Below are 72,089 nucleotides of genomic sequence, written 5' to 3' on the forward strand. Positions count from 1 at the left end.
AGGTTATGTTCCATTAGGTAATGTGTTTTTTTTTCTCCATTGGACGGCTACATAATCTTGTTACTGGAAAGCTTATTCATTCGTGCTTTAAGATCTAGCATAATTAATTTGTGAATTATTGTGACCAGTAGTTCATCTGAGCTGGAGTTTATTTCTTGAAAATATTCAATTAATTAATTTGTCTGGAAATAGAGAGCATTATCAAAAATAATATTCTTGGACAGAGACATCCACTGGGATTTATAATGAATTCAAACCTGGAATTATATTACTGTGTTTGAACAAAATACTCGGTACAGCGATACTATACAGGCCATCACAGTCACATCAGCACCTTCAGTTTTGGACCTAATTTGGATTTCCACTAAAGTTTATGCAGAATTTTTATTATTATGATTTGTGTCTGTAACTGTAGAACTATTTTGGGACTTAATTCATAATACCGTAAGTTTGTTTAATAATTTCGCTTTGCATTCTAGAGGAATAAATTATATATTGAATTTTACAATACTCTTTAAATAATAGAGTTTAATATGTTGACATTCTAGATTAAATTCAGTAAAATATATTTCTACTAAATGATTGCGGTATTAGTCTGAAATATTGAATTTTAGACTCTTTAGCTATCGTGAATTTATTCGATATTTAATTATCAATATTATATTCTAAAAAGGCAGATATAATACAAATGTATGATGCAGGTAAGTGAAAGAATATTATAGTTTTTATATGTATGTCTTATATCTGTAATTTAAGTTTATGTAGGCTGATATTGAAATGTAATTTTATATGTTGAGTATTTCCATACACAGTTTACTCGTCAGAAACTCAAAGAGACTTCTGTCTTTACAGTCTGTCCCGAAGTACCTCCGCTTGCCAAATTCCATCAGATGTAGCCATATCTTCATTGTCAAAGTGACACCTCCTTCAAGACAATTTGAATTTCTTGTTCCTCCAGCCCCCCCCCCCCGGTCATGGAAACAGCTTGACTAAGAGTTTCTGAGACAATCAGTCTCGTAAAAGCTGATGGATAAATCTTTTCTCGTAAAACAAATATTTCACAGTTTGTATGGGAAAAATGAAATTTCAATATAGCCAAGTTTCATATTGTTAAAAAGTTATTTTTTTATTAACCACGTTTGACACATATGAATTAAAGTTTCCATTAAATTGAATCTAATGGAGTAGAGAACGTTGCTAAAGTGTTATACTTGAATGTATTATGAATATCAAGTCACTGATTTCAGAACTATGGCCCATTATTTTAGAACTATGGCCCATTATTTTAGAACTATGGCCCATTAATTTAGAACTACGGCCCATTATTTTAGAACTATGGCCATTATTTTAAAACTATGGCCCATTATTTTAAAACTATGACCCATTATCTTAGAACTAGAGCATTTTCCTTCGGTCACAAAAAGTTTGTCCAGGATCTACAAAGCAGGATAGTTTCCAAAAGTAAATTAAGTAATTGTAAAATCGGCTTGTCTTGTGAAGATATATTGAACATCTATTTACTCTTAGTGTTTGTCTTTTTATCTTTCATAAATAACTCTTTGCTGATTTCCCTATCTAATCTTCATTTTCGTCCACTAAAATAACATTTTAGTCTCTTTGATTTTAAGAAACCTGTACATCTCGTTGATTTTAAGAAATCTGTACATCTCGGGTTCATTGCGTATTGCTTGTTCCATTTCCTCTATCATTTTGTTCACTTTTCAATGTTAACAGTTTACAGCTGATTGTACCAATTATTAGTTGGTTTTTTTTTTAAAAGTATAATTCCATTTACTACTAAATGTCAATTTAAAGTTATGAGAAAATCGTGCCACGGGCAGCTTGTTTTGCTTCGTACGATCTCAGCTGTTACACACATTTCCTAAGAACTAATACATCTACACGCAGTAATGGATTATCTTACATCAATGTGGTGTGAAGCTCATCACAGTTTGTTGAATTTATGTGAAAATTCATCGCATTTTGTTACATTGATCTGAAAACTCGTCGCATGTTAAAATTCTTCACGGTAGATATTTTGTCTAGGAAAATGGCACAGTTGACTGTGTATTTATTATGCCTTCTTGGAACAAATTTGTAATTGATAGATATTTTGTCAAGGAAAAGTGCAAAGTTGATTGTTTAGTTGTGATACATCCTTTGAACAAAATTCAAGAAAATTGGAAATGTGTCTATGATTGTATCAACATATAAGTAATTTTAATAATCCTTTATTCTTGCTCAGCTTATTTTCTTTAACACCGTATCTATGTGTAAAGTTTTCTAGGATGTTGTTGGAAGCAACTTCTTATTTTTGAATGTTATCTCTTTACATTTCTTCATTGATACCACTGTTATCCTGCTGTGACATTGTCTACATTGTAGTTTCCTTGCATTTGGTTCATGTGTACCATTTTGTTATTATTCAGTGTTTTTTGTATTTACTTTCTCTGTTCTGTCTTGTTTCGTGATCATTATAATTTCGCACACCGTTTATGTTTAAACGCTTTCATTTCCCAATGTATTGCTTTTTACATCTATCACATTCTGCAAGCTTATAAGCCATCAAAAGTTTTCAGGTCTTTCTACATCTAATGCATTCTAAAATCTTATTTTTCATCAAAAGTTTTCATGCTCTTAAAAACTTCTATTTATGTTCTCTTCTTCGGTCATCTCAGAAGGAGAGGTAGCATTGATATAATGGTATACTATTTTCAGTTGATTTCCAACTGTTAAATGATTTATCATATCTTTTCCATTTTACAGGCGCATACATTTATCGTTCATTTTGTTTAGGTCGTCAGCATTTTTAATTTTTTTGTCTGTCTGCATGTATTGCAATATGGGGATACTCCTTTTTCGTAAAATAGGTCCTCTACATCCTCTCCCTTCACGTCTTCCGCACGTCTACAGACTGTTTGACTTGAATGGAGGCAAAGCAAGACGACATATACAATGTTGAAAAGACTTTGAAGACCAAAGAAGTGGACGGTATAAGGCACGCATTTTTTTCTAGGATTAATATGATGAATCATTTGACAGATGGGAATTAAACGAAAATATTATGTCAGTTAAATGAATGACACATCCATCGCAGACTGAAGAAACGCAATACATCACTAGTAATACCAAGGAAAATAAAAATTTAAATTTCAAGATAGCTGTAATGTGACGTATGTGAAAACCCCATCAAAGAGTTAAACAAATCGCAGCGTGTGAATATTGATTTATTACAAAACCAGAGAGAAAAAAGAAATTACAAGCAAAAACATAACGTATAATGACAGCATGCTACACTTGAAACACGTGCCATGCAACTATCATGTAGACACTGTCATAGCAGGGTAACATTATATTAATGAAGAAATCTAGCAACAAACAAGAACAATGGATGAGATGATATTACCGAAGAAATCAAGCGACAAAGAAGGTTGCTATTTCTGCAAGGTTTTATATATCAAAGCCAACAACTTTAATAGCATTGGGTTTTAAGTACCAGGTTCTACACTGTTGTGAAATGTTCTTGTACAATTCAAGTTGTAATTTCCAGTAGAAATATTTTTAAGCTGGGTTCTAAGTATGAAGCGTTGTGGTCACACAGTTCCACACCATGCTTTTTACTTCTTGACCGGGGGTACTAAAAACTATTCAAGCAGAAGTTAAACTACATATCGAAAAATTATTGGGATGTTGTATTTATGCTTGCTGCCAACACACCATATTTGCTTGCGGCTTGGTGTATAATTCGTACATAGACCGACTTCAAATCTACATTTTCTTAACTGGATGAAATAATAATTTGACACTCAAAACATAAGCGTTTCTATATTTGTCCTGGGTTAGAGATAGCATGCAATGTTCTTAAAATCACCTCTATTTGGAAACTTATCGTGTAAAGGTCATTGCTGAACGTGACTAGATAGAGACGACACGCACCAAGAAGGAAAGGAACAATATGAATTTGTTACTCTGGGTTTGCTTCTTGACCAATTTAAAGGTATTTGTCCACCTATTTTACAGTATAATATAAAATGCATATACAAATTTGACGCTCACCCTCCCAGTCATGAATAATGCAAATCTGACAAATTTGCACGTACAGACGTAACAATTGATACACCACATATGGGAAAGCTTTCAGAAAAATCAGTCACTAGACATATGTTACACCATGAGTGATCAGTTTGAAATAACCCTCGTACAATTATTTTCGATAATCGTTTTTTCTTCCAAAAGATTGTATCTATATATATTTATCTATATATATTTCAACTTTATCATGTTTGCTACCTGATTTTTACTCGGTACTACATACAGAGGATTGTGCTGTTGTACCGTTAAACCCTTTACACAAATTACATACACAAGTCTCTGAACTGCCTTATCCATAATATTTCTGTTTATTCCTCACCCCCTTCATATTAGCAACAAATACGAATAGCGATAAAATTCATTCCCAGAACCAGCAAATATATTTTTTAAACAACTTCATATTTCTGCATTCGCACTGAGAAACGGGCAGTATATAAGATGCACATAGTTATCCATCCATTTATCCGTTTGTATGTCCGTATATACGATGCATATAGTTATCCATTCATGTATACGTTTGTGTGTCCGTATATAAGATGCACATAGTTATCTATCCATGTATACGTTTGTATGTCCGTATATACGATGCATATAGTTATCCATCCATGTATACGTTTGTATGTCCGTATATACGATGCATATAGTTATCCATCCATGTATACGTTTGTGTGTCCGTATATAAGATGCACATAGTTATCCATCCATTTATACGTTTGTGTGTCCGTATATAAGATGCACACAGTTATCCATCCATTTATACGTTTGTGTGTCCGTATATAAGATGCACACAGTTATCCATCCATTTATACGTTTTGTGTGTCCGTATATAAGATGCACACAGTTATCCATCAATGTATACGTTTGTGTGTCCGTATATAAGATGCACATATTTATCCATCCATGTATACGTTTTTGTGTCCGTGCTCCCTTTCCTTGATGAAACTCTTATCTCAATTCACATATTGGCATCCAACTTGCAGTGTAAATACATCTCTAGATGAAAACACGTCACTCATGTGCGCTGGGTTGCTGTGACCTATTTCTATGATTTATTGATGCTCTAATTCCAATATTGTGGTCTAAGGTTGACATTGCCCGGGGTGGGAGTGGGAGACAAGCGCCCCAATCCTCCAAAATGCCCCATACGGCCTGCGTCTCTTACTGCCTCTGTCAACTAAAATCCAGCTCCTGGCCTTCGCGAGTGGCTTAGATTTGAAGCCCGGCAGACCATGTTTTCTACTAACAGGAGAAGGGGTGAAGGCGGCCCACTGGCGCCTTAAAACCAGTTGCTTCGGGTAGATGGGACTCGTAAACCTTGGATGGTAGCTCATCTAGGAGAAGGAAAACTCCGATTCCAAACCTCTGCTGCCTTGTGGCTATACCCACTCATGGGAAAGGCTAAGGGAGTAAACCCCGACAGAAAATCCGGAGATGGAGTCCCTAAGGCGGTATGACATTGACTTCAACGTCATTCCGGCAACTCCTGCGACGCCGTTGGTGCCAAGCTGTATCGGCATTCGTCGTTCCCTTGGGCACACCAGCTGCGTGGAGAGGGGGGATCTGCTGCATGGGCAACAGCTGATTCTCCATATCACCCTGCCCAGGCTTCATAGCTCCACTGGAGAGGACACTCCAGCGTCGTCGTACGGCGTCGGCACAACACGAGAAGTAGCAGTTTACCGGTTCTAAGTCAAAGCTCGATTGGCGTAGAGCTTGGCGCCAGGGGTTACTTCTGACGGTGGGAGAGATCATCAGGTCTCACTGGACAGCTACCGCCCGCCTCAAGCTGGGCAGCCCCCAGTCAGTAAGGTGCTGCCCGCCATGGCCTGCCTGCTTCACTGGGTGCGTGGAGCTTAGAGAACCATCTCGACAAGTGGGCCACAAAACTCTGCACCAGGAAAGACTAAAAGAAGAAATAAAAAGACTCCAACTCTTCGTTTTGCAACCTGGAACATCAGGACCATGTGTCCTGGATTGACCACTGACCTACAGCAGATCGACGATGCACGGAAGACTGCCGTCATTGACAGAGAACTCTCCCGACTGAACATCGACATTGCCTGCCTCCAGGAGACCCGACTGGCTGACAGCGGCACCATCAGGGAAGCCAATTACACATTCTTTTGGCAGGGGAAGCCCTTGGATGAACCTAGGCATCATGGTGTAGGCTTTGCCGTCAAGAACACGCTAATCGCCTTCATTGAACCTCCATCATCAGGTACTGAGAGAATCCTTGCCCTCCGGCTGTCAACATCCTTAGGCCCGGTCAACATCTTCAGTGTGTACGCTCCAACCCTCTACTCCACCTACGAGGAGAAAGACAAGTTTTATGAGGCTCTGGATCAGGCAATATCTAGTATCCCCAACAATGAAAGCCTTTACTTACTAGGAGACTTCAATGCTAGAGTGGGAGCTGACCATGAGGCCTGGTCCACCTGTCTCGGCTTTTACGGAAGGGGAAAGATCAACGAGAATGGTCAGCGACTGCTGGAGATGTGCTGCTCCCACAGCCTATGTGTGACAAACACTTTCTTCAAATGCAAGGAGATCCACCAGGTGTCGTGGAGACACCCACGTTCACGCCACTGGCACCAGCTAGACCTCGTCATCACCAGGCGTGCAGAACTGGCCAGTGTCCTCCTTACCCGCAGCTACCACAGTGCCGATTGTGACACGGACCATTCCCTCGTGGCCAGCAAGGTGCGAATATTACCCAAGAAGCTGCACCACGCCAAGAAGAAGGGTCACCCACGTATCAACACCTGCTGTGCAAGCAACCCAGAGAAAACACAGCAGTTCATCAGCAAACTGAAGGAAGCCCTCACCAAAGTGACACCTGATGACACCATTGATTCCAAGTGGTCCCATATCCGTGACTCTGTGTACAATTCAGCCATCACAGCTTACGGGAAGAGGGAGCGAAAGAATGTCGACTGGTATGAGGCAAACTGGGAGGAGATGGAGCCCGTGACTGAGGCAAAGAGGAAAGCCCTCCTGGCATACAAGGCTGCACCTAGTCCCAGAACACTACAAGCCCTCAGGATTGCAAGGAATAATGCCCAGAAGACCGCCCGCCGCTGTGCCAACACCTACTGGCTGTACCTTTGCAACAGTATACAGACAGCTGCTGACACCGGGGATGCAAGAGGAATGTATGAGGGTATCAAACAAGCGACAGGCCCCCCCCAGCTACAAGACCGCCCCCCTCAAGTCCAAGACGGGCGAAGTCATCACAGACCAGGGGAAACAACTGCAGCGATGGGTTGAGCACTATCTCGAGCTATATGCAACCCAAAACAATGTCACTGGAACTGCCCTGGACGCCATTCCAGACCTGCCTGTCATGGAGGAGCTAGACACACAGCCCACCCTGGAAGAGCTCGGAAAAGCCATCGATTGCCTTGCCTGTGGGAAGGCTCCCGGAAGCGACGGCATTCCGCCTGAAGTCCTCAAGAGCGGAAAACCAGCACTGCTCCAGCCCCTACACACACTCCTCTGCCTTTGCTGGGAACAGGGATACATCCCACAGGACATGCGTGATGCCAACATCGTCACTTTGTACAAAAACAAAGGAGACCGTAGTGACTGCAACAACTATCGGGGCATCTCCCTCCTCAGCATCGTCGGAAAGGCCTTCGCCCGTGTTGCCTTGGCACGCTTGCAGATCCTAGCCTCCCGCGTCTACCCAGAATCCCAGTGTGGATTTCGAGCCGGCAGGTCAACTGTAGACATGATCTTCTCACTACGTCAGCTGCAGGAGAAGTGTCGCGAGCAGCGGATGCCCCTCTACGTTGCCTTCATAGACCTGACGAAGGCGTTTGACATGGTTAGTCGGAGTGGACTCTTCAGACTTCTGCAGAAGATCGGCTGCCCCCCACGTCTGCTTGCTGTCATTATGTCGTTCCACGAGAACATGCACAGCACAGTGTGCTTCAGTGGCGCAACATCTGAAGCATTCCCAGTCGTTAGCGGAGTCAAACAAGGCTGTGTCCTTGCACCGACGCTCTTTGCCATCTTCTTCTCCATGCTTCTCCAGTACGCATTCAAGGACTGCTACGAGGGAGTGTACATCCATACCAGGGCTGACGGCAAGCTGTTCAACATCGCCCGTCTCCGTGCTAAGACTAAAGTCACAGAGGTACTCATCCGTGAATTGCTCTTTGCCGACGATGCAGCCTTGACATCACACACGGAAGATGGACTTCAGCAGCTGGTATGCTGCCTCTCCCATGCATGTAAGGAATTTGGACTGACCATCAGTTTGAAGAAAACAAATGTCATGGCACAGGACACAGACTCCCCTCCCTCTGTCTCCATCGATGGGTACAATTTGGAAGTTGTCGAGAACTTCACATACCTCGGGTCCAACATCTCCAGCTCACTCTCCATTGATTTTGAGGTGGGCGGCAGGATTGCCAAGGCAGCAGCAGTGATGGCCAGACTTAACCAGAGGGTCTGGAACAACCCCAACCTCACAGAGAAGACCAAACTGCGTGTCTACCAAGCGTGCGTGCTCAGCTCACTTCTCTACAGCAGCGAAACATGGACCACCTATGCAAGACACGAGAGGAAACTCAACAGCTTCCACCTGAGATGTCTGCGGCGCATTCTGCACATCCAGTGGCAGGACAAAGTACCCAACACAGAAGTTCTAGAACGCGCCAACATGAACAGCATGTTCTCCATACTCAGCGAGAGGCGCCTTCGCTGGCTCGGCCATGTCAAGAGAATGGACCCAGGTCGCATTCCCAAGGACCTGTTATATGGGGAGTTAGCAGAAGGTGCACGACCAACTGGACGACCACATCTGCGCTACAAAGATGTTTGCAAGAAGGATATGAAGACAGCAAACATCAATGTCAACGACTGGGAGAGCTGTGCAAACAACCGTTCCAGCTGGCGTCTAGCTGTCAGGCAGGGAGTTCAAAACGCAGAGGAAAAGAGAAGAATAAAGCAAGCTGAAAAGAGAGCTAAAAAGAAGGATAAGCAAAAGCGTACTTTGGAGCTATGCCATCGTCTCTCGTAGACGGACGGATGCCAAGACAATTCCAATACATTTTCTCCTGTTGCAGTTAGAAAATTAATTCTGGTGAATCTTTAAGATAAACGAGTGAGACGCACTAAAGTTTTGCAGAGATGGATTCAGAGCATGTACAAATAGGGCTGTACACCAAAAATAATATAAACAAATGCATATGTACTATATTTATCAAGAGAAAGTGGTTTTAAGACCCCTTATAGAAAAAGACAAATACACTAACCATTTGTACAATATGTATAGGTTACTTCATTTGTATGGGAACATATATGAACGAGTTTTTTGGATGGAAATGCTGCACGACCTTGGGAGTGAAGTATAGCCATCCGACAAAACGAGTCCATATTTTCCCATGCAAATGCAGTAACCTTTTTATTATATGCTCAATTTTTATTCTACCTAATGCTTAATTATATTAACAAAATACACTACAAGAAAAAAAGTAACTGAATGTATGCCATATTCCAAACAAAATACACAAGCGCAGATTCATCATTACACAACAACAACATTATTACTGTGCACATAACTCCGCCCAGATAAATTTGAACTTAGTCGCGCGCTCGAAGTAACTTCCGAAAGAAAATGGCGTGTCTAGTTAAAATTGAAATTTGGAGCCATATTGTGAATGACTGCGCATTGCACCAACTTTTCTATTTGATCTGGAATGAATAGATTTTGGTATTTATTTCGATTCTACGAAATTTTGTGATTATGGACTGGATTTATATGTAACAATTCGACATGAAATACATCGGATTGAAGAAGCGAGGGAGAAACGTGTTGACATCTGCAGATGTGTTTCTGTTTCTGTCATTGAATGTTTGAAATCATATTGTGGTAAAATTATGAAGTCTTTCAACTGCATTTATCATAAAGACGCTATGGAATTTACTGCTTATTTCATTTTGAGTGCAGTAAGGAGCATGTAATTGCACTTATATCCGAAATTACAGTATAAATGTCACTTGTATGTAATTTGTAAGGACCTTTTCTTGCGTCTGTTGTATAGCTAGCCTAAATCCGAAACATTGTGTCAAAAAAGTTAACGCGGAATGTGCCAAAGCAGCTGGTATGTGGCAGTCCAAGAAACATCTGGTTTACTTCATTCAGAAACCAATTTAAACGACCACAACGTAAAATGCCTACTACGCGAGTGTACATGATTTGTTTACAAATCAAAAGTGCTGGCGTCTGCGTCCATTGTTTGTTTACAAAAGAAAGTAGTTCCTTTATGCACGTGAATGCAATATGTGTACTTGCACGTGAGTTTAGTATCGGGTAATATTGAACGATTCTGACAATGTAAACTTAACGGAGAAAAAAATGAGCATATAATAAAAAGTTAGTTATAAACAATATACTAGTTTATTATTGTACAGTATACTAGTTTATTATTATACAATTATAAAGTTAATTTTTATACAATATACTAGTTAATTATTGTACAATATACAACTTCATTATTATACGATATACACGTCTATTATTACACACTATACTAGTTCATTATTTTACAATATACAGTTAATTAGCATAACATACACTAGTTCATTATTATACTATATACAGTAAATAATTACACAATGTACTAATTTATTATAGTACAATATACTAGTTCATTATTGCACAATGTACTAATTCGTTATTGTACAATATACAGTTAATTGTTATACAATATACTAGTTCATTATTATGCACTATAATAGTTCATTATTATACACTTACGGTCAATAATTACACAGTATATAAATTCATTATGATACAATATTTTTGTTCATTATTGTACAATATACAATTAATTAATACACACTATACTAGTGCATTATTATACAATGTTTTTTATTTACAATATGCAGTTAATTAATACAAGTTCATTATTGGACAACTAGTTAAAAATTTAAGATGTTATGAAAATGAAATGTTTTATGATACTCTGATTGAAGAGGCTTTATGTTAAGAAATTGTTTTATCAAGTGGTCAAGATTGAAGAGGCTTTGTGTTCAGTGAATGTTTTATCAAGTGCTCCAGATAGAAGAGGCTTTGTGTTCAGTGAATGTTTTATCAAGTGCTCCAGATAGAAGTGGCTTTGTGTTCAGTGAATGTTTTATCAAGTGGTCAAGATTGAAGAGGTTTCGTATTAAGAGAATGTTGCAATAATCTGACATGTTTTTAAGAGTAAGTCTAAGAGAGACCGAAAGTAAGTGTAACATGACATCAGGACGCGCACTCACTAGTTATAAATTTCCATCACATTCTCAAGTTTGTCGTACATTCGTACTCTTTTCTGAGAATAATTTAAAACAGTTCTAAGTGAGATACTATAAATTCATACTAATTTAGTGATTTTATGAATTTGACAGTTGGGCTCGACTTGTTAAATTTAAATATAGTACGAACTTACCAACTAAGAATAAATAAAATAAATGCAAATAAAAATATTCCACTACTTTCAGAATTGTAATTTCAGATTTCAGAACCGTAATTTTCTATCTGTTTGAGGTGCTGGACCACTTAGAACCTTAAAATTATCACCATCTCTTAAAGGGTAGGAGAACATTTCATAGATGATAAAAACGTTTTTCCGTTTTTTATTTTACCTCGAAAAACGCGTTTTTTTACGTTTTTTATTTTTTGCTGGACAATATAAATTGCATGGAGGAAACCATAGAGTGGTCAGATCAGTCAGATGGTGATAACGACATTGAGTGAAAAAAATTTCAATGTTATCTGCACTACGGTTTAAAACTTCTGACATTTTTTCATATTTGTATCACTGAAACTTTAAAACTGGTATGTAGCGTGTAAAATATTGATTTTTGTGTTGCCTAAAAACTACTGGAACGTTTTATTTCGTTTTTGATTTATTGAGAAAAAAATGCGTTTTTTACGTTTTTTATTTTAATTTTAACGTTTTTAACATCTATGGAACATTTATAAACCACATCTTTTAAAAGGAAATATACCCGGGGGTCCCTGACCATAATATTATTTCAGAGCTTGACCTAACCTTAACCCCCCTATTTGGACGAAGAAATTAAAAAATGGACCGAATTCTAACTATCTTCCATCCATGGAGTTAATATTTCCTCATTTTCACCAGCTGTAAATGCAGCATAAAAAGAGCAAGGTTTGTTTGATGTAAAGTAGCATTATACCTTTCTTTGTAGGCGTCGCTGTCAGCCACATCTGGACATCTTGCCTCGATGGATGGTCAGCTCGTAAGAATCATTGATGACTGTAACCCGAACGACCCCAACTCGTGCGGTCCCGGAAAGTGTTGCGTCAAGGAGGTAAATTGGCTTCAGTTTTCCACGACGCCCTTAAACTTTCCTCAATTTGATATAGTTTTCCACAATTTTCTTAAACTTTCATCAGTTTGATAGTTTTCAGAATGCCCTAAAACTTTCATCACTTTGATACAGAAAATCTATTGTAGTATCGTTAAGTTTCGCTTGATGAGTCAACGTTAGATAAATTTTAATTTTGAAAAAAGACACAAAAATTGTTTGAAACAACTGAGAGGAAAAGCTTTCACATGACACTGTAAAACATCTATGTTTGGATGAATATATTACACCACACTTAGATAAAGTTCTCAGTGGTTTAAATGAAAAATTAATCTACCGCAAGCCACTATATTAAACGTAAGAAAGCAGGCATTTGAAAGTAAGAGAAGAGAATGGCCAGATGCACTGATATCAGATCGAATTTTTGGACTGGATTTTTTCATATATAGAAAAACGCAATAGGCACACCATATTCTTATTTCTGCCATTTATGTTCAATTTTATGAGTTAGTATAAATTCACTAAAATTATAGTTATTTGTACAGAACTAAAATTCAAGATTAGCATAGTCATGTATATTTTAATTTGGTATCACGCTATTCCTAGTTAAAGATAACGATAACAGAATATACGAAATTAGTCACGTGTTGTCCATTGACAGTAGAAAAGTTACTAATTTATTCGACATCATACATACCAGTCATATATTTTATTCATAGCATACGTATTCATTTCCATCGGAATAAAGACTGACTATATTCATAGCATACGTATTCATTTCCATCGGAATAAAGACTGACTATATTCATAGCATACCAATTCATTTCCATCGGAATAAAGACTGACTATATTCATAGCATACGTATTCATTTCCATCGGAATAAAGACTGACTATATTCATAGCATACGTATTCATTTCCATCGGAATAAAGACTGACTATATTCATAGCATACGTATTCATTTCCATCGGAATAAAGACTGACTATATTCATAGCATACGTATTCATTTCCATCGGAATAAAGACTGACTATATTCATAGCATACCAATTCATTTCCATCGGAATAAAGACTGACTATATTCATAGCATACCAATTCATTTCCATCGGAGTTAAGACTGACTATATTCATAGCATACGTATTCATTTCCATCGGAATAAAGACTGACTATATTCATAGCATACGTATTCATTTCCATCGGAGTTAAGACTGACTATATTCATAGCATACGTATTCATTTCCATCGGAATAAAGACTGACTATATTCATAGCATACGTATTCATTTCCATCGGAATAAAGACTGACTATATTCATAGCATACGTATTCATTTCCATCGGAGTTAAGATTGACTATAGGAAACTGTACTGACGGAGTGATTAAACTTACTTCTGATGCTTGTGGAGCAACAGAGAACTTGTATCCGCCATATCAGTTGTGAAGGGGGGCACTTTACGGACAATGGAAAATCCAGTCAAAAAGGTCGTGGGCAAGATTACAGACAATAGGAATTTAACATGGAGAAATTTAACATGGAGTGAATGGGAATTGAATATTGAGTCTGTTTACGGACACGATTTATACAGACAAATGGTTGGGCTAGTATACGGACATGGGAAAGTTGGGTTGTTCTATAGGGTGAATAGGAATGGAACAGGTGAGGTGACGTCACGGTGTTTGACATTGGCAACAATGTTGCAATAGGCTGACCTAAATACGCGCTACCCTAGGTAGAGACAAATAGTGTACAGACAAATAGTGTACAGACATAGACATGTATACCATATACATATATTTATGAACATTGATGACTTATTTATCAACATAAATCTATCACACCTAAAATATGAAATCGACTTAAAAATATTTAGGCAAGAGAGTACAACTTTTTTGGAGGCAAACATAAAATATAAAATCGACTAAATTTTTTTTAGGCAAGACAATAAATATTTTTTCAAGACAGTATAGTGGCCCTGAAAAAGGGCCTTCGTTTTTTTTGTTAAGACCATTCCGTTAACATAGAGGGGCATCACATAAGTCTTCTTCTATTCCTCAAACTTCTTACGACTTCTGAGGACTCCCTTCAGACATCCTTGTCTATCCACAGAGATCCTTCTTTTCCAATCGCTCGTATCGGTGATCTGGAAGATTGTCCATGATGATTAGACATACATGGGTAAGTCCGTACGAAATAGCAACGACGTTACTAGAGTATATGTTTCAACGTTAGTTCACATCTTGTGACGAGAACTGGTGAAGGGATTGAAATGAACCACTGTTATTTATGGTGGAAGAGCGGATCGAAACGGATGTTTTTTGTCTTCTTCTCAACAATCCCCATACGCGTTACAAAATTCGTCACAGTGTGGAGTCTGTTTTCTAATCGGAAGAGAGCTGACTGTGACATCACATTCTCTATATAGTGAATCAATGCGACAGTTTTCAAACATGACGGAAACTAAGAAGACGATGAATTGGGATGCACCGGCCGTGGAAACGAGAAGCGAAAACATAGCAGCGGCTTACAAAGTCGACACGGTCCTACTTCCAGAAGGGACCGATTTTAATTGGGATTTAGTGGATTTTCTCACTTCTTCACAGGAATTTGTTCCGGTACCAGCACCTTCGCCACCTTCTCCTTCCTTTCCACACGTCGAGGATTTTAAACAGAGACAGAAAGAAGAATCGGAGAAATTTTTGCAACAGCAGAAAGAAACAGAACAAGCTTTTCTCCTTCAACAGCAAGAAGAAGAAGAAGCAAGACGAAGGAAACGACAGGAAGAAGAAACAGAAGCAGAGAATAATCAAAGTCTAGGAGAGTAGGAGGACAGTGAAAGTCAAACAGTGACTGTACTCTTAAACATTTTGGCATAGGCAAGGAGTCTGAAAAAATGTATCAGACTTCTTTAATACGACACAAGAGATATAGACCTTCCCGAGCCAAACAGCCCAACCCTGTTACTACACCTGAGATACCAGCCCTAGTGATTTCTACCAAATCATCGACATGAGCAAGTCCAGAAGTAGGCCTTGGCCGTGGCAAAAGCTTAAGGCAGTTAAAACTGATTGCTTCCTGTTCCTGAGGGATTTTTTATATATACAAAAACGAACACACAACGGTCCTTTTCAGAGCCACCCACTTCTGTCGAAAAGAAATAGTATTCATTGTGTCAAAATCAATTAAAACTCAAAATCCCTTTTTTCCCCATGATGAACGTGTGTGAGTGCGTGAGTTTTGGTCCTTATTCTAAAAAATCAAAGCCAAAAGACACTTACGTTTTATGTCTGTTCTATTCTGGTACAAATTTTACAATCCAATTTACAACAACACAACACTATACTATTCTTGTGTGTCTTTGTTCACTCTCTGTTTTTTTTTTAATTTCTTCGCTTTCACATGTTTTTCCTCTTCGTCTTCACTTTCTCTTCGTCTTCTTTTCTTCTCGTTTTTCTCTTTCTTTACATGTCTGGGTTCTTCCTTTGGGGAGGGTACCTCTTCTTCCAGTTCGGAATCCATCTCTTCCTCTTGCTCCTGTTGTTTTTTTAGGGCAATCTGAAGATCAGTGTCCTTTCTCTTAACAATGATAACAGGTATCTTCACTTTTGTCTCTTTTAGCACCTGTTTTGCTTTTTTGACGGTCTGGACACTCTGAAGACCAATGCCCTTTCTTCTTACAGATATAGCAAGTATCTTGACTTTTATCTTAAAAGGAGGGGGTGTAGTCCGTCGGCTTGTCTGAAGAAAACTTTCGTATGACACCTCGCAAAACTCTGATCAGAAGTTCGATCTGTGTTGGTTCTTCCATCGTTCTGGTAGGTTTTAGAGTGATAAGAATACTGGAAGGGAAGACAATGACCCTTTATAAAGGGAAGCCATTAGTTTGACATGGATATAGGGACCCATAGTGTTTAAAATGTATTCATTTGACGTTTTGCAGTTAAGATAAAACGATCGCATCATTTCGTGAAGAAGGGAAAAGAAAGTAAGAGACAGAATCGTGACCTATCTCCACGCACAGTAGCTGGAATTTTGGCTTAAATTCATGCCAGCGATTTTGAAGATGACATGAGTGAACCAGAATCCAGACCCAAAGAATCTACACCAAGACAAAGTCCACCACCACTAGTAAACCCTCAAAAGAAATACCACATTCGAGAGACGGAAAAGCGAGAACCACAGCCTACACGAACACGATGAAGTTTAAAGATTTCAAGTCAGACGTACTGCTGGAGAATGCAGAAGAGTTCATCACTGAGGTGTGGAATTCTTTGTTAATCACACTGAAACGACAATGGCAAGCCAAAGAAGATGATCGCTTGAGACTTTCCCTTGATCACGACAGTTTGAAGTCACCCGTTTGAATCGAGTGTAGCATCCCATCAGAACTGACACTTTCCAAAGTCATCGACAACATTAAACACGTACAGCAATCCAACGACAAGTTTCACACCACCGATGGAAAAGCGACACTGTTCATGACCCACGTTTTTCTTTCCCAGGAGACAGGACGCAGAAAGGTGTTATTGGTAGACGACATTCACAGCACTAAAAAGAGTCTCGTCCGAATTAACAACCCCCAAGTTCAGATGTGTTTAGCCCGTGCCATCGTGGTGGTACGAACGTATACCGACAAGAACGACACGACAGAATGGAAAAGCTTGGCAAACTATTCAAAAATCAAACGGAGCCAAACAACGAAGAGAAGCAGAAATATAGCAAGCTGGGCAATCTATAGATACACCCTGCGGCATTCCTGAAATGCAAAAATTGCCTGATATCTTGGCTTCACGAAACACCTTGAAAGTACACACTCAAGAAATGCGTGGACCTCTGTTGTTTCGAGGCAAAAATTTCAAAAGACGGAAATACATTCAAGTCTATCATCACCATGAAATTTTCGATACAATTACCAGTAGCACCGGATTCCTGGGATACAGTTACTACCGTGAGAAATGCGCACCGAACAACGAGAAGCTATCTACACTTGGTACCACACTCATGTCTTGGACCCCTTCGACTTTCAGGAAGAAATGTTAAAGCATTGTCGTTCCGACGTGGACATTGTACGGCATTGCTGTGGAAAATTTCGAGAATTATTCACTTATCACAGAGGGATCGATCCTTTGAATGAAGCCTGCACCATTGACAAAGCGTGTTCCTTAGTATACAGCCAACGATTCATGCCCGAAAACAACCTGACTGTCATAAGCTCTCAAACGAACAACTTTGTCAAACGTCAAAACTCGGTCAAATACCTACGTTGGTTACATTACTTGTGCGACAAGGAAGACAAATCGATCCAACACGCCCGAAACGGAGGAGGCGAAAAGACCATCGGAACGTATTCAGTAGATGAATGGGACTTAGAAAATCCCAATATAGTGTACAAGTTTAACGGGTGGTTATTTCACTAATGTCCCCTCTGTTACCCTCAACGTGACACCAAAAATAAGTTTTTACAACGTACCATGGAAGACTTGTACCAGCCCAATTGTCAGAGGGGCTTGAAGTTGGAACAGCAAGTGATGTTAATATTGGAACACGAGTACGATCACCGTTTGAAAACCGATCCCGAGTTTAAACGCATCGTGGATAGTCACAAGTTGATGGACCCACTGAACCCAAGTGACAGTTTGTACGGAGGAAGGACGAATGCCACCTGTTTGCTGTACCACCCGGACGAGGAGAAAGGAGAAGAAATCAAATACTTGGACGTGTGTTCGCTGTATACTTGCGTGTGCATATAGTTTCACTTTCCAGAAGGGCACCCTCAATTGCTGACGAAACATTCGGCAATGCAAAGGATTGATTAACTATAAAGACTTGACTCTCACGAACATGTACCATTCCGTTTTACCTCACCAATGCAAAGGAAAACTGATGTTTCCCATTTTGCCGTACTTGTGCAGAAACGTGTAACGAAGACCAACCTTTTCAGCACACACAGGAAGAATGCACCTTGACGGGAACGTAGGTCAGTGTGGAATTGTTTAAAGCCCTGGACCTGGGATACCAATTGCTAGAAGTGTATGCAATTTACCACTTTCCAGGAGAGAACAGTACCACAAGGGCGAACACACTCAGAAAGGCATTTTCGCAGGCTACGTGCATGCCTTTTAAAAACTGAAACAAGAAGCCAGCGGATATCCTTACTGGTGCCACACTGCCGAAGACCAAACTAAATTCAGAGAGAAATACTGGGAGCGGGAAGGCATCACTTTAGACCGCGTGGAGAAAAACGATAGAAGGCGATCGTTTGCTAAAATGATGTTGAATTGCTTCTGGAGCAAAATGGCACAACGACCGTATTTAACCAAGACAGAGTAATTGTCCGATCCTTCCCGCTACTTCCAGATGATTCAGGACTAAACCAAACGCACGAAGACTAGTCAATTATGAAGAAGAACTGGACTTTCTAGAAGCAAACGAAGTTGGAAATGTCATCAATGTGGAAGACTAAGATCGCTTAAAATTGTACATTTTAGAACTGTTAGGAAATCATGTGCTGTATTTTGACACGGACAGTTGCATCTACATCGATCGCCTGGGTCACCGGCACCCTGACATCGAAGGCGACCGTTTAGGAGCCTAGACGGACGAGTACCCAGACGACGAGATTCTAAGTTTTGCTAGTGGCGGTCCCAAAAATTATGGCTACGAATACCTGGACCCACAAGAAGAAGTGCACACCGAGCGTAAAGTGAAAGAATTGACTCTCAATTATTGAACCTTGGAGTGCTGATAGAATCTTTTTAGTCTGGAGAGGATCGAAAGTTTAGAGCGAAAACCTATGAACCGCACAAGATTGTATGTTTAGCCACACACCAAATCGTCAGTCGGCGTTTGGAAAAAGTCGATCAAATCGTTACCCGGGAAGCAAATACGACTTCCCTACCACTTCACTTTACCTTACGGACACACTGGTATAAAAAAATTGTTCCAAGAGGATAGCGACCAACAAGAAGGATGACTTGACACAGCAACAATCGAGTGAGAGACCCACTGCGAACTCTAAGTTCAAACCATACCATTTTCCTATCTTCTTGCCTGATTATTTTAACTGTGCCCGTCGATTGGAAACGTTTAAAAAATGGTATACGGATAGGGAATGATCACCTACTTAGAATGTTTTAGCTAGAATAGGATTTGTCTACTTGGGACCTGAGACTGGATTGGGATACGAAGTACAATGTGTCAGTTGTGGTCTGAAGTTACAAATGGATCGATGTATCTATACAGATTCAGCTATTCTAGAACATTTTCGATGGTCTCCGCACTGTCCTTACCTTTCGATGACCTTTCCACCCATTAAACTATGGTACAGGTATGACGGTACCTTAGAGAAGGTAGTACGGTTGTCTAGGAAGAAGTAAAAGGAAAACTTCCAAAACTAGACATAAAAAAGGAACGTTGTACAAGCTCGAGACTTCATTACGAATAGTATAAAAAGTGACAACGTCCAAGACCGTTAGTTCATTGTAACTACCAACACTAAGCGAGAAAGATGAATCCTTTCAGATAAACACAAAACAAGTTCAGACAGGCACAATTCAAGATCGGGGATTATTAAGTGGAGTTCGATGCTGTACCTTGCGGTTACAGGGATACCGTACGCGGTGACCTCAGTGATTCAGTACCACATCATGTGAACTTTGAGCGTGCGTGTGTGTGTGTGTGTGTGTGTGTGTGTGTGTGTGTGTGTGTGTGTGATTTGGGTTTTTAACGTAGCTTTAACAATTGTTCAGTCATATAGCTACAATGTCTGTAGTGTGACAGTTTATAGTGATGTCCAGCACTGGGGCATCGTGCCGCAGACATGTAGCATAATGTCCCACCCAGTCTCATTATCCTGACACCAGGCCGATCAGTCCTAACACTAATCTCTTAATGCTGAGCGCCAAGCGAGGTAGCTGTTAGTACCATTTTTGTAAGTCTTTATCATGACTCGGCTGGGGATCGAACCCACGACCTCCATGACCTATCTACTAGGCCACCGGAGTGGTGGGAACTTTGTTATGACTACTAATAACACAACACCTACCATAGAAAGTGATGATGTGCGTGTCAAACCTGACAGTTGCGAAAGCGATGCCACTCGTGATCGTCGACTCTTTACTGGTTCACATGGTGGATGTCAGCATCCACATGAAACCATGAGTCTACCACCCTACTGATGTCATCCAAACCTGAGTACACACCTGCGGATTTCACCTTACCCTCATCGAAATGAGCATGTGAAAGACGAATATTTGTTCCCTGTGCGTTTGCCTGTGTTGATTCCAAACCTTTCAAGGAAAATGGAATAAATATCTTGGAGGAACTACCCCCGAAGAATTAGCCAAAGCAGGATTTATCTTAGTAGGCGAAGGGGATAAAGTCAGGTGATTCAGTTGCGGTGTGTCACTTCACGAGTGGGAGCAGACAGATTCGGCTTACCTGGAACATGCTCGATGGTCTTCGGATTGTCACTATCTACCTTTAGTGGGAACACCAGAAAGAATGCTTAGCCAAACATATACAAATTCTTCGCCAGATGGTCCAAAAAAAAATCCGTCAAAAGAAAAGATGATGGTGCAACGCGGATAATCTTGTTAGGACCTCTTGTCAAAGGAATAGCAGAAGCATTGTTGGGAGGACACCTGGAAGTGTTTTACCCATGGGTCCAAGATAACTAGGGTCCAGAAGATATAAGGGACCTTTGGAGTCAAAAATCCCAGGTGTGACCTTTGGAATCAAATGGAAGGACGAAAACTGGCTTTAGTGCCTTACAAACGATATATTTAATACCACGACGAAAATAATTATGTGTTTTACTCAAATAGTAAAAAACTATTTCACTCGAATAGTGACAAATGAGGTATTTTACTCAAATAAAATTTGGCAACGACTACAAGATTACATGTATGGAGTAACACACTCCGTCACCAGCACACTTGGTTACCAGTCACACTGGTCAATCAAGCAGCCAGCATTCCAGGTAGTTTCAGACCACCATTCAATTCCTTGGTCAATCAAGCAATCAGCGCCCACCAATCGGTTAGCAACGCCCGATCACTTGCTACTCGACGAGCAACACTGTTCACTCAACCCTACGACTGCTATGGTTCAGCTTTACAGCTGCTATGGTCAACTTCTATGGTTAGGACTACAGCGTTGGTAACACGGCGACTCCCATCAGCTCTACAACTGAGACTCCGATCAGCTGAAAATACATCTAATATCGTATACTATGCATGACACGGGCATATACTACAACACGTAATGACGTTATATACGGTAAGCTATACAGATTACATTATCGGCACAATAATTACAAAACAATACACAGGTTCAGAAGTAAACCTACCCGTGCCCGATAAGAATCCTACGGTACTAAACGTTTCTTATAAATGCAACTTTATATTGCTAATATAAATCTCTTGCTAAGTCACAAACAAGAATAGAAAATATTTGCATATACTACCTAAGCCGAAGCTACATAGAAAATATACAAAACTAAAAGTGGTAGTACAATAGTTATAACTTATACACAAGAAAATAATAAATACCTCACATTTCTCTACAGCTGAAGATGTGCAAACCCTTAAAGTAGACCGCCCATTTACAAGACGTTTAGATTTAGTCTTACGGTGAGATATTTATACACAGACGATGCCGCAATACAGCGTCTGTGCGCTGAAAGTATTCGGTTCTTCCCATCGAAAGCACTTCGCACGTGCGCATAGGATGAACCGAACTCACTGTTTCGAAATATTGTACAATATACATAAATCACCCTCGGGTATCATTGTACACACAAAAAAACGAAACCCGAGTACATGTATTTAATAAATGAAAGGATTTATAAAATTCCGTGACAATGCGTAACCTACTAAAAAACGAAGAAGGTGTTAGACAGCATTTACTACATCCTGCAGTTACGGAGGAGCCAAAACCCGACTCAAAAGTGTCTGTTTACCTCTAGTGCAACGATGGTTACAAGAACAAGCGACGTACACTTTACAGAAGCCCATTCGACGAAACTTTTCCAGAAGTCACATCCGAGTGGAGGGTATCGATCATCAAAGGCAAGCCCATTTAGCTGATGTCTTTTCTGAATTTGCCTGGGTCGTGCCATTGACTTCTAAATCCAGCACTGAATTAGTGCTAGCCCTCAGACTGGTGATGAAACAAAGTGGTAGTCACCCTCTTCGATGGAAAACCGGCAAAGGCACTGAATTTCTGAACCAAGTTTTCCCAAAAGAATGGAAGAAACGAGACATTCATTTTTTCACCACCGAGAATCCCGAAACCAAAGCCAGCGTAGTGGAACGTTTTGAACACACTTGAAAGAACTCATGTGGAAATATTTTACGCATCAACACACTCTCAAGTACATCAACGTCTTACCGTACTTTGTTCAAGCGTACAACCAATCTTACCATCGGGGCTACGAATATGCCCCCCAAAAGTGACTCCCATTAACGAAGTGACTTTTTAGCGCCTGTTTGGTACGTCACCGACGGTGGCTGTTCCCGAGAAAGATGGAGTGTTGATGATGAGAAATTTGGTGCGCATTTCCAAAACTAAAACGCACTTTCGACAAAGGTTACTTACCCATCTGGACCAATGAATTGTTTCGTGTCACTGGACGAGTGCGTGGCCGTCATCCTGTGGTCTATAAATTGGAAGACATGAACGGGGAAGTTTTAAAAGGAACGTTTTACTTACCTGATTTTCAACGTGTAACCAAAAAAGAAGTTGAAGTGTACGACATTGAAAGCATTCTCGAATGAAGAACCCGAAAAGTGGGAAAACGACCTGTAAAAGAAGTCAAAGTACGTTGGAAAGGATATCCTCCCAGTTTTGATTCTTGGATCGCAAGTCATCGACTATAAAAAGAAGTGACCATTATATCCTTCAACACCGCCTCAGCTGCCACTACCACAGTGACCACTCCTTCACCCAATTCTTCTCAACAAGATATACAAAAACAACTCTTGTGGGTGTGGTGTGGAGAACGTGTGCCTAATAGGCAAATTGTCTTTTTCTGCCAAATCTTTGTGGTGTATTGTGCCATCGGTGCTGCCATTGCTAATTTGAGTTTGCAACAAGGAGACAAACAATTGTGGACCGTTTTACTGAGCAGTTGTATCGGGTACCGTTTTCCCAATCCTTCCCTGAAATACTCTTCTAACGGGAACCACGGGAGCCTTTTGCCCAACGCCAGTCACCACCCCAACAACAACCACCACAAGAACCCTATTGTAGATACTCCTCTCATTTCGAGTGACCCCTAGGACAGCAGAACTCTAAAATTATGAATAACAACAACCAATTTTACTTAACGTCACCGAGTGACAGTTCCATGGAGGTGTTTCCCAACAAAACTTTCATCTCCAAATTACCTCAGGTTATCCAATTAGATCACGAAGCCCATTGAGAAGTGGCTTTGGTGGAAATGATTCACCCTACACAAATCCAAAACATCAGTAAAAAGCAAAGTACATTCCATGTTGAAACCCTAAACAAACAAATGCAACAAGAGTTGACTGCCGAAAATAATTATTTTCCTATAAAGACAAAACCCCATCACCAGACAAAGCTACCTTAAGCATATATGAGATGCAAATTCCGGAAGGCTACTTATTTAGTGGTCAACATTTGGTGGACACGATTGCCAGTATTTTCAACGTTCAGTTTAGCAATGTCCTGACCAAACTGAACAAATCTGTCACGATTGAGTACCATAAAGTAGCTCGATGCCAAAACGATGTCCATTACATTTGTTCCTGAATTGTTTGACATTTTGGGTGGAGACCTCACACAGGCCACCAATTCCATAGACAGTAACAACAAGGATCATGTTACAAGTATTTTAAATCCCCTGTAGAACTGTACCAAGGACTGAATTTGATCTTTGCGTACTCCGATGTGGTGGAGTACAACGTGTTGGGACACGCCCCGTACCTTTACTGCGTGTCATTCCTTTCAAAGCGGATTCTACCACGACCACTGACGATGAAGGTGGAAACAACTAACACGTTCACCGCGAATTTGTACATCCTCACTATCTGCTCGTCAGCAAGTCGTATTTTGACACTGTCAACATTGATATAAAAGGAGATCTGCGGCATGATTTTCTATACATCAAAGGGAATGTCACGGTGAAACTCCATTTTCGAAAACGATTCTCTAACGAGTTGTGAGTCATGTATCCAGTGTAACAAGGAGTCGCTCGACAACGAGGACATGGTTTAGGAGATATGTTAAATCAGCCTTTTGTTCGGTGGCCCCCGTGTTGAAACAGACAGTGACACGAGGATTGCACGCTTTGAAAGATGACGCTTTGACGCACGGCAAAGAATTTCTCCAAAATTTCATCATCGACAAACGAAACCTTAAAGAAGCTTTATTCAGAGGAGGCAAAAACGTCTTGCGTCAAACGGGCAAAGAGATTTTGGGATGACGAGAAACTCCTATAAAGACCCTGAACGCTGCCGAGGCAGGCATTCCTGCTTCCCTGACGCAACAGCAACGACAAGGCAGAAAGAGACGACTAAAACACCCCTCCAGAGGTCTTCACTCTCATAAAGCTAGAAAGACCAATAAAAGAAGAACCATTGGAGCCTTAGACGTTTTTGATTATTAAAAAGAAACAGAGAGAAAAAGACAGAAAATGATGCACCGAGAGTCTTGCGTCTGTTCCATGTCGAGACTTGATCTGTTTGCCATGCTATCTACCATGATGACGATGCAAGAATCCCAATGGGTTGAATTTCATTCTGTCTTCTTTTTGATGGATTCAGGTCCCATCGAGTTTGACATCAAAGGATAACTCGAAGATTACACTGATCTGAATAGCAGTTATGTGTACCTGAAAGTCAAAGCTCTAGATAAAATTGGAGGTAATATAGACGATAAGAAAGTATCTCCCGTCAATAATTTCATGCATTCTTCGATCAGCGGAGTGGGCTTATAACTGAATAACAAACTAGTCATCATCAGCATGGATACGTACCCTTACCGAGCCCACCTGGAAAATCTCTTGACGCAAGGAACAGACGCTAAAACACCCATCTGGATTCCTGCGTGCTATGGAAACATGACGACGCGGCAAAGTTCGACACAATATCAGATGATAATGTCGGATTTGCAGAGCGACGAAAAAAATTAAAAAATGGACAGATTTTAGAACTAATGGATCGCTTGCATTTGGACATGTGGTTGCAAGGGAAGTATTTGCTGAACGGGGTGGATGTCCGCCTGAGACTGAATAGAAGCAAAACCGCTGTCCATTTGGTGGCTAATACTCTTGCTGACAATCCAAAAACCAAAATCGAGGAAAACCGACTATACTAGCGACGCGTGAAAGTGTTACCTAAAGTGGGAAACGACATCATTCACACTTTGAGTAGAACGACCGCCAAGTATCCGATACGACGAGTAGAAGTGAAAACATTCACCATTCACAAGGGAGAGCAATCCATGAATGAAGATCATCTGTTCCAAGGACAGTTACCCAAATGTTTAATCACTGGTATTGTCTGGAGTTCAGCCTTCAACGGAGCCTACGATAAAAATCCTTTCAACTTTCAGCACTTCAACGTGTCCAAGATTGAATTCAGTCGCTATGGCAAGACCTTGTGTACCAGACCTTTCGAACCTGACTTTAATAACAAGACTTACTTGAGGTCTTACTCATACCTGTACGAAGCCACCTGACAGTTAGGGACTAACATCAGTCACGGCATTACGCACGAAGAATATAATGGAGGTTATGCATTGCATGCTTTCGATTTCACTCCAGACCAAGGCAGAGACGAATGACATTTCCACCCTATACAATCCGGCCAGATTCTCGTGGAACTTCAGTTTAAAGAACAAGAACCTGATCAAACGGTGTATGTTATATTGTATGCCGAATTTGATAATACGATATAAATCAGCATTTTAAGAGAAGACATTCTAGACTATTAGAAGTATGGAAGACACTTATCCCTCTTCGAATGGTGAAGAATATATGGAAATGGAATGGGAAGCCGAAACGGAATGGGGAGCAGAACCCAAAGACAAAGACGAAGTGGTCATAGTGATGAGGCCCAGATGTCCTGAACAAGAACAACATTTAGTCTCCTGTTTTGCCAAACACCTGGCATAAAAAATTACGAAATTTGTCAAGAAAGATTGCTATGGATGTCAAAACAGTCATCCCAGTCATGTTAAATACGATAAATGCCTGATGCCGAGTCAAGAAGAAAAATTGACGAGTATCTGGAGGACTCTTGGGGTCCCATCTCGGAAGAAGCAGTGTTTCATCAGTGGTATAAAGACTTGCGTGGTCATTCCTCTTCTCCACTGATTGCTCTAGAGAGCCATCACAACGAATTTCTCTTGGCTCAGAGTGCAGAGACAAAGAAAAGAAACGGTTACTTGTCAGAGATTTTTAAGAAAAAAGTCCGGATTGAATTGATGACTTTTCATTACCTGTGAAACTAGAAAAAAAATTTATACCTGGGAACTTTATTACCTTTTGAATGATAGTTAGTATACCTCTTCTTGGAATCCCGTCGCGTGTGCTAAAGATGAACTTCCTCATCGCAAACCTCAAGACCATCAAGCTTATGTTATCAACACGGACGACAGTCATCTCCCAAGATCCCACTGGGTAGCCGTTTACTTCCCTAAATAGGGTTGTGTAGAGTATTTTAATTCGTATAGAGTACCACCTTTGGAAGACGATATCATCAACTTTATGAGAAGAAATGCCCAGACGACTTGATTCAATAATGTGAAATTACAAGGCACATATTCCATGGTGTGTGGACAATATTGTGTGTATTTTCTTCATCAACTCAGTCTTGGATATCCCTTAGAACATTTATTGACTTATTTTGATCGTAACTCTTCTAGAAACGACGACAAAGTAAATAGATGGTTTTGTGACGATTATGGTTTATCTTATGTCTTTAGCTAGGAAACGTGGTGAACATGGCCCAATGACTTCCCTTCATGGAATCTAACTTCACTTCACATCTTTGTCAACCTTGTCAAAATACTTTGTTTGTTTGTTTGAAATTGTTTTATTGTTAGTTGTTGTTTGAATACAAAATGTTGTGTTTTGAAAAATGTGTCTGTCGTTTGCTTTCAATTTTTTTTCTCTCATTATACATGCTCTTCGACTTCTCTCTACACCTCACCCTAAAGATCAGAAATCATAGCGTTCAGACCCCAAAAAGTCGTACGGATGTTTTCTATCGCGTCATCGCTGTTGAGCCATATAAAGTTTGTCACGGAATGGTGTAAATGTTGTTAATTAAATACATGTACTCGGGTTTCGTTTCTTTTCTCTGTACAACGATACCCGAGGGTGATTATAATATGGTCTATGTATTTCGAAATCGTGAGTACGATTTGTCCTGTGCCACACGTGCAAGGTGCTTTTGATAAAGAATAACGAAAATTCTAAAGGTATAAATACGTTACTACATGTAAAGGACCTTTACAATACTAATGTTTTTGTCAGCAAGCGGCCTGCTAAAAGGATTCGCACAACTCCAGCTGTAGGGGTAGGTAATTTTTGGGTTTTAAGTGATAACTAGTGTATTACCATATTTGCCTTTGCATGTTTGTTATAGTTTTCTTTACATACCATAATGCGTGCATTTTTTATTCTTGTTGCGACGTAGTGCAGGACTTATATTGGTAATGTAAAGCTACATTTTTTAAAAGAATTGTTTACTATTGTCTTATCAAGCAGGGTTAGGTTTACTATTGAACCTCTGTTTTGTAATTGCCATAATAATATAATCTTTTTTACCATGTATAACGTCCTTACGTTATGTCTGTATCAAGTGTAGTACACTGTATCGGGTATATTTTCAGCTGAGTGAGAGTGAGTTTTTGATGGTAGGAATATCCGGGGTGTCCGGTGTTGTCAGAGGGTAGAAACGTCCGTGTGTCCGGAGCGTTTAAGGTGCCGGAGCGTCTAATGTCTAGCGTCCGGAATGTCAAGAGTGACTAAGGTGACCCAGCTGTAGAGCCGTCAAAGGACCAGGGGGTCCGGAGGGTCTAATATTTCAAGTGATCATAGTATTCCGAGGGTCCGGAGTCTATATTGGTTGTGAAATTGATTCGGAGGAGCTGTGGAGCGGATAAGGTGCACGTGTGACGGAGTGCATCTCCACACATGTATTTTTAGCTGTATGCTAATTTTGGGTTAGTAAGACCCAGTGTATTATTCAGGACTGGAAGGATAGATTGTATATCCGTTCTTGTTTAGTGACATAATTTGGCTACCTGAGCGAATACATTTTTTTTTACTATGTGTAAACACTTACATTGTTTACTATTTGAGTGAACTATATTCATTTTTCCATTATTGAATCATTTGTGAAATCATTATCCTGTATTTTAGGGTTACTGAACTAAATTTATTTGTATATTTTTTCCATCTTTGAAACTGTGCGTTTTTATGTTAAATAGATCCAATATTTGGATTATAAATACGCACACATCTTCATAATCCACTACTCATATAAATCGCCATATTAAACCATATATCTGTATCGTCAAAACGTGTTCTGTTGTTAATCCGAGATATCCCACCCGGTTATCTTGTTACAAAGCTAGGCAGTCTCCAGTCTGACTATCCATTGTTGGCTCGTCAACCTATGAAGATGCCTTCTGAGTCAGATAAAACTAAACGAAGCCTATAGGCATTTACATGGTTTCAGGCAAAGCCTGATACCCAAGCCTGAAGAGATAGAGAATGTCAGGATGCTGAAAGTGGCCGAAGACCTTATAAAAGAGGTCTTCAGAGAGGAAATCAAGAAAGAGAAATAAGAATGGACGGATAAGTACAGAATTCAGAAGCACAGAGAGAGAGAGAGAGAGAGAGAGAGAGAGAGAGAGAGAGAGAGAGAGAGAGAGAGAGAGAGACTGACTTCTTTCTCTTTCCGAAGAAGCAGATCTTATCCTGTGGGAAAGCCTTTCGACATACGGAGACGCAATCTTAGACGATGAAAGATTGTCATAATCTCCGTCCACACAACAGCCCTTTTCAGATCTATCGCAATACTATAGAAAAGAGATACTAGTCAAATTGCCAAAATGTGTGCATTTGTAGTTTAAAAAATAGAAGTATGTCTATAAACACTTCTTTTCTTTGTTTTATGAAAAAATAGATATGTGCATATCAGCACTTCGTTTTTCTGTCTTGTCAGACAGTGCATGTTTGTGTCTGTAAGTAAAAAAGTCAACGTGAGTGTTTATTTTTGGTCCGCGCGTTCCATGTTTGTTTGGTGATGATATGGTAATTGTCAGTTTTAGTGTCAGAGGATGTTTTCTTTCACGTCCGTGCTTCAGGGATATAAAGCAGAGCGTTCGTCAGTCTGGCTACCCATCGTTGATTTGTGAACTACCAAGAATGAGTAACGGAACTGCTAAATCTTTTAAACATCAGATGCACATGGAGGCGATTGCAGAAAGTACAAGAATTGAAGAGGAGGAGGAGGAGAGGAAATAAGAAGAAAGAGGAGGAAGAACGAATTCTGTCTCAGGTCCTGCTAAGGCCTCTGTGTGAGGTAAAGCCTGAGATAAGGACGCCTCACCACAGCCACGTCATCCACGGCCACTGCCTCTGCCACCAGTACAAAGACCAGTGGTTCGCCAGACTGAAAACTGGAAAGAGGAAATAAGGAGACATCATCATTCCTGCGGATGGCATAAGAGAAGACAGACAGAAGTCTTCACTATTCCACAAAGTAAAGGCTGGGATGTTGAGGCCACTCATCCCCCTTCTGCGCTTCCAACCACTCAAATCAATTAGAACAACGACTGGAGCCGCCGATGTATCTGTGGTGCCCGGCCTAGTAGATGTCACCATTAACCGGGTGCATCTGAAGTTCTGAAAAACAGTCCTTCTCAGGGCTAACCAGATCTCTGTAAAAGAGACTTTATTCAAGTTGCCAATTTGCGTGAATGTGGAGTAGTGGGACTATAAACATTAACTCCTTTACTGATGTGTGTGTGTGTGTGTGTGTGTGTGTGTGTGTGTATGTGTGTGTGCGTTCGCGTACGTTTGTGTGGATAGTAGATATCGGTGTGTTTTTTTAGCTTCCCTTCTGTGTGGATAGTATATGTTGAGTTTTTTACATTTTCTTATATGTGGATAGTAAACTGTGTGTTTTTGCGTTCTCGTACGTTCGTGTGGATAGTATATATTGGTGTATTTTAGCTTCCCTTCCGTGCGGATTATAAATATTGGGTTTTTTCCCCCCTTTCCTTCTGTGTGGATAGTAGAGTGTGTGTTTGCATGCGTTCGGGCATGTTTGTGAGAATATTAGATATTGTGTGTTTTTCCCCTTCCCTTCTGTGTGGATAGGAGATAATATGTGAAGTTAGTGTAAGGTGTGTTTTCATTCACGTCCGTGCTTGAGTCAGATAACGTTGAGCGTTCCTCATTCGCGCCATTCACCATTGAAGGGTCAGCCATATCGACACAAATTTTGACAAGATGAAAAGGTAACAGGATATTATAGACAATTTGGGAATGATAGAGGATATGCAACTGAAACTAGATGATGATTATTATTAAAGTCCACATCGAGTGAAAATGGAGATCAACAATCTGAGAAAATCAAAGGAAATGTTGAGGAAAGAAAAAAAGAGGAAAAGAAGGACGAAGAGGACAGAATGCAAATGATAGAATGGTACGAAAAGATAGAAAAAAAGAAGAAAATGAAAAGAGGAAGAAAGAGGAGGAAAAGGAGAAACAGGAGGAAGAAAAGAATGAGCTTAACTACTCTGCTCATGATATACCGAACGTATTAGTCAGGTTCCTTCCTTCGTGTGTTTTCTCACCCTCTTCAACTCGATATGAACATCACACAGCCATTTCCGTCACGTTATCAAATAATCCTTGGATGTGATTCGTCGCCATTGTGAACTATATGTTGAATTACTTTCTTTTACATGGAACAACATGGCGGTGGAAGAGATAAAGTCACAATCGGAATAACGTCGGCCTTTGCTGTTGTGGCATATCTGGTAAACTCCGCCAGAGGCGAAACACCAATCACATCAAATTGATGTGTATTCCTACAATTGCTACCGAACTTGATTCAAAACCTGGCGGAAATGGCCGAGCGATGTTCCGATCGTCTTCAAAGCTGACACTCTTTCGGAAAATATCGGTGCTTGGAGGTTGTTTTGACCAAAGGGTCATCTTAACATTAGTACATTGTCTTTCCACATTAAAATACGAGTCCGTTGACTGGATCTCAACAATTATTTACTAACAGGGATTGAAAGCCAATAAAAAAGGCATAAACAAACATACAATGTAAGACGTTTTAGATGATCTTGATTTTGGTGTATTTTGGCCTGTGTCGCGCAATACCTTGTATTGTCACCAGTAAAGAATATTTTACACTTTCCTCCCATGCATTGGGTAAAATCACATTCTGCATTAAATCCGTTGTAGTGAAAAGATCGCAGGAAATGCAACATGAACTAAATGTAATCAAGTTCAACAAAGCGCACAGGTTTCTCCAGATGGCATTTAAGCTCCCAAATTTACATCCTTGTGATAGTGGCGTTATCTTCCCAAAGGGTGCTCTCTGCTACGCACTCTACCGTTCTGTGACGCTATCGGTGTATTTTTGCCTGTGCCGCGCAATACCTTTTTACATTTTTCTCCGATGCATTGAGTAAAATCACATGTTGCATTAAATCCGTTGTAGTGAAAAGATAGCAGGAAATGCAACATGAACTGAATGTAATCAAGTTCAACAAAGCGTACGGGTTTCTCCAGGTGGCATTTAAGCCCCCAAATTTACATCCTTGTGATAGTGGCGTTATCTTCCAAAAGGGTGCTCTCTGCTACTCAGTCTACCGTTTTGCACCATCGCCACTAAGTAAGCGACCGTATTGTCTGGCGATATACTATTTGGATATTAGTGTAACGCCGACCTGCGTGCCGGACACGTTTGTATGTCAAGTCTAAGAAAACAGTTCAAAAACACGTTTCCCATTAAATGCATTTTGTTTTCATTGCTTAAAAAAATTAGTCTAATATGTTTCTTGATTCTAGTTTAAGTTTAGCAAAATTCTTCATAAAAGTGTGTTATTTGCAAAAGGTAAAATGTCCCTGGTCAGCGGATCACTTCCTTGTCATATAATCAGTTTCGGAATTCTTGTCTCTTTGGTTTCGAAGCTAAGTATATCTTGCATTTAGTCTGCAATTAAAAAATGGCTAAATGAAAGTGAAAGGTTTTTAAAAAACACTGGAGCCTATGAAGTACGCACTTCACTACAGGTCTTACTTATTGGAGACACATTTTACTAGTTACCGCCCTTTGATATTGGCCTACTAATTTAGGACGGACACTAGCGAATTGCAGCTATTCACAATCATTTTGGAAATAGTCAGTTTGCTTCTTTGTATAAGCTTCTATTTTCATTCAAACTGATTAATTAAATTAAAAAAATTCATTAAAAAAGGTATAAAGCTACATTCACTGGAGTGGTAACGTCCCGAAAAGTAAAAACACGTTCATTCGATCAATGGCGACGAGTGCGGAATAAACGAAGCGAAATGACGAACAAACACGAGATAATAAAAGACTGACGTTATTTGCAGTTCATCTAAGTCATTATTATGCCATATCATTGACTTGTTACTGACCATTAAGATTGTTTTTATACTCTCTCTCTCTCTCTCTCTCTCTCTCTCTCTCTCTCTCTCTTTGTTTCTTTTTTTTCTCTCTCCATCTCTCTGTGTTTGGACCTATGAAGGTGAAACCGAGAGACAAACCGGCCAACAGAGAGAGAGAGAGAGAGAAAGAGAGAGAGAGAGAGAGAGGTGAAACAGAACAAGATTTAAATTTAATTTTCTCTTTCATCTCTTAGAGATTATTTTTTTGGAGGGGGGGAGGGAGGTGGACGGCGGGGAACCGCAATTATCTTTCCTGCATGGATATTTTGTTTACTTTTACCTCAAGCTAAGTTATTTTTGTAGCTAATCAAATGGATATTTTCTGTTGCGATAATCCGAGCAATACTTTTTTTCTTTTCTTCAAGTTATTTGATGGCTTGAGAATTTTGGTTTGTTTTGGTTTGGTTCTCCAAGAACTTCCCCTCTCACTGAAAATTAAATGTTTAAAAAAAGTGAAAATTTATCACTGATCTAAAGAGGATGCTGTTTGACAACCATAATTATATGCGTATTCATACGCCATAGACGATTCACAGTCTGATATTGTAACAAACCTATAGTATGTGCCATTTGTGTTTACTTCTCCGTCTATAGCTTTCTTAGACTTTGTGATTCGTTGTTTGATTATGGGAAGCCGGTGTTGCGGATATATTTTTCAACCTGACGTGTAGCGCATTAACGAGAGGGGGGAAGCGGATGGGACGGTTGCGTAAGAGGTATTGGGTCGCCTAAACCGCTGTTAATTGTTTTTTTTTTCGAAAATGATCACAATTGTGTGTGTTTAAATTTTTTCTCTTGAATCCCGACGCTGAGTCTGAATTGATATGTGAAATCTGAATGATTTTTAAGCGTAGATTGTTGTCCCCCCAATGATTTATCAAGGACAATGAACATTACATACCTGAAAAATGCCACTGACGCGTGAGAGAGATCACACACATTAAAAACAGTTTAAAAAAATAATCCCCGTCCTTGATTTTTATCAAAGGTGGATATTTTTTTACTGACAAATCGACTAAAATCAGTGAAAAAAAAGAATATCTGATACACTTTCACTTTCATTTCTACGAATGACTCTAACTTTCATTTTCATTACCACTGACAGCTTCTGACATAATTTTTCTTAATTGTCTTATGCGAGTATTGATTGTCTTATTTGCTTCGTATTCACGAAATAGTTCTAATCTAATTGTTTTCTATTGCGAGAGAGAGAGAGAGAGAGAGAGAGAGAGAGAGAGAGAGAGAGAGAGGCGAATTACCCCACTTCAGTTTCGTTTACTGTAGCCAACGATTGAAACATGGAACTTTGAATTCGCTTCACAAACTTGTATTTTGAGGATGGTGTGTACCCACCTTCGTATTTACGTTCTTGTAATGTTTCATAATCAGAAATAATTTTTTTAGGATTTAGTTCATCAGATATATTTGTATGCCGTCATGTTCTAATTTTTTAATAGCAGAAATAATATCAATGATATTTTCATAGTTCATTATATAGTATATAACATTTCGTTAAATTATATTTCTAAACCATATGATATAATACAATTGTGTAAAACGCAATCTCTAGATTACTGAAAAAAATATTTCACTTACCTCTACCAACTTCAGTCCAAACTGATAGAAAACATTTATGTGTTTTTATATACAGATGTTTCCAGTGATTTACGCGAGTTATTTTGGAAAAGTACATGATGAGTTATTTGGGGAAATTAAGTGATGAGTTATTAAGGGAATTTAGGCGATGAAATATTTTGGGAACGTACATGATGAGGTATTTTGGGAAATCACATGATGAGTTATTGGGGAATTTACTCGATGAGATATTTTGGGAATTCATATGATTCACTGGAAACACTTGTGTATGGCTATAAAAGATGGAGAATCGCGACAGTTGGCAGAGGTAAGTGAAATATTTTCTGTCAATTATCATGTAGACATTTAAGTTGTATGATCGCGACTGATACAATGACATAAAAAATAATTACTTAGTAACAAACGAGATAATCCTTGATAAAATCGATGGGGGGGGGAATAATGTTATAAAACAACCGAGACAGATGTCAGCGCTAGAAGTTGATATTATTATTTGTACTTCCTTGAAATATAATGCCGTTGTTGTAACACAGGCTGATTAGGCCGCTCTCTAAAGACCGTAGTTATTTACTTCTGTGTTTATCAGATTAACATTATAGTAATAGGTGTTTTATCAATTCCTTCGTTTTTCCAACCGTTAGCTGTGATTTTTAGGAATATACCCCAGAGACTCGGACAGAAACTTCGGAGAGTTTCTCTTGGGCTACACTCCGGAACCACAAAAAATATTTATTTACAAGTATTCTGAAATCTATCTCCTTGACTCTGTCAAGGACAACGATAACTCTATCAACCACGTTACATATCCGCATCAGAGTTATTCCCTTTGATTTTATCAAGGATCACAAATTAACATTATAGTATATTTTATTCGCGACTTTTTGTACTGAAGGCACGCAGATATCAAAATACTTGGCAGCTGCATTCATCAATTGAAATGTTATTTCTTCACCAATGGTAGTATTTATGGATTTAACTGCCCTACTTATAACAGTTTTACATTTTCCAGTATTTCCAATTGAGTAATTTTCGCTCTGTGTAATAGCTTGTCAGTCATCCAGAGAGTTATTGAGTTTTTCTCCGTCAATATGGTCAATCAGAAGACCATCTTTCATCACCCCAAAGAAACATTCGTATATAAATTTATGAGAGATATTTCTTCCCCCTTCGGCACCTAACATGAGATAACCGGCATTAGTAACAAAACCGACTGTTTTTTTAGTCGACAGTTACTGATTACACCATCACGAGATGCTTCATGATTCTTGATGATAAATACTTTTTGCTCCATTTATATCTAATATTATTTGTCTAAACTATAATTTGTCTTCACAAATCTAGCTATATAATCTTCAGGTTTTCTTATAACTTTATCAGAGTGTTTGATGTTGTCCTTGACAGAGTCAGCGTTGTTATTTTTAATCATAATATCGTAATGCACACGCGTGGACTAGCGTTGTACCAATATTTCCACGAGATCGAAATTAAGATTTTACCCAGACTCTGGGGGAAATATGTTTGATTTTATTCACGAAATAAGTAAAAACGATCCTGTATCAGTATGGCTATTTAAGAGTTCAGTTGATGAAAAATATGATCAATTTGTGCGATCTAACGGGGAAATAAATCGTAAAGAATCTCTTCATGAAGAAATGAAAAATCTTGCGCAGAAATTTTAACAGAGAATACTGAACAATTACTAAATAATTGTTTCACCGTTCCGTCAGTTTCTGCTCGCTTTGCAAGAGAGAAAAGTTCGTGGAAGCCAACACGAATTGAATTTCTCGAAGACGTGAAATTAAGTTGCTGTGAACACGGACATGGTGGATTGTGAAATAGTAAGTATTAACCCGACAACGTTATCTCGGTTGATATGATCGCGTGTTATCTGGGAAGTTTACTTGGTTACGGAGAATGTTCTGGATATTTTAAAAGATTTGGACACCCCACACACGAGATGACAAGAATATCAATAAATGGACCACTACCCGATTTTGATCTAACTGGATTCGCCCGTATCGAGTCATTCTAGTTTGCTAAAGGTCTTCATCCGATCTGTTAAGTTTGGTTTGGTAGGCACTTTTCAGAAAAAAACATTGGGCACCAATAGTTTTATTACGATATATGCTCCATGCAGCGATGTTGATATCTTTGATTGTAGGTGTAGCAATTATATCATACCTTCCTCAGACCGAAGTTTGATTACCACTACAGCAGAGTTCTGATGATGAAAATAAAACCGCAAAAGATCTCGGTAGAAGAATAATCGGTAAATTTACTCAAGGCGGGGCATATGATCCTAAACAACATTATGCACAATTAATCATGGATGATGTTGAATATGATTTTATAATCGCCGATGCAACAAAGAGAGATATATTTTTAAGTCGAGAAAACGCTTACTTGTCTAACAGAACACGATTATGTACAATTGTTGGTTATATTGATGGTGAATCACCTCAGTTTACTCATTTAGGATCTTCAATCTTGCATATGTTTCTATGAATTTATTATCTATGATAAATATATTCCCTACTACTGCATTCAGAGTTGCAACGGATTCATTTTATATCGAAAGAAAATATTCAGAATTGCTGACACAATTTACAACCACTGATGCATCGTGCGGTGAATGGAGAATAAAACAAGAAATGTTATATAATTATTCTGAATCCGCAGATGCTGAAAACAAAGATATTTCTTACAAAAATAATCAGATATCAGAATTATCATCTTCACCGTCTGTGTATGATCTAGTATCCAAAAACAAGACGGTCTATCTAAACGGAGCGAGAGGTTCTGGTAAAACATCTCGAGTGATCGAATTATTTAGACAGAGTTCGGATGATATGGTTGTTTTAACACCTACACACAGAATCGCAAGAGAAATGAGAGAACGAGAAGTAAAATCATGTACCTATCATAGCTTTTTCTGATGGAAGGGAGACACATGGACTCCTGACCGAATGGGCGAGAAATATATTCCAAGGATCATCCTTTGGGATGAAGTATGCACAGTATCTAAAGATACATTAAAAATGTTTCTCGAATGGCTGTTATTGAAAAATACAGCTGTGATCATGTGCGGCGATCATGGTCAACCACCGCCATTTGTTAGGCCATCTCCACACGAATGGCTAAAGAATTATGTGGATTCTGGAGATAACTGATGATCATAGATCTCTTGATCCAGAATTAAGGAAGTTGAATAAGTTAATCAGACTACAGCCGAATAAAATTCAATGTGAAACAATGCGTAAAATAATTTCAGAAACTTCTGTGAACGATTTTCTGCAAATGTGGAGACCAAACGATTTAATAGTGGCAAGTAGAAAAATAGTTCGTGATACACTTCAACAGCGGTTATTTCAGTTGCATAAAGAAATGTTTTCAAGTCTACGTGTACCATTGTGTTATAGACCAGCTGATATACGATGACAGAATATCGACGGTAAAATATCAGGACAGACTGAGAAACAGAATCTCGTATTAAATGATGTTGTTGCAGTTGATGTCACTGTTGTTGAGGATGCGCTGAGCGATGATAAGACTCCATGGACACTGGGATACGCGATGACAATTCACTCATTTCAAGGATTAACCATCTCTTATACTCGAGTTTAGATTGTCGATGATTATATCGAATGGTCAAATTAGTTTATCTTGCAGTGTCTCGAGTCAGAAAAATATCTCTGCTGCGGAGAATTGTCATAGACACTACATGAACCATTGGTGATGTCCTCGATAAAAGTCGAGGTGACAATGATATAATAAGAAAAAAATTAGCTGGTTATGAACAATGTGACAAAAAACAAACAAACGCGACTTTGGTCTAGATGTTGAATTTATCATGACGTTGAGACAAGAGCAGAATAACCAATGTGCGAGCTGTAATACAGTAATGTTGTGGCGATATTCAAATAATTATCCAAGACAATTTACCGTAGACAGAAAAGAAATTAGCCTTGGTCATACACGCGAAAATGTGATGCTGACCTGTCTTGAATGTAATCGACGTATGGGTGCTAGTTAAGTGATCGCTGTGGTAATGGTGTGTCTTCAGGAATTGCTTGTAATTGTTCGCGTGTAAATCCACGTTGAGGAGCAGTTGAATCTAATCTGTAGATTGCGGGTCTACCCGTGGATCTTGCCACGCTGGAAATTTTATGTGTCGTAATACTCCAGACAGGATCAGTTGCTCTTTTTGTACCACCTTCAAGTTCACTGGGTTCATGCAAATATCTTACAGTAACATTACCCAGCACTGGTTATTTTGAAAAATCCCGTCGTTGTACGGGTATATGTTCTTTTTTTTGTAATTGCATTGATGGGTTTCATGGCAGCTGTTCGAGTAATTTCATTATTTAATGCAGCTATCACACTTGGTAATCTTGCAACCCACTCGCGAGGTCTTTTGTCTTGAATTATTTCCTTCGCATACTGGTATCCAAATGACCGCTCAGCAAGTGTTCGATTAAATCGTTCAACAATTGCGTGATCGCGATGAATTGCAGTGTGTCCTCGTCTGATTTTGACGTTATGTTGTTTCATCAATGATGAAATTGCGCCCTGAAATTCTTTGCCAGGATCAACTTGTAGCAGCTGTGGCCGTTGTAGACCACCATGTCGATAGATTAGTTCAAATGCAGAAGCTACTTCAGTTGCTGTTTTAGTTAATAGCGGCTCTGCTTCTTTATACCTACTTGCAACGTCAGCGACAGTTATCGCGTATTTGTATGTTACACGACGTCTTCCAATTTTAATAGTATCATGTGATAAAAACAAAATATCAGCCTGATGAACTTCATTTGGAACTCTGACATCAAAATGTGCATGCTGTACAAATTTAGGTAGTAGTAGTTATATTTACCATATTGCCAGTCGTGCTAACCATTTTTCAGCAGCAACACATGTAACATTTGCTGCGTCGGCGAGTTTACTAATCGCTGCTCTACCCTTCCAATATCCCCTTGGACTATAATAAATCAATCGACTCCATTATAATAATAATCGATTCATTAATTACCAGCTCCTAATGATAGTTTACTCTTCATTGCCTATCTTACTAACCAATTAGCTAATGATTCTTTTAAAGATTTTTTTTCTATGGAATTTAGCGCATGAATTAATTTTACATCTGCGATATGTCTCTGCTGAAGATCTTTACTTTTATAAGCTACATCATGAGCGTGACACGCTTTATCAATAGCGTTTACTGGATACTCGCCAGGCCTTGGCTGATCTTGGTTATCGAGTCTGATATGAAGTCTAGTACCAAGACCACAGTAATTATATCCTGGAATGTGTTTTTCTCCTGGGTACTTAGCCCATGGTGTTCCTGGTAACTTTGTTAGCTGCGCGGCAATATCAACTCCCTTTTTAAAATACTTTTTGGATTTGAAATAAATTTAAATTTCTTTGTACCACATTTTCACATTTACCCGTAACTGCTGATCTGTTTTTTTTTTGTTGTTGTAATAATTGTTAGTACACTTGTGGTAGTACACGTCTTGCATTTTACACAATATAAATCCATATTATTTATTATATTTCTACATCATGGATTTAATTGATTTTTCGGCAACAAAAAAGCGAGAACCGGTCAAGCATCATCCAGCATTACCAAATTCTATCCGAATGATTATAATAGGTCCATCTGGAAGTGGTAAAACGCAACTGCTGCTTAATTTGATAATGAGATGGCTCAAATGGAACAAGTTGTATTTAGTCGCTCCGTCTGTAGATGATCAGCGATGCTACGATGTACTTAAAGACTTGAATGAAAACGCAAAGTTGTTGGATGAAAACGTTGATGATGTTATTGAATTTATTACTGATATTAATGAAGCGCCATCTGTAGATGATATTGATGGATTTATTAATAATTTAGTTGTATACGACGATGTAATGCTGGATAAGAAATCATACCTGCTAGAATATTTTCACGCGGTAGACATGAAAACACAGATGTAATTTATGTTACTCAGCGATATACACAAATACCAAAAGTGATCAGAGACAATTGTAATATTTTAGTTGTATTTAATGGTGCTGATACATATACTTTGATAAATATTCATCAGACTTGGTGCAGCAGAAATATGGATATAATTAGTTTAGAAATTTATTTAGTCAGGATCAGTCGACCCCGCATGGATTTATAACCAGAAACTTACATGACCCACGATCGCGTTATCGTATAGGTCTTGATAAAATATTTGTATAGTAGCAGCAACGAGGGCGCTGTCTCGGCACCCCAGTCACCGCCACGATCATTTTTTGTGCGATTCTTTTGCGATTTTCAGGAAAGCTTATTCTTGCAATTCGAGGGTGAGTCAATTAGAGGCTGTTCACCCTCTATGTTGCTGTATTGTATTCGGTAGTGATCGACTACTTCAAACTTCAGAACATTACAGCGATTTTTGTTCCTGAAGGATTGTGTTTTTCATTTTACTTCATTTAATTAATAACAAAAAAAATGACTCGCTCATTCTCTGCGAAAGGTTCTTCACATAATTACCCACATTAGATATTGTTTAATTACGTGTTTCCGAATCCTGATCAGCTAATCTTTCTACATGAGAAGAATACATATTCAGAGTATTATTTTGTTGGCATATATTTATGTGTGTAAATATTGTATATCATTCAAAGCGGACCCGTAACACAAATACAAAATTGTGTGAGTCATAATTTCTTTGAATTTGCCAATGCTATTCAGAATAGTCCCAATAAAAACGCACCTTTTCCATTCGTGAGTAAACTAACGAAATTGAAACGAAAGTCCGTAAACAAATTGATTTTTTTCAAATTGATGGTTTCTGTACTCAGTTAACAGTAATGTTTGAGGTGAAATTAATGGTCCTAATGTGGAATGACAGACATACATAATACTGATGCTTGATGTTTTTTTTTTTTTTTGGGGGTGGGGGTGGGGGCGGGGATGAGAGAATTTAGATGACAGGGAAATCCACTAAATGAACACAAGTCCCATCCAAAAACCTTTCCCCGGCTTCTGCCCTTCGGGCCTCCCATTCTGGCCCTTTGGGTCATCATTGTTGCCCGGGGCGCCATTTACGTTTAATAGTCCCTAGCGCCATTTATCCTTAGTACGCCACTGAACCCGAATAATTAGCCAATTTCTCGAAACAGACGTCATAATGTACAGTATTCACTAGACTTTAGAATCGAATAGATTAATTTATTTAGATTGTATATGTGTTTAGTAGCTTGAAATGGGGTCAGAGCAGGATAAAATGTTTCCGGATTGCATGTCGCCAAGTAGTTCCAGTCTTAATCTATAGGTGGTGTTGTTTGGCTGTGCCTTTCAGTGAGAATTACTCGTGACAGGGACCAGTTTTTACCATGGAATAATTGGGAAGGAGTCATTCCTTTATTGTGTTGAGTGAGAATGTAATGCGGTTCGAGACTGTCTTTTTCCATTGGCCCGGAGCTGGAATCGGAAGTATTAATGCTCAGCTGCGAAAGGCTTAGTGGTGAGCCATGCAAATGTGAAACATGGAGAAGCTATGTAAATGTGAAAATATAGTTGCATTATTTGTGGTCATTGGTTGATTAGAGAAAATTGTTTGTGGTGTCTGCGGGTTATGGAATCTTCCAGTTGACAACGACTATTGTCTTTAAATCCTTGGAAATAGGGGAGACTATCCAGTCAAACTCACGCAGGTACTTGATTCCCTCGATAGAGAGACCCCTTGCGCCTAACAATATAAAAACTGTACATAATTATACACGTAAGAATACGCCATAGGCGAAACACAATTTAGTATACCAACATTACATAGGAAAGACTGTACCAGTTAGGAATTTACGAAATTTTATAACTAAAATCGTCATTTCTTTTTTCAACTTCAGGGCCTGGCCTATATCCCAGAATCTACAGGCCCTAAGCCTGCGTACCAGATCATGTGTAAGACTCATGGCCAGACGGCGGACCTGTGTTTTACCATGCCAACCACAGAACTCTGTCCCTGTGACACCGGTCTTTCTTGCCACGTTTCATTTGGAAGTCTTGGTCACTGCAGATAAGCCATGAATTGTGTTTGGAATAGGCTTCATACTGAACCCCATAATAATTTAATAATATTTTAATATATATGTTATTTCAATGAATAATATAATAAATATAACACTAATGTTAATTGCACGCAAAATAAAGGGGCATCTGGAATTTAAACGGGTTACGTACCCACAGCTAATAAGAATTTTCATTTGATTAAATCATCGTTTAAGACAGCCTAATTAACAAAAAGAGTGATCTCTTGCGCTTCCGTTCTCCTTCGAAACCTTTTATTTAATGTTCATTTTCAATGGATTTTGTCTAACCAACGTGAACTTGTTTGCAGATAGTAATCGAAAACCAGACTTTGTTTATGTATGTAAGTCAGAATCTCAGACACGATATTAAAATAGGAATGAAGACTTTATTGACTAAACCTCCTTTATATACATCCCCACTTGACCGATATCGCAACACCATTTCTGAAAAAGCAAGTCATCTTAACATCTTAATGGAAAATTACAGTAAACTGTAAACACGTTCATTTCCAGTACTTCCTACTGTCATAACCAAGGCTAAGTCTTGAACTCAGATTTAAAAAACCCAACCTATTTATAATTTATAAACAAAGCAAGAAACAGATACACACTAAATCTCTATTCTTAATCACGGACAAAGTTAAAGCAAACAATACAAATTAAATATACATAACACTTCCCCTTATAAAGAAAAAGAACGATTTATGAAATAAAATATTCTTATGCATATTAGTCATGAATTACAAAAAAAAAATATATGCATAGACATCACACACCGCCTCAGCAATATCTGTTTTTGTTTTTCATTTTGTTAATGAAAGTAAGGGGATAGTGATCATTGAATACAATAATCGGAGGAGAAGTGTTGCAAAGCCAGTATCAAACCCAAATCGACCTTGTCGATTGTGGAATAATATATCTGGGGGTTGTTCAGCATTTCTTAATATAAAAATAGCATACTGGATGATTCACACCGTGTTGTCTTCATGAATCAATACGTTACCAACCCCTATATCACTTGCATCAACAGACATTTTAAATAATTGACTTAACTTTGAAACTGAAAGAACTGTTACACTCTTAAATATGGCCTATAAATATCCCTGACATTTGTTAGACCAATGAAACTTGACTTTCTTATTCAACAAATTGGTCAGTGGCTCAGCAATTTTGGAAAAACCTTAGCAACATTTCCGATAATATCCAGTCATACCCCAAAACCGCATCGGCTGCTTAGTACTGATAGGCGCTGGGAATTCAAAAGTAGCCTTGACCTTCACTTCTACAGGTTTAACATGACCGTGTCCCACGATATGTCCGAAAATATAATACCAGCACGGAAAAACTAATTTTACTTAATTAATCTTTCATAATTATTTGTCAGATTTGCATAATTGAATCGATCAAAGAAATTTCCGAATAGTTTCAAAGTGGTCTTTCCAGATGCCATTGTAGAACACGAGGTCATGAAAGTGTCCACCACACTTATCTAGATCAGATGTTATGTTTTTCGTTAAATGCTGGAATGTGGAGGGAAAATTATTCATACCTATAGGTATCACTCCAGACTGATAAAGTCCATCTGGAGTTGCAAGTGTTGTCATTTCTTTTGCTCTTTCCGAGATTGGAATATGCCAGAATCCTTTCAAAAGATCAAACTTGGTGACATAGTTTGCATTTCCAATTTTATTAATGCATTTTGTCAATTTTATCAATGCATTAATCGACACAGTCTTTTTGCTTTGCTAAATGTTTCGTCAAATGCAGGAATAGGTGTCAGAGTAGACTTGGATATCTCCTGATTGGGTTACTTGACATTGGACAAGTGTGAAAAGATTTACATTATTTAAATGCATAACTTTTAATTTCGACTTTAAAACGATTAAAAATCTTGTGATAAGTGTTATTGACTCCTAAATGACCAGCCAAGGGAGTTTCATAGGCTAGAGTAAGAATTTCCTGTCGACATGACTTAGGAACAAGAATTTGATAGCTCGGTGACCACCTGTCGCTAGCGGGTAGTCTCCCTTGTCTCATAAGGACCCCATTTTTAACAAGATAACAAACAGGTATTTATGTGGCTTCAGTGTCGCTAATAGCCTTATGAAACAAAGGAGGTCTCAGGATACTTTTTCTGTTCAACAATGAGTGGTTGTCGCTTTTCATCCTGATTAGAATAAAGAGGATGATTAGAAGACAGATGATTACTGTGATCAATACCTCTTGATTTATCAATACAAGGAGCAAAAGTGTCCTCGTCAAAAGACTAACCAACAAGTGTCAGGTAAAGAAATAATTTCCTGATCAACATCATTCCCAAGAGAACTTTTTTCCCCATAACTCTAGTAACTGCAAAGGTATGGTAGAAATAATGGATTTTAATCTCAACAAAGCAACTTACTTACCCAAACAAAGCTTGTGTAAGTAACAAGAGTTTTAATCACTAACTTATCTCCAGTAAGATCATTACCTGGTAATAAATGAATATCCAACATGGGTAGGGAAATAACAGCACCGACTGTCACGGGTCCAGATACTAAGTGTGATGAGAAATTTACATCATGGACTGGAGCATTAACAAAGCCGCGTCCTACTCCCTGAATAAGAACACTTTCATTAGAAAAAGACTTCTCAGAAAATGGTAAAGTACCTAATAGTGAACGACTCTAAAAAGCATCTGTGTCCCTTAAAAGTTTAATTGAGATAGACGTTAGTAGTGCATAATTCTCCATAATAAAACAATATAAAACCTTGACTTTGATCTTTTAGAAATAAGACAATTTGGAATAGCAATATCATGATTCTGTTGCATAATGTTTCAATCTGTAGCAATCAAAAATAACGTGCCCTTTGTTCTTACTATGAACGAACGTAGGAGGAGATAAGGATTTCTGATCAATCTTATCATAAGTTTGATTCCTAAATGTAGATTGAGCTTTAGGATTATTCTTATGAGACTGAGATCAAAGCTAAAAGGAGAGGAAGACATACTGACAATGAAAGTCTGTCAATCAAGGAATAATCGTAATTTTTACAAGCGGTATTTTCAAATACTTCCACCTTTTACTCATCAAAATAGGTCTTGATATCAATATGGACTTATTTTTTCAACGTTTCAATTAAAATGAGTTTTCTGAGCTTTTATACTCGTGATCAACCTTCTTGTATGTTACCGCTTAACAAACGGTTGTTCTTTTGTTTGCAAATTCGACGTAGGTTGTTCCCGTTTCTTTTCGACAATTCTTAAACCTTTTGTTGACATTCCTCAGAATGTACCAACTCATAACCCTTCAATATATATTCCTTAACCATATCATAATTAGTACTTTGCAGTACTGACAGTGAAGTGAAGTTTTCACGAGATTTGTCAATAATCACAATTGTTAATAATAAAATTCAATGCTCTCTTGACCACTTCAAAATCTCAGCAATATTTCTCAAGATGAGGAAAATATTGATCAACTTTTTTCTTTAAGAGTTGCTACAAACTTAATTTTTCTGGTAAGATCAAAATTGAATTTGTTTGCAAACGGGAAGAGTGATTTCCGCATGCCATTTCTAATTATCTGATTCTTAACTTGTATTACCCTTTCGTCTTTCCGCATTTGCTTTCTCTCTGTCTTCCACTTTCCGTTTCTTCTCTCAGAATTTGCATTACTTCTATATCTCTCTCTCGCTTTGCGTTTGCATCCCCCCTCTCTATCTCTCCTTAGTAGTTCTTCCTCTTCTCTCTCTTTTGATGTTGGATATCCATCGTCTCGTTCTGAAGTTAAAGCTTTCAATACTCTATATGCATATGATTGTTTAACTGTTATTCGTTTCAGTACCAGATACAGATTTACTAATCAAACCGAAAGCACTTGTATCAAATGAAATTCTTTTCTAAATACTGGACCAAACTACTTTGTAATTCTTGTCTTACCAAAGAAAGATGCTTTTACATCCATAAAAGCATACAAAATGACAGCTGAAGCAACTCGTCCTTTTTTAAACATTCTAACCTATTTTGTGTAGGATTTGAAACAAAGTTCACTACATTAGAAGGCATTGTGAATGTTTGTTGGTTCCCTAAAGATTTCTTAAATATAAGAAATTAAAATCTTTACCAGAGACAAAACAAATCCCAAAACAAAGCCAAGTTAAATTTCAAAAGCAAATTTAATTTCTTTGAAAGCATTTAAAAGAAACCTGTATCCTGGGTCGAGGACCAGCAATTCCTGTTTCGACTCAATGGTCTAAAACTAAGTAGCAGAAAAAGCAAAACCAAACAAGTTTGTACAATTCAACAAATAATTTAAATCACTTGGTTATGAAATGAGAATGAATTTAAGAGGAAATTACATTACTGTAAGTCAAATCCCAAACAATCTTAAAGGTTCTAACACAAGTCCAAAAGTATCGATGACTTCGAAATGAATTTCAGTCTTAAATGTACCAATGTCCCTGAAGTTACCAGCGTACCAATAGTCTTGCTGTTTCACAATGATATGATCCAAAAGTGTCACTGAATGACACAGATGTGAAAAGACTTCAGTGATTTGAAGTTTTCAAAGGATGCATTCAAGACTGAAGTCGATGCAAAGATTCCAGCATATAAGTGATCCCACTAAATAAATAAAAACAGAGACATTCAAAACCAAAATGAACACAGAAATGGGAAACATGAGCATTGCAATGTGAATACGAATTGATGAATTATATGATATATAGATAAAGACATAAGAGTTTATTGGAATGTGAGTACGATTGGATAGATTAAATGGGTTATAAATGAAAACAAGTTTCATGACAAATACAAATACCTAGATGTAAATTGTCGATTGTGGCACTAGTCAGGAGAATCTGGATTGCATTGATTGTTGCATATGTCAGAAAAATTAAGGTTGCATCAATTATTGTACTAGTCAAGAGAATTTAGGTTTCATTCAGGTACATTTGAGATATTAGAAACATCTTTACAAGGAAGCATAGTTATTTAGTTTTGAAACTAGTTATCAAGATGAAACAACAAAAAGGATTGCTGAAACGTTTTAGCTCCGAAATATAGTTGATCCATAGCAATAGGTCACTGAAATGTACTTGATCTATAGCAATAGGTCATTGAAATATAGTTGATCCATAGCAATAGGTCATTGAAATATAGTTGATCCATAGCAATAGGTCATTGAAATGTAGTTGATCCATAGCAATAGGTCATTGAAATATAGTTGATCCATAGCAATAGGTCATTGAAATATAGTTGATCCATAGCAGTAGGTCATTGAAATGTAGTTGATCCATAGCAATAGGTCATTGAAATATAGTTGATCCATAGCAATAGGTCATTGAAATGTAGTTGATCCATAGCAATAGGTCATTAATAACAGCTGCTATATATATACAAGTTTTGTAAACTTATGTATTGAAACTAAATCAGATATTCTTCAGTTTGACTTTGATACCGAATTAGAGGTAAACAATAAACGTTTAGCATCCTCAATTAATCGACCAAAAGAATCTAATCCGTAAAGTGTCAAGGAATCTAATCCGTAAAGTGTCAAGGAATCTAATCCGTAAAGTGTCAAGGAATCTAATCCGTAATGTAGCAAGGAATCTAATCCGTAAAGTGTCAAGGAATCTAATCCGTAAAGTGTGAAGGAATCTAATCCGTACAGTGTCAAGGAATCTAATCCGTAAAGTGCCAAGGAATCTAATCCGTAATGTATCAAGGAATCTAATCCGTAAAGTGTCAAGGAATCTAATCCGTAATGTATCGAGGAATCTAATCCATAAAGTGTCAAGGAATCTAATCCGTAAAGTGTCAAGGAATCTAATCCGTAATGTATCAAGGAATCTAATCCGTAAAGTGTCAAGGAATCTAATCCGTAATGTATCAAGGAATCTAATCCGAAAAGTGTCAAGGAATCACATACGTATTGTTTTGAAAGAGCAAAATTTAATTTTTTTAAAAACTGAAAGATAATCCTAAAGTATCATTCACACCTTTAGAGATTTAGATATTTTCATGGCAGGATAAAAACTGGAAGCATTATAGAAATTTACGTATAAATACAGGATAAAAATGTAGTATTAGAAAAATAATAAAATGGCCATAATAGAAGCTATTATAGGAATCGCTAATGATTTAATATTAACTTTTGCTAACCTTCCTTTTCAAGTTATCTGGTCCAGATACGTTCATTAATTGGCCTGTCTAAATTTATTTATGTCCATGGTACGGTCTTATAAATTATCAGCGTTTGTTTATACAATGAATGACCGTAACCTTAAAGTACTCTATCAGTTTTGCATTTTTTAAAAAATTCTTCATCCGCACTGAATTCGTATTTACTAGTCAAGAGTCATCACTAGATATCTTTGAACACGCGCCATGCGATAACTCACGTGCCTGTAATTAGTACACAGTGTGTCACTTATAGGTTGCTACTCATACATTCCGATAGTCTTTAATAAAATGTGATACAACATTAAAGTATTTTTCTGCACGTAATTGTCATGGAGATGTCAGAGTGTGTACGGATTAAAGGTCAATGTCCCATCGTACATAGAGCGGTTATCGTCATTTGATATGTTTAAATCCGCTAAGTGATGAGAAAAAAGTTTTTAATTTGTAGCATAAATGTTACATCAGTAGTGAATAGGGATACCCTAGCGTCAATGGGACTTGCCATTAACCCCCCCCCCCCGGGACAATCTAGCGTCAATGGAAATTTAACATGGGAAAAAATCGTGGGACAATCTAGCGTCAAGGGAAATTTAACATGGGAATAAATCGTGGGACTGTCTAGCGTCAAGGGAAAATAGAACAGGGTCGGGACCCTATTGTAATAGGGTCCCGACCTGATGGGTCTATGGAAAATGAAACAGGCGAAAATTGAAACAGGGAGGCAATTGAAAGTCTATCTCTTTTCGAGAGATTGGAGTGGCCCTGAAAAGGGCCTTTGGTTTTCTTCTTCTTCTAATTTCTTCTATTTCTCCACCAGCTTCTTATTTTCTGTCCTATACTTTTTCTCTTCTTTTCTTTCTTTTCTTCCTCCTTTTTCTTCTTTTTCTCTTCTTTCTGCTTCTCCTCCTCTTCTTTCTTCCTTTTCTCAATTTCTTCTTCTTTTTAAATTTTTTCGTTCCATGCTCTCATCCTTATCCTTTCCTCTTCATCCTCCTTCTCCTCCTTTATTTCTTTCAACAGATCACTGATGATTTCCTTTAGTTTTCTTAAATTGTTGATCTCCATCTTCACTCGATGGGGACTATAAGAATAGTGATCCTCGTTTAGGTTAACCAACATTTGCTCCATCATGCCCAAATTGTCCAGGACGTCTTGCAATTTTTTCATTTTATCAAGGTGGTTCGAAGCCATCTTCTTTTTTATTCTTTGTAGAATGCTGTGAATGACGAACGTCGTGGATTCTTATACGAAAAGCGCGGACGTGAAGGAAAACATCCCCTAAGACACAAAATTTATATTACCTAGATCATTACTTAAAACGCGCGAACGTGAAGAAAAACATCCCCTACTTTTCTCATTTTATATTATCTACTATCCACATACGTGAACCAGCAATAAACAAACCCCAAATCAACTATTCACACACGCAAAGCATTAAAATGAAACCCAAATCTACTATTCACACAAACCAACTTAAGCTCTTACAAAACCCAATAATCTACTATCCACACAAACGTACGTGAGCGCTTACAAACACAAACACATACACTCACACTAGGAAAAAAGAGTCAGTGTTTATATTCACACTACTCTACATATACACATTGGCAAAATGGATTACTATTTCTTTTCTAAAGGTTTAGGTAGCCCTGAAAAGGGCTGTTTTTTTGAACTCCATGGCACCTGGTTAATGATGGCACCTTCCAGGCCTGGCACCACATACACCAATTTCCTTTCACTCTTTTTGGGGGGAGAGCAGAGGCGGAATGGGTGGCTTCAGAATCCCAATCTTCTGTCTCTGGGATTCTGAAATTTCCTTCCTGTGGCTGTGGTACAGCCATTCCTCTCTCCTTTTCCTTCTCTTCTTTTTTTCTTCTCTCCTCCTCTTTTTTCTTTCTTCTCTCCTCCTCTTTCATCCTTCCCTCTTCGACGATGGCCTCCGCGACCAGTTTATTTAGTATGAGCCTGGCATATTCCAGGTGCACATGAAGTTTCAACAGTTTCGCTAGCCTTCTGCTCATTCTCTAGTGTTGATCAATCAACAAGGGTAGCTAGACTGCCGAGCGATTTTCAATTTATAGTTAAAGCGCGGACGTGATGGAAAACATCCCCCTAAAACAAAATTGATCTTACCTAGATCATAACCAAACAACGCGCGGACCTAAAAGAAACACTCACTCACTTTTTTACTACCCATTACTAATTTAAAAAATTCCATTAATCACTTCAATATACTATCCACATACGCAAAGCAATCAAATCAAACCCCAAATCTACTCTCCACGCACGTCAAACAGCAAAAAAACAAAAACAAAAACATTATCATTATCTACTATCCACACAAATGTACGTGATTGCTTACAAACACAAACACATACAATCACACCAGAAAAGAGTCAGTGTTTATATTCACACTACTCTACATACACACATTGGCAAATCGATTGTTATTTCTTTTCTAGAGATTTGGGTAGCCCTGAAAAGGGCTGTTTTTTTGTGTGCGAAGTTGAAGCTAGGGTAATCTTTTATATTCTAAGAATACGAAGTCCTCTGACGATAGACTTTCTGACGATAGGTCTGCTTCTTCGGAAAGAGAAGAAGAACTCTTTGGTGTCGATACGACAATCGACAAAGCCTCTGTCAGGTTCAGGTTGCTGCTGCTGCTGCTGTTGTTGCTGTTGCTGCTCTCTCGGCTGTTTCTGAAGTCTGTACTTCTCTGTCCATTCTTCTTTCTCCCTGTTCACTTCTTCTCTGAAGAGCACCTCTATCAGGTCTTCAATGACTTTTAGCATTCTCACATTCTCTATCTCTTCTGGCTTCGGTATCAGACTGTGTCTGACCCTGTGCAAATTCACGTAGGCTTCGTTTAGCTTAGCTAGTTTGGAGCACATCTTCATAGGAGGATGAGTCGACAATGGATGGTTAGACTGGAGGCTACCCCGGCTTTAAAGTCAAAGCGCGGACGTGAAGGAAAACATCCCTCCACGGTTTTCGAGCCGGAACGTTCAATGAGTGTCATGAGAGGGATAGTAAGAAGTCAAAGAGCATGAATCAAAATTCCTATAGCAAAACAAACCACAAAGACATTTTTTCAAAACACAACATTTTTTTAATTCAAAACTCACTTAACACTAACAAACAACTCTAACATTTTTAACAATAATCCAACCATATAACATCAAACATTTTTTTCAAATCACAAACATTTTTTCTCAACTAACACATTATTTTGGACAAGGCTGACAACGTTGTGAATGAAATTGTGATTTGCACTGTTGGAAGTCATTAGGCCATTGATGGACACTACTTTTCCTAGCTTGAGACAAAAGATAAGCATAATGGTCACAAAACCATTGATCTACTTCCACATCGTTTCTAGAAGAAGAACGAGGATCAAAATGAGTCACTAAATGTTCTAAGGAATAGCCCAGGCTGCGATGATGCAGAAAATACACACAATATTGTCCACACACGAAGGAATCTGTGCCTTGTAATTTTACATTATTGAATTGGGTGGTCTGAGCATTTCTTCTCATAAAGTTAATAATATCGTCTTCCAAAGGAGGCAATCCATACGAATCGAAATATTCCACACATCCTTCTTGAGGAAAGTAAACGGCTACCCAGTGGGTTCCTGGGAGATGACTGTCGTCCGTGTTGATCACATAAGCTTGATGATCTTGAGGTTTGCGATGAGGGAGTTCATCTTTAGCACAGACGACAGGATTCCAAGAAGCAGTGTACGAACTGTGGTTCAAAAGGTAATAAAGTTCCCAGGTATCCATGTTTTTTTCTTCTTCTTCACAGGTAATAATAAGTGATCAATTCGATCCTGACTTTTTGCTTGAAAATGTCTGACAAGTAAAAGGCGTTTAGCTTCATCTCCCCACTCTGATTCAGGAGAGCTTCGATACGACGAATCTCTTGAGTGGTTAATGGTGGACAAGAATGTTCACACAAGTCTTTATACTACTGATGCAACACGACTTCGTCCGAGATGAGACTCCAAGCTTCGTCCAGATACTTGTCCAATTTTTCTTCTTGACTCAGTATCAGGCATTTATCGTGTTGAATTTGACTGGGATGATCGTTTTGACATCCATAGCAATCTTTTTTGATCAATTCCGTAATTGTTTCGACCAAGTGTTTGGCAAAACAGGAGACTAAATGGGCTTCTTGTTCTGGCCATCTTGACTTCATCATGATAACTTCTTCTTTAACAGTCTCCTCACATTCCAAAGTTTCTCCACTAGGTAAAGAGGGATAACAGTCTTCCATGGCTTCTAATAGTCTAGAATGACTTCTCTCAAACTGTTGATTTCTATCGTATTATCGAATTCTGCATACAGAATGACGTTCACAATTTCATCAGGGATTCGGTCTTTAAACTGAATTTCTACACGAATCTGGCCGGATTTTATAGGGTGGAAATGTCCTTCGTCGCTGCCTTGGTCTGGAGTGAAATCGAAAGCCCACAAAGCATAGCCTCCTGCATAATCGTTGTACGTAATACCGTGACTGTTGTTGGTTCCTTACTGTCCGGTGGCTTCGTACAGAGACAAGTACGACCTCAAGTAATTCTTCTTGGCACTAAAGTCAGGTTCAAAGGGTCAGGTACACAAGGTCTTGCCATCGCGACTGACTTCGATCTTGGACACGCCAAAGTGTTGAAAGTTGAAAGGATTTTTATCGACAGCTCCGTTGAAGGCTGTATTCTCGACCATACCAAGGATTAAACGTTTGGGTAGCTGTCCTTGGAACAGATGATCTTCGATCATGGATCGCTGACCCTTAGGAATGGTGAAGGTTTTCACTTCTACGCGTCGGATCGGATATTTGGCTGTCGTTCTGCTCAACGTCTGACTGACGTCGTTACCCACTTTAGGTAACACTTCCACGCGTCGTACGTAAAGTCGGGCTTCATGGATGACAGTTTTGTAATCGTTAGCATTAGACAACAGATGGAAAGCGGCACTGCTGAGATTCAGTCTCAGGCGAACATCCACTCCGTTCAGGAAATACTTTTCTTTTAACCACATGTCCAAATGTAAACGATCCATCAGTTCTAAACTCTGACTTAGGGCAATTTTCGTTCTTCGTTCTATAAATCCCGATAAATTTTGAGCATCCCCATCAATTGTAGTGCTGTCGAACTTTACACCTAATGCATCAGGCTTCCATACCACGCAAGCATCCAGATGAGTGTTTTTGGCTTCTTTTCCGTACGTCAAGAGATTTTCCAGGTACGCTCGGTAAGGGTAAGTATCCATGCTGCTGCTGACCTGTTTGTTATTCAAATACAAGTCCACTCCACTGAACAAGGAATGCATGAAAGTGTTGACGGGAGCTACACTGGACGTATTAATGAGAGCGTCACCGTCCACCTCGGTTACTTTGACTTTCAAGTACAGGTAACTGCTGTTCAGATCGATGTAATCTTCGGGCTGTCCTTTGATTTCAAGCTCGATGGGAGCGAAATCCGTCAAAGAGGAGACGGGATGAAATTCCACCCATTGGGATTCTTGCATGGTCATTATGGTGGGAGGCATGGTAAACAGATCCAGTTCAGACTTGGAACAAGCGCAAGACTCTCGGTGCATCATTTTTTCTCTGTGTCTCAATAATCGAAAACGTCTAAGTCTCGAACGGTTCTTCTTTTCTTTGCCTTTCTAGCTTTAGACGTGTGAAGTCTGGTGAAAGGGTGTTTTCTTCGTCGTCTCTTTCTGCCTTGTCCTTGCTGAATGCCTGACTCGGTAGCGTGCAGAGCATTTATAGGAGTTTCTCGTCGACCCAAAAGGTCTTTACCTGTTTGCAACAAGACATTTTTGCCTGCCCTCAAGAAAGCTTCTTTGGGGTTTTGTTTGTCGATGATGACATTTTGGAGAAATTCTTTACCGTGTGTCAATGCCGCATCTTACAAGGCGTGCAATCCGCGTGTCACCATCGGTTTCAACACCGGGGCCACCGAACGAAAAGCCGATTTCAACATATCTCCTAAACCGTGTCATCGCTGTCGAGCAACCCCTCAGTACACTGGATACATGACTTACGAGTCGTGAGAGAACCGTTTTCAAAAATGGAGTTTCACCGTGACTTTTCCTTTGGTGAAAGGAATATTTTGTCCCAAATCTCCTTTTATAGCAATGTTGACCGTGTCCAAATACGACTTGCTGACAGGCAAATAGTGAGGATGTACAAATTCGCGGTGGACGTGATAAGTGTTTCCACCTTCCTTGTCAGCGGCCGTGGCAGAATCCACATTGAAAGGAATGACACGCAGTAACGGCACGGAGGTGTGTCCCACCACGTTATACTCCACCATATCGGGGTACACAAACATCAAATTCAGTCCTTGGTTCAATTCTACCGGGGTACGAAAATACTTGACAAAATTATCGTTGTCGTAAATGACTGCTGATTCGGGTATTTGTTCTATTATCTTCCTCATCTCCATGTCCCCGCCCAACATGACGAACAATTCAGGACAAAATAAAAAAGACATGATTTTACCCCCCTCAGGAAATTTCATCAGGAAGCGACGAGCTACTTTATGGTATTCCAGGGTGACACTTTTTTGACACTTTCCAAAGTTTTCCCAAACACGACATTAAACCTGGAAGCTATGGTGCTCACCAAATGTTGTCCACTAAAATAATAGCCTGCGGGAACGGACAAGAGATAGGTGACTCCCTTTTGAGTTTTTGCGTGAAGGTTTTTTTTTTATGTGATATTTGCCATGGGTATCCAAGTACTGTTGCATTTGCTCGTCATAAACTTCCACCTCAAAAAAATTTTGATTGGGAAGGCCATTGAGGACTTGGGTCGGGTGAATGATTTCTACTAAAGCAACTTCCCAATGGGCTTCGTGATCTAATTGGATGGCCTGAGGTAATTTGGCCGTGTAACAGCACAACGTATTGTGGGGAAATACCTCCATGGAACTGTCACTGGTTAAGGTTAAGTAAAATTCGTTTTGGTGACTCATAATTCCAGAGTCCTGTGGCTGTCCGAGGAGTTATTGGACGTGAGAGGAGTGTCTCCGCCCAAAATGGGGTTATTGTTGTTGTTGGGAGGGATTGGGAAGCAGGTAACCGTTGCAACTACTCAATACAATGGGCCACAATTGTTTGTCTCCTTGTTGCAAACTCAAATTGGCAATGGCTGCCCCGATGACACAATACACCACGAAGATTTGGCAGAAAAAGACGATTTGCGTTTTAGGCACACATTCTCCACATCACATCCACAAGGGTTGTTTTTGTAAATCTTGCAGAGAAGAATTGGGTGAAGGAGTGGTCGACGTAGCTGCGTCTGTGTGAAAGGGCACGAAGGTCACATCTTTTTATAGTCAATGACATGCGAAGCGTCGATCCAAGAATCAAACCTGGGTGGATATCCTTTCCAACGTACTTTGACTTCTTTGACACATCGTTTACCCACTTTACGGGTTCTGCGTTCGAGAATGCTTTCGATGTCGTACACGTCGTCTTCTTTTTTGGTGACACGTTGTAACTCGGGCAAATAAAACGTTCCTTTGAGCACTTCTCCGTTCATGTCTTCTAATTTATAGACGGTAGGATGACGGCCATGCACTCGTCCAGTGACACGAAACAATTCGGTCGTCCAGTTAGGTAAGTAACCTTTGTCGAAAGTGCGTTTGGTTTTGCCAATGCGCACCCAATCTCCTACGGTCAACACTTCACTTTTCTTGGGGATAGCCCTCGTCGGGGACGTACCAAACAGGCGCTCAAACACCAATACTTCGTTCTCGGGAGTCACTTCTTGCGGGGCACGTCCGATGCTTCGATGGTAAGATTGGCTGTACGCTTGCACCAGGTGCGGTAAGATGTCGATGTACTTCAGAGTGTGGTGATGCGTAAAATATTTCCACATGCGTTCTTTCAAAGTGCGTTGAAAACGTTCCACGATGCTGGCTTTGGTTTCAGGATTCTCGGTGGTAAAAAAATGAATGTCACGTTTCTTTAATTCTTTTAGGAAAGCTTGGTTCAGAAATTCAGTGCCTTTGTCCGTTTGCCATCGAAGAGGGTGACGACCGCTTTGTTTCAACACTCGTTGCAGGACTCGCACTAACTCGCTGCTGGATTTGGAAGTCAAGGGCACGACCCAGGCAAATTTGGAAAAGACGTCGATGACACAAAACAAATATTTGTAGCCACGATTGTAGCTGGCCAAATGAGAGACATCGGCTAAATCGGCTTGCCATTGATGATCGATGCCTTCCACTCGGGTGCGACTTCTGGCAAACTTGCGTCGAATGGGTTTGTGTAAAGTGTAGGTAGCTTGTTCTTGCAACCATCGTTGCACTTGAGGTAAACGGAGACTTTTCAGTCGAGTTTTGGCAGCACGATACAATTTTTGAACTCCTGCGTATCCTGCGGGATGCGAGGGATCGTAGTAAATGCTGGCTAACACTTTTTCCATTTTTTGTGTTTGTGTTAATAAGACACCCACTCTTGGAGGATGCTAATCTTTTTCTCTTTGGGTATTTTCTTGGATTGCAATGCTTTGCGTGTGCGACCGGCAATAGGTGTCGAGGAGGATGTCTGAACAGGGGATATCGGTTCTTGTTTCACTTCTGTCTTCACCTTCTTTTTCTCTTCTGATGAAGAAGGGGTGGTCGTCATCTTTTTAATCCATCCAATTCTGGAGGTAGGTGGTGTTGTTAACTTGCGTACTTTTTCAGGTGGAGTTTGAAACCCTTCTTCTTCTCCTTTTTCTGTCTTGATCACTGGCAGTGGTGATGGTGCTGGAATTTTCATCAAGGTCTTAAAATCTTTCAGAGTGGGAAGAGCTGTTTCGTCTGAGGCTTTCTGGTGAAAGAGTTGCAGTCGTTGCAAGAGCTGACCGTACTTTTACGATTGTTCTGTTTCGGACAAATCTTGGCGATCCATTAAGGTCTGCAATTCGTGTTGTAACTGAGACATCTCAGTCAAATGGGGATTGGGAGGTAAATGCGGGGTGGGTTGTTCTTGCCAACGATGGTATTCCATCCATCGTTTGTAAGGCACTAAAGCTAGTTTTCGTCCTTCCATGGGTTGTCAGGCGTCGATGCTGAGATCTTGGGACTTCCGAAGGCCTTTTTATCTTGCTCCCATTAGTCCTCCCAACACGGTTCCCAAGACTCCTTTCAGTAAGGGACCTAGCAAGAGGGGTAAAATTCCTCCACGTTGGACAAACATCTTCTTTTGGCGAAGGGGGATTTTCTTTTGAACCATTTGATGAAGAACGTGACGATGTTTTCCTAAGCATTGTTTCTGGTGTTTGGACAAAGGGATCGTGCCTTTCAAGACGTTCAAACAACATTCGCACACGGTATCGATGACCTCTTTGGAGGCTGATTGAATGAGTTTTTTTCGTAGGGGCGGAGAGGCTTTGGACAGGACAGATAACTTGTCCCCATGTTTGACTAAACGAGGAGGCAGTCCTTTCCTTTTCTTTCCTTGGGGTTTAGAAGAGGAATGTTTTCTGGAGGGTGACATCTTTGCTTGTGGGTTCCGGGACATTCACCAAACAGACACTAACGTCGATGACTTAACACACACCCTTTTATCTTTTTTTTGGGACTATCGCTTTGTCATAAAGGTGAAAATGTTTTTCCCAAAATCGCCAAGGAATCCTCCCCTTTGTTGACGCCTCTTTTTCTTGGAACGACTGTGTCTTTTCTTAGGGTAACGTGTATGCTTGGCTAAGCGCTTTGTCGGATGACGAGTCTGCCTTTGTCTCTTTCTTATTTGACTTCTTGGAGGTGACATCTTTTACAAGTTCACTGATACCCCTACTTGGTCACAGGCCTTTTTTATACTGGAACGCGTCGCCACTGCTTGTCTTCACGGCGTATCAACTTCAGGACAGGCATGACACGTCGTGCAGGGGCACGTAATGGACTAAATCGAGCCAGTTCTTGCTTGGACAAATCCAGTAAACTTTGTAACATGCCCGATCTTTCTTGAACTTTGATTTTGGGAGCAGGTACTTTGTGAGCAGCAGCCACTGCCACTAAATTGGAGGGTCCTGCCACTGGGGAAGTTCTTGGGGTCATCAACGGAGAAGTTCTTGGTGTGATCAACGTCTCCAAGTACTCTTCAGTTGTTGGTGTCATCAACGGAGAAGTGGATGAACTTGAGTCTGCCGGAGATACGGTCACCGCCGTTGCAGGTCGTGGTTTGCGAGTGTAAGGTTGCGTCCTGGCCGAAGTGCCTCTCTTGCGACTAGTTTTCTGTGGACTTTTATTTTTCTGGGGACTTTATCTCTGCTTCTTTTTCTAGGGGCTTCTTTTCTTTTTCCGGGGTGGTGTCTGGTAAGAGGAGGGTCCCGCCATTGGAGAAGTTCTTATAGATACGGGTCTCCTTGGGGACCTGGTCTTTTTCTTCTTGTTGGAGCTTCGTTTGACTTTTTTCTTGGGGAGAACTTTGGGAGCATTAGGATCCCATCTTAAGAGAGAGCGAATGATGACCCCTCCTAGAGTACCGCTCCCTCCAGGTTTCAAAATGATTTGTTTTTTGGTTTGAGTGTCGATGCGGGGATCGGCCAGTTGGGTCAAAGTGACTTTGTTTCGATCAAAAAAGGGTTGGTTTGATGAGAAATCTGAATGATCCCTTGCATTAATTGACGTGCTGTCACCGTGAACCATCGTAAGACTTCTTTGAGACTAGCTTCTAAGACACGAGCCCGTATTTGTGGATTTTTTTCTCGACTGATGCCATACAAGGCACGAATCAATTTGACGGGGAGATGTGATTGAAGGGACGTCATTTTGACGCTGTGTGAGACGGACGAAAAGTGTTTGAGGTTTTAATAGATTTTTTTGTTGAGTGAAATTAAGTCGAGGATGGAGACGTGTATAGGATAGGCCCTCCGTCTTGGCACCAGTGGTGAAACAAGTGGGTACGAAATCGCAAATCATGGGGGGTCGTAGGTTTCAAATCGACGAGTAAATAAGCGTGTGGAGTGTGAGTGGCATCGTCGTACGCCTGAGTCAGCCAAGGTGTTCCTAACTGTTTGGCTAAGACTTGCACTTGCGATTTATCTCGAGGGCTTTTAAACAAGACCACGTAATGCGCATTGAGACTGATGGTACGATGGGCTTTACTTTGTTGAAACAAATTTTGGGTGATGTAAACGACACTGGCATTACGGTGATGCCCTTTGCGCGTGAACCACAGTTTAATTTCTTATTCGTGTTCTCCTAACATGTCGTCGAAAATGACCAAATTAGTTTGACGGGAGTCAAAGACGAGTTAAAGGATTACCAACATACCGTCGTCTTCTTTAGGAATGCCTTCCACAAACACGATGGAATCGCCTTGACTTTCTCGCAAGAGGCTGTACGCCGATTGCCACTCTTTGTAACACCACACGATGCGTTCAGGTGGTCGATCGATCAAATGATGTTTATGTTCGATCAAACGTTTGACGAATTCGGTTTTGCCTGAACCGCTGGGTCCAGCAATGAGCATGTTAAAGGGATGGCGAAGATACAAAGCCTCCCAACTGGCACGATCTAAGTGTTCGTCGATGACTTTGACAGTAGAGGAAGAGGGAGCAGAGACAGCAGAGGTAGTCATAGTGTCAGGAATGTCACTTGTGACACGAAAACAAACAAGACAAGATTTTATATACTTTTTTCATAACACGTTTATTGAATGTTTTAAACATGAATACAAAAGACAAAAATGCATAAAAGCCAAATGCTTAAGTACAACGATAAAAGGCACATGATAACCATTAACTTGGAATAAAAAACAAGTGGCTGTACAACATGTTTTGGGTAATGTTCTGACCAGTTCTATAGGGGGTAAGGTCACACAAGTGTCCTCCCGAAAAGGTCTTTCAGGCGTGTCCACGACAGTCCTGTCCTGGGTGACGGGTTCTTCTTCTGGTACTGTCACTAACACAGGTTGAAAAGTAACTTTTTTCCTTGAACAAATCTCGTGCATACTGGGCCACTTCTTGGGTCCAACCCTCAAAACCCCATTTTTTCCAGGCACGGACATCTGTCCAATGGGGGTGTAAGTCACAAGCTACACACACATCGTCATACACGTCTTCGGTAGCTAAAAGTTGACGAATCTTTTTTTCCTGTTGAGGTCGAGAAGTATCCAGATGAAAACGCAAGGCTTTGAGCAAAAGGAGTCTTTCATGGCCATTTAAGGCCATTTGGGTGGTAAGTACTGTTCGTAAAGAGTCCACAAGGAATCGGCTGGTAAACGAAATCCCAGAAAACAATTCACTAAGACACACACTATGCGTCATCCCAAATTGATTGGATACAGTTCTTGTAATAACTGATAGTAATGATCCACAGTTTGAATATGGTCATTGAGTTCCTTCCACGGAATCTGTTCAATCACATGTGATAAAAGTCGTGGCATGGATTCCTGTTTTTATACTCTCTTTGTTTCGGAAGCAATACACGTACTTTCTAGCCAGAGATCTTCGTTCTCCAGTAGGGAATCTAAATCTTGCATACTGTAACCTAAACTGCAGAGTTCGTTTAGAAGTTTCCTCTTCGTCTAAGTAGATTCCACGTAAAATATGTTGGTAATCCTTTAACTCGTCTTCCTCAATGCGTTGCACTAGGTGAATCTCGAAGTAACCAAAATGATGAACATTTCGTTCATTCACTAACTCAAAGTGTTGAACAAGGTCTGACCACTGAAACAATTTCTGATGAATCAGTTCTTTTATACCATTCAGGTACCAGTGGTTAAAGATCTGGTGACGTAACGGATGCAACTGTTCTTTACGTTTGACTTGTATTTTGATCAGCTCTCGGTAAATGCGTTCTCTCAACTCCACAGGCAAAGGACGAATGTTCTCTTGTAAAGTATCCATGAATAGGTCATACTAAATCCTCTTTCTGACACAAGAAATGTACCGTTTGCACAGACATGGTTTTACTTCAGTGTCGAATTTAAATCGTTTAATCACTAATTTACACATTACAATTCGTTCAGAAGTTTCCTCTTTCACTAAGTTGACATTGCGTAAAAGATGTTGGTAATTCATTAACTCTTCCTCTGGAATTCGATGCAGTAAGTTTACAATGTAGTAGCTAGAATCATCAATAGCAAACCAATCCTTTTTAAAACCAGGGGGTCGTTGATCAATGTCTGACAATGGAACACTTTCAACTGAAACAATTTCTGACGAATCAGTTCTTTTATACCATTCAGGTACCAGTGGTTAAAGATCTGGTGACGTAGCGGATGCAATTGTTCTTTACGTTTCACTTGTATTTTGACCAGTTCTCGGTAAATGTGTTCTCTCAACTCCACAGGCAAAGCACGAATGTTCTCTAGCAAAGCATCCATGAATAGGTCAGTCCGTACGATTCACAATCTTCTCCTAGAGCAAAAGTAATCCACATAGTGAGTAATTTCTGACCACTGCCACTCAGGGTAACGTCCAAGAATCTCATTGAACTCTTTAATGTAAACGGTTTAGAGTAATATAATAGGATGAATGCACCCTTGACGCAGAGGTGTGGCGAAGGCATACTTCTGGTGGGTGGCTATCCTCTTACAGCCAATGTTTTATACCGACATGTCCATACGGCAAAGTAAAGTGATTGGGAAGCCGCACTCGCTTCTGGTACTCGATTTGATAGACGATGTGTTGAGTGGGTAAACGTACAATCTTGTTGGGCTGATAGGTGATCACTTTAAAGTGTTCATCTTCTCTAGACTGCAAGGCTTATTTCAATACCCCAAAGTTGGCCACACGACTCGTACGATAATTCAGAGTCAATCCTTTCACTTTACACGTCGTGCGCACTTCTCCTTGCTTGTCCCGGTATTCGTAACCGTAATTTTTGGGACCACCACTGACGAAACTTAGAATCTTGTCGTCGGGGTGCTCGTCTGTCCAGGCTCCTAAACGGTCTCCTTCGATGTCAGGGTGATGTTGACTCGGGTGATGGATGTAAATGCAACTGTCCGTGTCAAAGTACAGGACACGTTCCCCTAACAGTTCTAAAGCTAGGGACAATTTTAAGCGAGCATGAGCTGTCACGTAAGCCGCAATGATGACATTTCCAAAGGGGTCGTCTTGTGCAAAGTCCAGATCTTCTTCGTAATTGACCAAGGTCAAATCCTCGCGAACGACATCCACGTGTTTGATGAATTTGGTTTTGTCGTGAATCATCTGGAAGTAGCGGGAAGGTTCGGTCAAATATTCCGTCTTGGGTAAACACGGTCGTTGTGCCATTTTTCCCCACAAGCAATTTAACATCACTTTGGCAAACGATCGCCTGCCTTCGTTTTTCTCGATGTGGCCTAAATGATGCCTTTTTGTTCCCGGTATTTCTCTTTGAATTGTATTTGGTCTTCGGGAGTGTGACACCAGGAAGGATAGCCGCTGGCTTCTTGCTTCAGTTTCAAAAAGGCATCCACGTAGTCTGCGAAAATGCCTTTCTGCGTGGGGTCACCCTTGTGGTATTGTTCTGTCTTGGGAAAGTGACAAATTTCGTACACTTCTAACAGTTGGTATCCCATGTCCAGAGCTTTGAACAATTCTACACTGACCCACGTCACCGACAATGCCCGTTCTTCCTGGGTGTGCTGACAAGGTTGGTCTTGGTTGCACGTTTCGGCACAAGTACGGCACAAAGGAAACATCAGTTTGCCTTGGCAATGGTGAGGTAAGACGGGATGGTATAGGTTCGTGGGAGGCAAAACTTTGCACTTGATCAAGCCTTCGTATTGTCGAATGTTTTTCAGGTCGATGTGTTCCGTCAGCAATTGTGGGTGCCCTGCAGGAAAGCGACAATATTTGCACACGTAGGGATACAGCGAACACACGTCCAAGTATTTGATTTCTTCTCCTTTCCTTCGTCGGCTTGGTACAGCAAACAGGTGGCATTGGTCCTTCCTCCGTACAAACTATCCCTCGGGTTCAGGGGGTCCATGAACTGGTAACTTTCCACGAGGCGTTTAAACTCGGGATCGGTTTTCAAACGGTGATCGTACTCCTGTTCCCACATTTCCACCACTTGGTATCCTTCCTGTTCTAACTTTAGGCGTCGCTGACATGTGGCCTGGTACAAGTCTTCCATGGTTCGTTGTAAAAACTGATTTTTAGTGCCGCGGTCAGGGTAACAGACGGGGCATCTGTGAAATAAGCAACCGCTAAACTCTTACATGATCTTGGGGTTTTCTAAGTCCCAGCCATCGACCGAATGCGTTCCGATGGTCTTTTCGCCCCCTCCGTTGCGGGCATGCTGAATCCATTTGTCTTCCTTGTCGCACAAGTAATGTAACCAGCGTAGGGCTTTGACCGAGTATTGACGTTTGACATAGTTGGTCGTTTGAGGACTGACGACAGCCACGGTGTTTTCAGGCATGAATCGTTGCCGGTACACTAAGGAACACGTTTTGGCAATGGTGCAAGCGTCTTTCAAAGGATCGACCCCTCCGTGTTCCATAAACAGTTCTCGAAATTTTCCACAGCAACGTCGTAAAATGTCCACGTCGGAACGACAATACTTTAGCATTTCTTCCTGAAAGTCGAAAGTGTCCGAGGCGTGAGCCTGGTACCAAGCGTAGAAAGCTTCTCGTTGTTCGGTACGCATTTTGTCGGGGTCGTAATAGTGAGCCTCAGGCAAATGGGGTAGAACGGCGTGTTGATTGGCTTCCGTATTGAAAAAGTGTGGAAAGTACCCTTTAGCCATATTTGTCATTCCAAACGTTTTAGGCATTCGACTCAAAGGCATGGCCAAATAGCTCATCGAATCTTTAAACTGTACTTGTCCCACTTGCAAGAAAATGATTTTGGCTCCGTTCAAAGTCACTTTAGGACGCTCGGTACCATGTTCCGTATAGTATCTGAGAAGAAACTGTCCATCGTATCCGGAGAAATTGTGAGCCATCACCGTGGCATGACGATGACAATCTCCGTAACGTTCGATGTCCTCTTGGCTCCATGTCTCGTCGATGGGGTCTAAGACCCATCGGGCAAAATCGTCTAGCGTCTTTGGTCCTCGAAAGATTTTTTCACGCCCTCCAGGAATCTTGCTGCAGTGAGGGCAATGACTCAAGATAGGTTCTTGAATGCACTTCTCGCACGCTCGATGAGCCACGCAGAAATTAGGAATGTGAATGCCAGTCTCTTACATGCATTCGAAATCGAAAAAGATGAAATTGCCTTTCTTCTTCTTGTGACCATCCTCTTTCTCTTGTTGGGGTTGGTATTTTTGCACGTAGCATTCGTGTTCCAAGTCCACGATGTTGTGACAAATGTGACATTTTTTCTTTCCTCGACATACGTGTGCCTTGGTACTTTTGGTACATAGGCCTTGTCCACACGCGGGGTACAATCTCAGCAGTTGACAAGCGCATTTCTTCTGTGAACCTTGTGTTTTCAAATGTTCTTGGTAACAGGTAGGGGGTGACAAACGTGCGCAGACAAGTTGAACAATGCACTGGTTCTTGCCCTTCGCCCAGACAGGGTGGAGAGGCCAAACATCCTGAGCATTTCGAACCACAATGCTTGTGTTGCTCTCGATTGTTATAGCCATAGTCACATTTCTCACAGTAATAACCGTATCACAGGAATGCAGTGATACTGGTAATGGTATCGAAATGGTCATCGTGATGATAGACATGAATGTATTTTCCATCCTTAAAGTCTTTCCCTCGAAACAACAGAGGTCCGCGCACTTCTTGAGGGTGCACTTTCAAGGTGTAGCGTGGAGCTAGGACATCTTGCAATTTTTGCATTTCAGGAATGCCACAGGGTGTGTCATTGGACAGACCGGCTTGTTGTAACAGGAGTTCTGCTTCACTTCGTTGTTTGGCTCGGTCCGATTGTTGAATAGTTTTCCAGGCTCTTTTCCATTCTGCCGTGTCGTTCTTGTTGGCATAGGTTCGTCCCACCACGATGGCTCGGGCTAAACACATCTGGTCTTGAGGGTTGTGAATTCGGACGAGACTTGTTTTGGTGCTGCGAAGCTCGTCCACCAATAACATCTTTTTGCATCCAGTCCCTTGAGGAGGAGAGACGTGGGTCATGTCCAGTGTGGCTTTTCCATCGGTGATGTCAAACTGGTCATTGGATTGTTGTACGTGTTGAATCTTGTCCATGACTTTGGAAGCAGTCAATTCTGCAGGGCTGCTAAACTCGATCCAAACAGGGGATTTCAAACCGTCGTGTTGTATGGAAAGTCTCAAGCGATCGTCTTCTTTGGGTTGACATTGTCGCTTGAGTGTGGTGAGCAAAGAATCCCACATCTCGGTGATGAACCCTTCTGCTTTCACTAACGGTACTTCGGACTTGAAATCTTTAAACTTCAGTTTGTATGTGTAAGCCGTAGTTCTAAATTTTCTAGAGGAGCGCTTTTCTGTCTCTCGAATGTCATAGTACTTTTCAGGGTTGACTAATGGGGGTGAACTTTGTTTAGAGGGTTTGGATTCTGGTTCACTCATGTCCTCTTCAAACTCACTGGCATGAATTTGTGCCAAGACTTCAGCCCTGGTACGAGGCGATAGATCACGTTTCTGCCTCTTACTTTCTTCTTCTTTCTTCTCAAATGAATAGGATCGTTTCATCTTGATAGCAAATAGTCAAATGACTAACGTTTAAACACCATGGGCTAATTTATAGTCATAGCAGACCAGAGTATATAAAAGGGTACGTGTCTTGTCCTTTCACTATTTATTTCACTCTCAAACCGAGCACAACGATGGAAGAGACTACACAAATCGAACATTTCATCAGAGCTTTGCGAGGGGTCATTAGAAAATTCTCTTCAGACCAGCCAACAGACTACTCTCCTTCCTTGCGAGATAAAAGTCAAGATACTTGCTATATCTGTCAGAAGAAAGGGCATTGGTCTTCAGAGTGTCCAGACCGTCAAAAAATAAAAAAAGGGGTTAGAAAAGACAGAAGTCAAGATACCTGTTATTATTGTCAAGAAAAAGGACATTGGTCTCCAGATTGCCCAAAAAAAAACAAACAAGAGGAGTCAGAAGAAGAGAGGGATTCTTCAGAAGAAGAGAGGGATTCTTCAGAGGAAGAAAGCAGATAAGTGAAGAAAAAGAAAGAGGAGAAGAAAAGAAGAAGGGAAGAAAGTGAGGAGGAAGAGGAGGAAAAGACTGTGACGGTGAAGAAATTAAAAAAAAACAGAGAGATTAAAAAAATGAGACAGAAGAAGTGTATGAACTTTTTAAAGTGCTCTGTTGTGAATTGTGAATTGGATTGTAAATATTTATAAAAGAATAAATTAGGTATAAAAAGGTAAGTGTCTTTGAGTTTTGATTTTAAAATAAGAACGTACACTCACACACTCATACACACGTACTATAGGGGTAAAATGTTGTTTTATTTTTGAGTTATTGACAATTGAAAGTCTATCTCTTTTCGAGAGAAGTGGGTGGCCCTGAAAATGGCCTTTTTTGGAGAAGGGGTGAGTTTAAGCAATCAACTTTAACTGTCTTAAGCCTTTGCCACGGCCAAGGCCTACTTCTGGACTGCGTACTGTTGATGATGATGATGATGATTTGGTTGAAATCACTAAGGGTGGCACGGTAGGCTTAGTCACAGGGTTGGAGTGTTTAGCTCGGGAAGGTCGTATTCTCTTCGGTCGTAATAAATAAGTCTGATACATTTGTTTCAGACTTCTTAACTCCGCTAAAATGTCTAACAATACCGTGACCGTTTGATTTTCACACCCTTGTTTCTTTGCTGCTGCTTCTTGTTGTTGTTGTTTTTTTCTTACCTCTTCTTCTTGCTGTTGTTGCTGTAGAAGAAAAGCTTGTTCCGCTTCCTATTGCTGTTGTATAAATTTCTCCAATTCTTCTTTCTGTCTCTGTCTAAAATTCTCCACGTACGATAATGAAGAAGGTGACGAAGGTTCCGGAACAAATTCTTGCGAGGTAAGAAAATCCACAAAATCCCAATTCACCTCTTCTGAAAGTAAGTCCGGGTTCCCTTGGGTGGTCTCCACTGCTGGTGCACCCCAATTTATCGTTTTCTGAGTTTCCGTCATGTTGAAAAACTGTCGCATGAATTGACTGCGCACAGTTGGTAACGAATCTATATAGGCCACGTGACGTCACAGACTACTCTCTTCGGATTGGATGCGGACTGACTGAATTTTGTAACGCGTGTTTGGATTGGTCAACGAACTCAGTTCGTTTCAATCTTTCTCTCCCTATAAATAAGCGCAGTTCACTGCATTGATTCACCTGTTCTCGGCGCCTCAACATGCGGACCGACGTACAATCTTCAACCCTTGTGTCTTCGATGATGTTCAGGACGGACATACCAATGTATGTCCGATCCAACTGGACAGTTATCCACAGGACAGACACCAGCCTGTGGATGCGAAGAGTCTATGTGGAGCGTCAAGGATGCCTCAAAAGAGTCTTAATCTATGGTCCTGCAGTCAGGCGCAGCCTAAGGACAAGAAGAAGATGTCACAGATGCCCTTTATGTTAAGGGCATATTAACATAAACCCAAAGGCCCTTTTCAGGGCCACTCCAATCTCTCGAAAAGAGATAGACTTTCAATTGCCTACCTTTTTTATATTTTTTATATTTTTTTTTTAAAAAAAATAGAGACCCCCTCCCTGTTTCAATTTTCACCTGTTCCATTTTCCATAGACCCATCAGGTCGGGACCTTATTAAAATAGGGTCCCGACCCTGTTCCATTTTCCCTTGACGCTAGACAGTCCCACGATTTATTCCCATGTTAAATTTCCATTGACGCTAGATTGTCCCAGGGGGGTTTTTAATGGTAAGTCCCATTGACGCTAGTTTATCCCTGTTCACTACTTACATCGAATCGATCCAAGGTATCTTGTATTTATGTTTGTGTAGTAGTATTCTCGAAGTGTGAAATACTCCATTACCTTGTGTAGTAATTTTCTCGCAATGTTAAAAATGCTCCATTAGCTTGTATAGTAATTTTCTCGCATTGTTAAAATGCTCCATTTGTTTGTATAGAAATTTTATCACAATGGAAAATGCTCCATTTGTTTGTTTAGTAGTTTTTCAATATAACTCTAGCACGGCTAAGTTTTATTTAGTAAGGCAAGAAATACAGAGGTTTCATTTACAGTGTAAAATTATCCGCACACTGTTGGGCCTTGCGCAAAATATTTGTACAATAATATTTAAAAATATTTCAACTCGATTATATTTTCAGAAGTAATAAAGTTACGAAAATAAGTGGTCCCGGCCTCGAGTGTATTTTGAGTAATAGGTGGCGGTTGGAAGTGCACGAACATGAATTTCTGGAAATGTATCGCTGTATTATTATATATTGTTCATTAAATAAAGGGCCGGTCAATTTGTCTGGTGACAAAAATGTTTTATGAATATAGGTAATTGGCATCCTCTGTTTTATATTGAAGTTACAATCATACTCTGATAAATTACTCATTGACGTTTACTGTCCTCATAAGGACTTGATCTTACATGTAACCACTGTCCGCCATAAGCCTAACATTCCTGATGATAAACACGTCACGTTTGAAATGGTTCCAGATAAGACGACGTTGCCTTGGTACAATAGACAGTCCTTCACCCCAAGTCTCACGACATTTCAGTGCAGAGAGACTCGGACAAGGTGGTGTACTGAACTGATCAACAAAAACAACACAGACCTAATCTTGCGCATAAAACAGCTGTACTTGGTACTTACCGCATGTTTCTTTCAACTTTACCACGGAGAGCTAAGAATCCAGCGATGCTTGTATGTGGCCTATTTATGGCGGCTATTCTGGTGGCACCATCTCTTGAACAGGTAGAGTTAACCTGACCAATCAACTTTGTCTCGATCGCATACTGATGAAAGTTAATTTTGGATATATTTAATTTTTAAACGGGGAATTTAGTATTATTGGTAGAATAGATCTCTCTCTCTCTCTCTCTCTCTCTCTCTCTCAAAATAGTCAGCCATTACTTACTTTCCCAAAAATGTTATTCAGCGAAATCGTACTGAATGTGCAACACAAAAAAGTGTGGGTGCCCGTTTTTTTGTTTGCTTGTTTTTTATAGGTAAATTAAAACTTGATACCTTAGCAAGTGTGTTTTACCAAATCACACTGTTTATAGATAGCCACACGTAGAATAAAGTTTTCAAATCCAATCGAAATATTTTGGGCACCTGAACATCTGTCTGCACATTGTAAGTTTGAATTCTGTTCTTAAACTCAACAAGAGATAATGGAACCAACTGCTTTGATTTTGAAAAGAAATTCGAATGACATAGGATGCTTATAAAGCTAAAAATTGACACCTTTTTCTTCTAATCCGGGCATTAAAGCTGTGTATTGATACCCTTTTCTTATAACATGTGCATTATTTCACACAAATCTTTGTTTGAATATTGACCCCACTCGGGGTTCTATTTCTTAAACCTACAAGTAACACTACAGTAATTCCCACCATCACCACCTTGCCCATTTCTTCCCAATAAACAATAATTTGTTTCTCGGACCTGTACAATGGTTTTCATTCCTTTCAAATAAGAATAAATGTATTGGAATTACGCTTTAATCTGTCCGTTATAAAGCTACAAATTTATCATTATCATTCGATGTACCTTATAAGGGCCAGTTAGAGTTAGTAGCGCTTGTATGTATATAAAGCTTTTAAATGCAGATAAATGATGGTAACGTGATGAACGTTTATATCAACCAAACAATCAATCAATCAATCGATCAATCAATCAATCAAGCAAGCAAGCAATGTGTGCGTGCGTGCGTGAGTGTATGTATGTATGTATGCATGTGTGTATGTATGTATGTATGTATGCATGTATGTATGTATGTGTGTATGTGCGTGCGTGCGTGCATGCATGTATGTATGTGTGTGTATGTATTTATATATGTATGTATGTATGCATGTGTGTGTATGTATGTATGTATGTACGGACGGACGGACTGATGGATGGATGGATCTTACTCATAGTATTATTACTAATCAACACATCCCTTCTGGATGACTTGCATCCATTACTATTTGAATTTTCTAGTGAGTAGTTCAAAACTGTTCAAGATAATTATATTATAGTACATTTGTGCGCTCTATGACAAGTTCGGATTATGAGCAAAGAAAAAACAGAACTTGACTGTAATATAAGAACTCAACTGAACTGTAATATAAGATAACTGATTACTCAATACCGTTCTGCCATTTGCCTGAAATCGGCATGGTATTTGACCTGACTTCAATTTGGTTTGCTCGAAGGTTCTTAACTCTTGCATTACTTGGCAACTTCTGTATGTCGAGAATGCTGCCGTTATGAATGTATACATTTTTATCCACGATTCATGACAGTACATATATTTGTGGAAGTACTAGTTGGCATTATATTCACAAGGAATTACAAAATATTTCTGAATACATCACTAGTTTTGTAATAAATATAGAAAAAACATCGGTATGCAAAGACCTCAAATTTAGCCTATTTTTGAATATAGCGAATATTTTAAAAGTTAATGAATTATTTTATTTTAACTTATGTTTGGGGTTCAAGCCAGTTTGCTGCGCATGAGAGGCTGTACATGGCGGCAAATATGGCTGGTTGAGGAAGAACCTGGGGGGTGGGGGGATGTAAGAACTACCGACCAAATGGGAAACTACTGGCATGCTTTCTCACATACCCACAGTGGACAGAGGTGAGATGACAGTGATCGCTAAAGGCGAGCGCTTTACACCACTCGGCAATCCGGAGTCCCGCATTGTTTTGTAATTCTTGATGTTTTGTTGCAGCTAGTTCACATTGTATATAACGTTGTGCCCAGAGTATTCCAAAACAGAGGGCAATAACTCTTGTAAAATTAATTGCACAAATCTGATATGTTAAAAATGTAAACATCAGACATGTTGAACATGAAAACATCAGACATATTGAACATGTAAACATATGACATGTTAAAACTGGAAAAACTGTTGATTGCCGAAACATATGATGAAGTAAATAATTGAATAAGATGGCAGCCCAAAAGACTGGCTTATGGTCGGGGCAAATGAAATTCAGACGTGACTGTTAAGAATTATCCTGTTTTCAACCCACCCCTCCAAAAATCAAGCAAAACATTAACAAATTTAAACGATTGCCTATTCCATAATAGAAAGATTGACCCAGCCATAAAGAATGGGTGAAGAACTTCATACAAACA

General features: G+C 39.7%; 2 protein-coding genes across 2 annotated transcripts in view; both read left to right on the forward strand.

Annotated features, from left to right (window-relative positions):
* Positions 1–3,891: 3,891 nt before the first annotated feature.
* LOC149785963 (uncharacterized) lies at positions 3,892–43,159 on the forward strand. Its single transcript, XM_089978130.1, has 3 exons — positions 3,892–3,997; positions 12,301–12,423; positions 42,590–43,159. The coding sequence occupies exons 1-3, from the start codon at positions 3,956–3,958 to the stop codon at positions 42,761–42,763; spliced, it is 339 nt and encodes a 112-aa protein (XP_089834256.1). The 5' UTR covers positions 3,892–3,955; the 3' UTR covers positions 42,764–43,159.
* Positions 43,160–69,462: 26,303 nt separating this feature from the next.
* Positions 69,463–72,089, forward strand: part of LOC149785964 (uncharacterized) — a 14,745-nt gene continuing 12,118 nt past the window's right edge. Inside the window, exon 1 of the mRNA XM_089978131.1 lies at positions 69,463–69,706. Coding sequence (XP_089834257.1) covers positions 69,608–69,706 — 99 coding nt within the window. The 5' untranslated portion in view covers positions 69,463–69,607. The remainder of the gene's footprint in view (positions 69,707–72,089) is intronic.

This window comes from Sinohyriopsis cumingii, chromosome 12 (assembly GCF_028554795.1).
Source record: "Sinohyriopsis cumingii isolate HCF-2022 chromosome 12, ASM2855479v2, whole genome shotgun sequence".
Taxonomy (NCBI): Eukaryota; Metazoa; Mollusca; class Bivalvia; order Unionida; family Unionidae; genus Sinohyriopsis; species Sinohyriopsis cumingii.

What these genes read in the sequence shown, in the direction of transcription:
- LOC149785963 (XM_089978130.1), top strand. Translation starts at nt 3,956, where the DNA reads ATGAATTTGTTACTCTGGGTTTGCTTCTTGACCAATTTAAAG. An exon ending in GCTTCTTGACCAATTTAAAG is followed by an intron (nt 3,998 to 12,300) that starts GTATTTGTCCAC and finishes CTTTCTTTGTAG; the next exon opens with GCGTCGCTGTCAGCCACATC. An exon ending in GAAAGTGTTGCGTCAAGGAG is followed by an intron (nt 12,424 to 42,589) that starts GTAAATTGGCTT and finishes TTTCAACTTCAG; the next exon opens with GGCCTGGCCTATATCCCAGA.